Source organism: Vanessa atalanta, chromosome 21 (genome assembly GCF_905147765.1).
Source record: "Vanessa atalanta chromosome 21, ilVanAtal1.2, whole genome shotgun sequence".
NCBI lineage: Eukaryota > Metazoa > Arthropoda > Insecta > Lepidoptera > Nymphalidae > Vanessa > Vanessa atalanta.
Window position 1 is genome coordinate 8,934,986 of NC_061891.1, and position 72,089 is coordinate 9,007,074.

At 35.4% G+C, this 72,089-nt stretch overlaps 2 protein-coding genes across 5 annotated transcripts; one reads left to right on the plus strand and one right to left on the minus strand.

The window, feature by feature from the left end:
- The first annotated feature begins 1,437 nt into the window (after window positions 1-1,437).
- Window positions 1,438-36,739, plus strand: LOC125072227 (midasin-like). Its single transcript, XM_047682752.1, has 9 exons — window positions 1,438-2,198; window positions 3,061-3,127; window positions 3,183-3,210; window positions 10,872-12,605; window positions 21,364-21,431; window positions 28,026-28,184; window positions 29,480-29,644; window positions 35,724-35,825; window positions 36,511-36,739. Exons 1-9 carry the CDS (start codon window positions 1,438-1,440, stop codon window positions 36,694-36,696), a joined length of 3,270 nt encoding a protein of 1,089 aa, XP_047538708.1. The 3' UTR covers window positions 36,697-36,739.
- A 14,777-nt stretch (window positions 36,740-51,516) lies between these two features.
- Window positions 51,517-68,844, minus strand: LOC125072337 (calpain-D). Of its 4 annotated transcripts, XM_047682943.1 has the most exons (22): window positions 68,518-68,844; window positions 66,211-66,342; window positions 66,079-66,137; window positions 64,722-65,994; window positions 64,284-64,343; window positions 64,200-64,250; window positions 63,594-63,724; window positions 62,902-63,025; window positions 61,794-61,921; window positions 61,404-61,479; window positions 61,157-61,299; window positions 60,657-60,769; window positions 58,867-59,086; window positions 58,251-58,450; window positions 57,906-58,002; window positions 57,661-57,839; window positions 57,108-57,355; window positions 56,867-57,031; window positions 56,477-56,588; window positions 56,115-56,387; window positions 55,690-55,832; window positions 51,517-55,179 (listed from the first exon to the last, which is right to left on the minus strand). In XM_047682943.1, the coding sequence occupies exons 1-22, from the start codon at window positions 68,757-68,759 to the stop codon at window positions 54,990-54,992; spliced, it is 4,359 nt and encodes a 1,452-aa protein (XP_047538899.1). In that variant the 5' UTR covers window positions 68,760-68,844; the 3' UTR covers window positions 51,517-54,989. The 4 variants fall into 4 exon arrangements, with proteins under 4 accessions (XP_047538899.1, XP_047538898.1, XP_047538900.1 ...); XM_047682942.1 differs by having other exon boundaries at window positions 64,200-64,343; XM_047682944.1 differs by lacking the exon at window positions 68,518-68,844 and adding an exon at window positions 68,291-68,421 and having other exon boundaries at window positions 64,200-64,343.
- Window positions 68,845-72,089: the final 3,245 nt, after the last annotated feature.

The window sequence follows — 72,089 nt, forward strand, 5'->3', positions numbered from 1 at the left end:
TAGACTCGCCATGCATTATCATATTACACAATTTAAAAATAAAAATTAAATAAATAAATTAAATAAAAAAAAAATATTATTTATTATACCTTACTGATTGATATTGAAATGTTCAAATAAATTTATAATATAATTATTAAGGTCTTCCGCCTCTGTTGCTATAGGGCCTCCAGACCTTTAACTCCGACCCTGGTTACGTTAAACACTCGTCCCGTTTAATCAAATAGGCTCGCTGTCAACACTGATCCTGTCGGTATGTAGCTTACGTTTAGCTGAATACAATGTATTTGAAAGTTTTAAGTTTTGTTGAATTTCACCGGTTCAGCCAGCCGTTAAAGTGTAACGCGTTAATTCATAGTATTTATGTCTCGTGGTATAGTAACTGATGGTGTGTTGAGCTAGATTGAATTCTTACGATGTGTATTAAGGATTGATTTCCTGTTGACCGAAATCGGTCATATACTATCATATGCTTGTAATAGAAACGCACTTTTCCTTCACTCTTGTGAAGGGGTTCCTAGGGGTCGGCAAATTTGACCCGATCGGAAATTATTCAGGCGAACGTAGACGTCGGGCAGTTACTGAGAATTATAATATGTCCAAAAACTGAGCCGAGATGGCCCAGTGGTTAGAACGCGTGTGTCGTTTACGATGTTGCGAGTTAAAACCCAGGCAAGCATCACTAAATTTTCATGTGCCTAATTTGTGTTTATAATTCATCTCGGTGAAGGAAAACTTCGTGAGTAAACCTGCATGTGTGTTTCAATGAAATTATGCCACACGTGTATCCACCAACTCGCATCGGAGCAGTGTGGTGGAATAAGCTTCAAACCTTCTCCTCATAGGGAGAGGAGGCCTTTAGCCCAGCATTTTTTTTTTATATATCCTGTCTAGAAGTCATTAAATACTAAGTCTATTACACTATAGTATGTCCAACATCGTAGGATAAATTAGTGTAGTAAATATCACGGATACATAATTTTATTCCACGTCTAAAATATATCACTTTTTGACTTTTCGAGTTTATACTTAAAAAATAGCTCCGTTGGTTTCAATTTTATTTGAATAACTCTCGAGTTTATTAGAGCTGTCTTTATAAACGCAATGTCATAAGAAAATAATTATGAATTAGGTCTCACATAATGTCTATTGTAACTTACTCTGTAAATGCTTAATAATTGGGTCTTAAAGAATGTTCCTTAACTGTATAGTTTTTAAAAATTGACATCTCTCACTTGCTTCTAGAACGTTCTCGAATGTGTTAATATACGGATTAACAATCTTTTCTCATCTCTTTGGTGTTTGCATTTCCAACATTAATCTATCAGGTTATGGGCCCAGAATGCCGAAATTAACACGGCTATATTAATATTTCACGTAAAATACGAAATTAGAAGAAAAATTAATTATACCTTCTACGTATCCATGCGGAAAAAAATGGCTGGAAATAATTCACCAATGCAAAGCATCGAGAAACTCAAAGGTATTGAAAATTATTCGACATGGAAGTTTTGTATGAAGATGATACTAATCCATGAAGACCTCTGGGACACTATCGATGGTGAGCAAAAAGAAAAAACACGTAGCGATGTAGATATGAAAAAATCGCAGAAGGCACTAGCGAGAATATGTTTGTCGGTTCAAACGAGTGCATTTCCCCACGTCAGGAACGCAAAAGATGCACGTGAGGCGTGGAACAACCTGAGCAAAGCATATGAGGATAAAGGGCTGTGCCGAAGACTAGGTCTGTTGAGAACGTTATTCAGTACTAAACTGTCAGAGTATAATAGCATGGAAAGCTACATTGGCCGACTGCAGGAACTATCTCAACAATTGCATGATATCAATTCATCTCTGGATGATGAATTCTTGGCTGTCATCATGCTCAGCGGGTTACCAAGTAATTATGATCCACTCATTATGGCACTTGAAAATTCAAATTTAAAGTTGTCGAGCGACATGGTCAAAGGAAAATTATTACAAGAATATGACCGCAGGAATAATACTGATGGTACCATAGCATTTGCAGCAACTAGAAAAGCACCAAAATGCTATAAATGCAAGAAGACTGGACATTTTATAAAGGATTGCCCGAGGAATTCTAATAAGAAGCCAGAAAAAGACAAGAAGTTTGATAAGGATAAACCATCAAAGGCTCTCTTAACGGCACTCTCAGTCAGTATCCAGCGTGGTGTTTGGTATGTGGACAGCGGTGCATCACACCATATGTGCAATAATCGAGAACTTTTTTGTGATTTTAGTGAAAAAAAATACATCACAAGTGAGTGTTGCCAACGGTGATAGTTTATCAACAGCTGGACAAGGTAATGTTCATGTCAAATTGCAAGACTGTGCGAGAACCATTAGAGACGTTTACTTTGTGCCTAATCTTTCAGGAAACTTACTTTCTGTTAGTTGTTTAGTAAATAAAGGTTATACAGTAACATTTAGTAACCAGAAATGTATTGTATCTGATGAGGATGAAGTTTTGGCAACTGCCACTCTTAGAAATGGTATATATCAACTTGATACCATTGATCAGCCTTTGTGTGGGGGGGCAGGTAATAATAATTTTGTTTCTTACAGTACAGTTAACAATGAAGTACAGTCTAGTGAAATGACTGTAATGATTTCTTCATCTAGCTCAAAAGGTACAGTAGAAGAGGAGTCACAGGAAATATGGCATCGTCGACTTGGCCACTTGAACTCCAGAAGTATGGCACTGATGAATAAAGGTATGGTCACAGGTATTAAATATAATTCAAATGTTTTTAATCCCTGTGTGGCATGCATTGAAGGAAAGCAAACCCGTGCTCCCTTTCCTAAAAAAACATATACACGAGCCACACAGTTATTAGGATTAGTACATACAGATTTATGTGGACCAATGCCAACGCAGTCTATTGGTGGTGCAAAATATTTTCTGATATTTATAGACGATTTCAGTAGGAAAACATTTGTTTATTTTTTGCATAATAAAGATGAAGTTTTTGAACACTTTAAGAATTTTAAAGTTTCTGTGGAGAATGAAACTAACCACAAAATTAAAATTCTTCGCAGTGACAATGGTGGTGAATTTACTGTATGTGATGTTAAGAAGAACATTCTAGACATCAACTCTGATGCCGTGGGTTCAGATTGCATTAGCCGTAAAATGATTATTCCCATTATTGACCTTGTAGCTCCTATCATTACATCTATCTACAACTTGTCGATAGAATCCTGTACATTTCCTACGATCTGGAAAGATGCTCAAATAATCCCTGTACCGAAAAAGTCCAATCCGAATAGTTACTCCGAATTCCGTCCAATATCGATTCTTCCTTTCTTATCAAAAGTATTTGAGCGTCTTATATATCAACAAATGACTCCCTTTCTATCCAAAAATAACCTTATGAATCCTTTCCAATCCGGTTTTCGCTGTGGTCATAGTACGGCTACTGCCCTCGTTCAAATAACGGACGACATCAGACTTGGTATGGACAACCAACTGATTACAGTGTTAGCACTGCTGGATTTCAGTAATGCATTTAACACTGTCGATTTTGACATTTTACTAGCTATACTACGTTCTCTTAACATATCTCCTAAGGTGACTGACTGGTTTCAGTGTTACTTGCGAGGGCGTCGGCAGCGCGTATACACTAATGGTCGTAACTCAGACTGGTGTATGTTAAGCGCTGGCGTCCCGCAAGGTGGCGTGTTGTCTCCTTTATTATTTTCTATATTCATTACCTCTATCACTAATCACATTTCTTCTCTCTACCACTTGTACGCAGATGATCTCCAAATATATTCACAGACTCAATTTAGCGGGCTCTCGGACACCATTGATTTAATAAATAAAGATTTGATGCACATAAGTCAATGGAGTAAATCCTATGGTCTGAGAGTTAATCCCACAAAAACAAAGGTGATTATCATTGGTAGCCCGAGACTTATTTCACGGATTGACTGGAAACAATTACCACCTGTCCTTTTTGATGGCGTCTGCATACCAATCTGTGAAACAGTAAAAAATCTAGGTGTTATCTTTGATAGGCACCTTTCGTGGGCACCTCAATTAAATGAGGTTAGTAAAAAAATATTCTCTTCCATTGGCTCACTGAGAAGATTGAAAAACTTTTTACCCATTACAACTAAAGTTACGCTAGCACAATCTCTCCTTCTACCTATTCTTGACTATGCTGACACTTGTTATACTAACTTAAGTGAGGAGCAATTAAATAAACTTGAGCGATTACAAAACCTATGTATACGGTTCATATTTGGTTTACGCAAATATGATCATGTTTCCGAATTTCGCCAAAAACTCAAGTGGCTCCCTATTCGCCTTCGCAGGAATACTCACATTTTAACTCTTCTCTATTCTATTCTTTTTAATCCAGCGACACCCTTCTATCTTAAAGAGCGTTTCACTCTCCTCAGGGAGACTCATAAGCGCGCTCTTCGCTCGAATGAAAATTTAATTCTCTCCATTCCTTCCCACTCTTCTTCTTATTATTCTAAGTCTTTCACTGTTGAAGCTTCTCGAATTTGGAACTCACTACCCTTAGCTATTAGACGCGCACAGTCGTTAGCCGTTTTTAAAAGAATGGTTAAGGACTTTTACTTGTTGCATTAAGCAGTCGTTTTGTCGTTGATAATTTTTTGTTCTGTTATATCTCCTTTTTTTTATATATATATATTTTATGTATTTATTTATGTAAATATTTATTATAGTATATATTTATATTATATATATTTATTGTTATCTGTGTATTGTGTAATTTTATATTATGTAAGTATTATATTATGACTTAAATTACTGTACCCTTCCCATATATGTAAATATTATGATCCTCTGCCCAAAGGTTGCCTGGAAGAGATCGCTGCTGAGCGATAAGGCCGCCTGTTGCACCTCATGCAACTTTGTGTAGCAATAATGTAATTTTTAGTTTTAAGTTTGGGTGCAATAAAGGATAAATAAATAAAATAAATATAAATAAAGCTATTTATGGTTTAAAACAAGCTTCCAAAATGTGGTACGAGAAGATAAATGAAGTATTGTTAGAGAAAATGCACTTCAAAAGGGTATCTTCAGAACCATGTGTATTTTACATGAAAACTAAAAGTGAATTGTTAATAATTGCACTTTATGTTGATGATATTTTATTGTTTTCTAACAATTCAAATTTAAAGGATAAAGTGAAACGTGAACTTATGAACACTTTTGAAATGAAGGATTTTGGACCTGCACACCATATCCTTGGGATGAGAGTAATTAAAAGTGAGAATAAAATTACACTCGATCAAGTCGGATACATAAAAAGGATATTGGAGAAGTTCAAAATGACAGATTGCAAACCATCTGCAACTCCATTACAAAAAGGGATCAAATTACCAAAATGTGATCATAAAAGTGAAAATTCATATTACAGAAATTTGCTTGGCTGTCTGATGTACATAGCAGTGTGCACCCGACCAGATATCGCTCATGCGGTGAGTATGCTCAGTCAATTCAATGAGTGTCACACTGAAACTCACTGGAAAGCTTTGAAGCGTGTTCTTCGTTATCTTAAAGGTACGCTGAACTATAGGTTAGCTTTTCAGAAGAGTGGTTTGGATGTAATTGCTCATGTAGATGCTGATTGGGGTGGGAATGAACTTGATCGTAGATCTTTCACTGGTTTTATTTTTAAGCTAGGTAATTCATTGATTTCTTGGGAAAGTCGAAAGCAAAAGACTGTTGCTCTCTCCAGCACAGAGGCTGAATACATGGCAATCTCTGATAGTTGTAAAGAAGCACTTTTTATAATAGGTTTTCTTCAAGAATTGTTGAATATTAAATGTAAAGTTACTTTATATAATGATAACCAATCTGCACAAAAATTAACTGCTAATTGTATGTATCATAGTAGAACTAAACACATTGATGTAAGGCATCATTTTATTAGAGAAAACATTAAGAAAAATATTATTAATGTTAAGTATTTGCCAACAGATTTAATGATTGCTGATTTGTTGACAAAACCTCTGACAAAAGAGAAACATGATCAATTTGTGAAAGGTTTATGTTTACATAATTATGTTTAAGCTTTGTTTATATTTTTTGGTTGTGTTGAAATAAAATTGCATTAACTTAGTGATATTGTATTTAAGTTTTATAGACATCAATAAGTAAATATATATTGATTGTAATTCTGATAGATAACAACTTATAGTTAGTTATTATGACATCGGTTTAAGGGGTAGTATTAGAGCTGTCTTTATAAACGCAATGTCATAAGAAAATAATTATGAATTAGGTCTCACATAATGTCTATTGTAACTTACTCTGTAAATGCTTAATAATTGGGTCTTAAAGAATGTTCCTTAACTGTATAGTTTTTAAAAATTGACATCTCTCACTTGCTTCTAGAACGTTCTCGAATGTGTTAATATACGGATTAACAATCTTTTCTCATCTCTTTGGTGTTTGCATTTCCAACATTAATCTATCAGAGTTTAGTGTGCTCTTTATTATGGTTTAAAATGTATAATATATCAGCAATACTTTTGATTTATTCGGACTTATTTTAGAAAGTATAATAGAATAATCGGATAGTATGATAAGAATGTTGATGATACTTCGTGGTAGGGCGTTGTGCGAGCCCACCTGGGTAAGTGCCAACCAATCATCAGATATTCTACCCCCAAACAACAGTGATAAGTATTGTTGTGTTCCGGTTTGAAGAATCAGTGAGCCAGTCTAACTACAGACCCAAGGGACATAACATCTTATTTCCCTTCGACACTTCGACGATGTAAGGAATTGTTAGTAGGCAATAGTGACCACTTACCATCAGATGGCCTATTTGGTCGTCCTACTGAGTATATCATAAAAAAGGCAAATATCAATTTAATTAATTGTATGTTTAAAGTTAGTTTCACGGATCGGTCAAATAGAGCGAAACGAGAATACTTCCAAATAGTTTCCTCGGTCGTTGAACTTTGTGTTAGGGTTCCGTATCAGGAGTTATTTTTGTATATAAAAATATTAGTCATTTATTATATTTGAAAAAATTAATAAAATTTGTACACTGTTGCATAGGATAAGTTCTTTTGCGTGGGAACCATTACATATATTAACATCATAAAAGTATATTATAAGTATATTAATATAATGAAAGTAATGAATACTTGTACCCTACCCTTTCTTGTACCCTAAAACAATAAGATAATTATCGGTATTATAAGATATCTTCATTTGAAAACTGTAACCTTTGTTTCCATCAAAGGTTATCATTATCAAGTTTATCCGTACGTTAATGGCATGGTTCTTTATGCATCAACGAAAAGTGTTAAAAAATGTTTGGGTCATGTCAAATTACCCTAAATAATATTATAAATAAGAAAATGAGTTTAATAATTTATTTGTTAGTGTATCAAATAACGAATATTAGTAAGTTTGACTGCCTCATTCATCTAGTGAGATCTATAAGGCCACAGATTCCGATGTTCTGGAAGTTGGAAGTACTCCCATGCCTCGGAAACCATGTAAAGCCATTGAATCTGAATGGTTTCCGGTCATGTCGAATCTGCCGTCCCTTCGGATTATGAGAGTGAATCAATAGAGAGCGCACCTGTGCTTGGCCACACACTTGTGCACTAAAATATGTCCTGCGTAGTTTGTTGGTCTCCCACAAGATTGGTCGCCGTGATCGGACATCACGCCATCAATCAGTAGTAAGAAATATTAAAAAACTCATTCATTTTAAAATAAATGATGTTATTACTAAACGAATCCTTATAACTAATAATTCTATTAAATAAAATTAACGAAAACGGAACAAGCTCCCCCTCTTTATTCCCAACCACTAAACATGATAATTTTTAGTAAATACGGATTAATATAGAGCCTCTATCAAATATAACAGAAATACATTAACTAAAACACTATTTTAAAATCCCAAAATTAGCGCTATAGTACGGAACACTCGCCACGCCGATCCAATTCTCACTTGGCGTAATTTTTTCAATTGTTTTAGTAAGAAGGATGATTGCTTAGTGCTCGATTATTTTAATATAATTTGAGATCGGTTAACCTTGAATCTTGTATCTTTGAGCACCGAGCAGATGCATTTTTTATTTATCCTGTTTAAACTTCATTTAGACCACAAATAATTTTACTTAGTCACATTCGTCATATCTCGAGAAAGCAATACTTTTTATTGTTGTGTTCCGGTTTGGAGGGTTAGTGAGCCAGTGTAACTAAAGGCATAAAGTCTTAGTTTCCAAGGTTGGTGACGCATTGGAGATGCAAGGAATAATAAAAAAAATCTTACGCGCAAATAACTATGGGTGGTGGTGATCAGTTACCTTCAGTTGGTCTATTTGGCCATATTTCATATAAATGGCCTGCTTATATCATAAAAAAAAACCAACAAAAAAACAATACATAGTCAACTAAATCAAGATCATATCAAATCAATAATACAGTTCATGTATAAATTAAATGTCTAGTAAAGGAAATCACTTTTTCATGTCGTAATATATCCACAATAACCAACCTATGCGAACTCTTTAGTAACAGCCTGTAAATTTATCACTGTTGCTCCTCTCCCTTTGAGGAGAAGGTTTGGATCTTATTACACCACGCTGCAACAATACGGATTAATGGATACAATTGTGACAGAATTTTAATGAAATTAGACACATGCTAATTTCATCACGATGTTTTCCTTCAACGCCGAGCAATAGATTGATTATAAACACAAATTAAGAACACACGCAAAAATTAGGTGGTGCTAGCTTAGGTTTGAACCAATGAGTTAAGATGCACACGTTCTAAACACTGGGCCATCTCACCTTTGAACTCATTAGTATGAATACTATAATATACATATAATCCTCACAATTGCATAAGTTTCACTTGTAAGAAAAACCATACATTAAATCATTAACTCCATTTTGAATTCCCAAAATTATTTTTCAAGACAAAAATGTTTTCTTAACAAATAATATTATCGATAACAACAAATCAATCCGTTGTTTACTGAACGGATTTTGATTAGCTATAGTAGAACTTTCAACCTTTATATTTATTTATGATTTGTTATAGTATCGCGTAACTGCGTTTGCTTGGATAGTTTTTTTTTTTTATAAATACTTGTATTTAATATTCGAGCAAAACAACCAGATCACCTGACCTGATTAACGCAAATCCGTTGCTGGCTATTTTATCCATCCCTTAGCTTTTTAAACCCTAAACTATCAGTGTATTTATGGGGTAAAAAAGAGGAAGTTTGTTCCATAGTGTACGAAAAATATCTGGAATAATCAGGTTGTTGGGATGTTTCTGCGAAGTAAATATATCCGAAGATCACGCGTTCAATTTGGAACAAGCACTAATGAGTTGTGATTAATTTGTATTTATAATTCATCTTGATGTGCTTGATGATGGAAATCTCGTGATTCAGCAGGGTAGTGGAATAATATACTTTCCATAATAATTTAGGGCTCTACATTTGTGGAATATTAACGGGATGTTATTTTGTAGAACTGTTAGACTATTCTACAAAAGTAACTCGAAACTCACCGCAGAACACACAGCTTGAAATTTCAGAAAATATGCGATATAGACGATAATAATCATAAAATTTATATGATACACGTATCAAAATGGCGTATCACTGTGAATCGGTTGTCAATATTTCACGAGTGAGATACGAAATGATTATTTACAGAATCGTACTGCTTAAGTAAGTTATTAAATATTCGTAATATTTATAAAGTTAACTTTAAAATGAATAAATATTATAAAAGTAAATAATTTAATTATTTCAGTCTTTATTTCATAAAATTTGGTTGATCCTGTCTAATTATATAATAACTACAATTTTATTTTTTTATTTCCGTATAAAACATCTACTGAGAAGTATGTTTTTATTCTACTGGTCATATGATAGGATAGGATAATAATAGGTAACATTGTACAGATACTCACAGTACCTGACCCACCTGGCGTTGCCTGTAGATAAATTTTTATATATGGAAAATTATTTAAACTTCGTTATATAATTTCAACTCCAATACTTTTGAGAGATGAATTTAAAATACAGTAAGACATTTTTATTAAGAAACTTAGGCCTTTACAAGACTCAAAAATGGGCTAAGACCTTCTCTTGCTTTGCTACTTCAATGCAGCATGGTTGGGTCACTCATAAACAGAAGCATATTGATCAGCTTATAAAATACCCGCTGTCTTTCACTCATAACCAAAACGCTAAAGAGGTACCGATTTCTAAATCTATAAAAATAAAAGATGAATGAAGAACTTCAGTGCAAACTTTCATCTCCCATTTCATCCCTTAAGACATGTATCTTAATCCTTTCATAGTTGTCTATACCTCATAACAATAATAAAATATATTACATATAATATAATAGACGTTGCATAATTTTGTTTTCAATTTTCTTATCAAATATTAATAAATTCACGTAAATATTGAAAGCTATTTTAATCTTTAATATTTTTTCTTTGATTACATACCTTTTTATCTTTATATATTAATCTAATCACCGAAGCGATAAAAAAAATAATTCTGTATAATAGTATTTTAAATTATTTATCTATGCTAAATCCGGTAGCAGTTAGCTAGACAAATGATCTATCAATATTTATTTTTGCGATTACATAGATCGATCCACTTTATTCTATCGAGTGACCGAAGCGAATTGTTTTGCAAACAGTATAAATAGTTGTAGTTTAAGCAATGGGAACAGTTCGTACCGCGCCGTTGACACCTTCAACCGTTACCGTCCGGTAGTGTTTACTAATATCATTCGAGTTATGATGTTATGAACATTCTCTCGTTTCAAAATGTCAGCGTTTATCTTGATTTTAATAGTTATCGTGTCGACTTGCGACTCTTTGAGTATAGGAGTTAAACAAAATGTAACGAAACGTCAAACAGACGTAAACTTTTTTCCCGATTGGGTACCATTTAAGAACAAGCACGGAGATGAATTAGGAGAATTCATCGACGTTGCCAAAGCTAAGCCAAAGAAGAGATTAGCACCCCCTGTCAATTTCATAATGAGAGCTGTCGCTGATTCAGAAAGTGATGATTACTATGATAAAGGTACAGGTGGTGGTGACAGTGATGATTATTACGAGAAAAAGGAATGGTCTGATCAAAACAGGCCTGGCCAAAAAGTTGGCTCTGTTAAATTAGATAATAATACTGACATATCAGACATAGAAGGAATTGTAAACATAATCACGAAACCTAGCGACAGTCCTATTCTTAAAGCGCTAAAGCAGGGTAGAAAACATTCAAGACGCCATAACGATAAACCAAAACGTGAAAACGAAGAAGAATATGTAGTCAAAAAGGACTCAGAGGACAGTGTAAAAGAAGTTAATGAAAATAAAGATACTATTATAGATTTAAAAAACGAAAATGAAGACATCGATCCAGATTCCCGTTCAAAAAATGATGACACATTGCAAGAAAAAAATATAGAAAAAAATGAAGAAGATGTCGAAGATAAAGATGAAGATGATGACAAAGTCGAAAATGAAGTCAAAATTAAAAATGATAACGAAAATGAAGAAGTAACTAAAGAAAATAAAGAAATTTCAAAGACAAATGATGACAACGATAGTGCTGACTATGACGAAACCACTACGGAAAACGAAAAAATAGAGCGTGAAAAAACTGAGGCCGAAAATCAAGAAAAACAACGTGAAAACGACGCTAAAAAAGCAAAGATACTTAATAGTGTTGATGAATTAAAACAGAGGCATGCAGAAGAACAACGTTCAATATCAGAGAAAATAAAAGAAGAAGAAATGTTTGAAGAAGAATTAGAGAGAGAATTGGAAAGAACTGGAACAAAAAGGAATAGTGATGATAAATATGCCCACCCTGGTTCCAATTGGAAAAAGATTACAAAAGATTATGATGAATTCGAAGATCGAGAACCGTCGTTTAAAGATAAATATAAAATAAACAATATTAAAACAACTACAACAACAACTACTACTACTACTACTCCAACAACTACGTCACGAAAAACAATAAAACAAAGAAAAAAGTCCAATAAACTTGAAGGAGATGGTAAATTTTCCGTATTTAGAAATCCAAATATGTATACAGTGAGTGTTGACGAAGATTATTTAGCAACAACTATAAAGCCGAAAAAGTCAAAGATACGTAAACCTGAAAGATTCTCTTCTAGATATTCAGCTCAAGCTAATAGAGATGATGATAATATTAGAATATCACTAGTTCCTGTAGACGCTGAATCAAAAGAGGGCGAGCCAACGCTATTTTTCCCGAAGATGCGAAAAAACAAGCGTAAATTTAAAATAAAGACAACTACACCTGTTCCTGATACCACAGCTGATTCAAGCGAGGAAATTGGCTTGAACAGTAAAACCGCGTCAAGAACACATACATATACAGAAAGCAGTCCATCTGCATCGGATGCATTTTCATCAGCGTCAAACACTGCACCATCTGCGGAAACCGGTCCAGACGATACTGCTCCTTCAGCATCAGATGTCAGCGATGCCGCTCATGCTTCTACAGAGAAAAAAGAGAAAAAGAAAGACGAAAACTATCACCGTGAAACAGGTTAGTTTAAACTCGTTAACGTTGTGAGTTAAAATGTTTTACCGAAGCTGTGAATGTCATGATGATTGCGCTTATGTAATATTCTAGAGTTTTCTATTTTTTTGTCAACTTAGATCTATCTGATAAGATACTATTTTCAATTTGCATGAACCTTTTACGTTCTACTTACCTTATGAAATATTTGGGCTCTTTACACAAAACGTCGGTTACATGCCAGACGACAAAAATCGTAGGATTTTCAACCTTAAGTCCTGAATAATAGAGTAGAGCCGGTATACGTTTAGACTGTTTTAGTCCTCGAAAAACCTAATTTCTTTAACAAGGGTCTGGTACTAAAACCCGGTCATTGACAAAATATATATATGTGATATATTGACCTCAATATCGAATGATATTTCATATAAATAAAATATATACATTTTTTTTAAATATGTTTGTATATTAAAAAAAATGTATTTTTTAAGTTTCCAAACGGGAATTCTCTCTCTAGTAGAATAATCTGTCTAATCCAAAGAGCTTAGTAGCTTTGTGGATTAGTGGCTATTCAATAATTGGCTGGATTTATTTATTACCACTATTACACCCCTCATTTATTTATTGTAAAGTAAACATGTATTTATTTCCATGGCCAAATAATATTTGCCGCCACTGTCTCCTGCCATAAAATATCTATTAAAGCAATGAGATAGATACTGTCGAAGTCAAAATTATTAAACGAGCATTCATTGATTGTAAAATTTGTATAGTTTAGAGTTCCGTAACCCATTCGTAAAAACGGGACCCCAATAAATTCCGGGGGACTTCGCTGTCTGTTCGTCCGTCTGTCTGTCGCCAGGCTATACCTCAAGCGCGATAGCCAGACAGTTGAAATTTTCACAAATTATGCATTTCTGTTGCTATAACAACAAATACTAAAAAGAAAATAAAATAAATATTTAAGGGGGGGTTTCCCATACAAAAAACGCAATTTCTCTTGCCCTTTTTTGCTCGATATCAATAATGGCAACAGGTAGGCACTTGAAATATTCATAAAATACTCAATTGTTTTTTTACTTTATTATATTATGGGAAGAGCTTGCAAGTCTATCTATGTTCTACCACCAAATAGCTTAGTAATGTTGTCCCTTATCAAAACTGAGTGGGACAGTTACAGGCCTATCTTAGTTTAATAGATAGGTGTTGCCTTGATGAATGACGATACATTTATTGGAAAATGATTTTTTATTAAAATAACATACAGCACCCTTTTAACTTAAACGATATGTTGCATTTAAAACCATGAAAGGTTACATTTGGTATTAAAAATTAATCGATCATCTTACGCATTCAAACGTGCAACGGTCTATAGTCTGTTTATTGGAGACAAATTGCAAAAGAAATATTTTAAAATGTGTTTATTTCAAGATTTCTATTGATAAAGACCTTAAAATTAAATTCATTTAATAGTTCGAATTGCTCAGTTATCATTTTATTTGAGCTGATTCACTGAATTGCTTACGAAGAACTCTTTCTTATAGTTTCAATAACTGAATAATGAACAGATTTCTACTACCAAGTTTTCATTCTTAGAAATTTAATTTGTTTAGTGTAAAAAAATTATTCTTTTCTTAATTCACGTTTCGTTCATCACATCGTGTTGAAACTACGTACAATTGTTAGCTATTTTAAAGCCACCGAAATGTGTGTGAATGGTGTATTCGGTTATATTTATACGCAAGTTTTGAGTTTAACGTAAGGAAGTCCTTTATTAGTCAAAAGCAAACTTTGCACATATATTTAGTAACAGCTTGTTAATTTCCCGCTGCTGGGCTTAGGCTCCTCTCCCTCCGAGGAGAAATTTAGGAGGATATTCCATCGCGCTGTTCCAATGCGCGTTGGTGGATTCACATGTGGCAGAATTTCGTTGAAATTAGACAATCACGAGATGTTTTTCTTCACCGCCACTTTGCATAAATTGTGTTTCTCTTCTGGCGTTTTTAAGGTATATTTAATAATAATAATATGTTAGTTCTGTATTCATGCGTTGATATATAATATTCATATATAATAGAGAAAATTCAAGGGTATTTATTAAGTCAGATGTTAGGTAGGTATAATCTGCATTAAAACAGCGTGGTGGAGTATGCTCCAAACCTTCTCCTTAAATGGAGAGGAGGCCTTAGCCCAGCAGTGGGAAAGTTACAGGCTGGTAATGTTGATATTAAAAATCTCGTCTTAATTAAAAAAATAACAAAAGGATAAAAAAGGTATTGAGAGAAAGAGAGGAAAGCTTTTTCAGTATCACAATACGTTCTTGATAACTTAGAACTATAGGAATTGTCAAATCGTTGCTATTCACGTCAAAAACGAAAAAGAAAAATCTGCGGTTACAGGTTTCGTTAGTAATTCCAACATTTCTAGTTATATAATGCATTAGTAAAGAACTAACTGAATTGATAACTTGAATACAGTAAAAGATAATGCAATAATTTCACAATGATAACGCGGCAATGATTTGAAATCAAATAATGATGACAGAGACTTCTACACAAATATACTACAGACGTAACGTCTTAGTTTCCAATGATGCCTTATTGGCTATAGGCGGTGGTGACCTACCATCAAATGGCCCATTTTCCGCCCACCTATATCTTAAACAAATCAACTTCACGCGAATCTTAATTTATAGCTCGTGATACTGCGAAGAGCAGCTTCTTATATTGTATTAATACCTTCTCTTAAATGCGTTATATCTCATGTAAGTGTTATTGTGTTTAGTAGATTTTTCAGTTAGGCATTACAACAATACATATCCTCATTGATTTGTATAAATAGATTGTCATTTGTTTCAAATTATATAAAAAAGACGTATTGAGTTAATCTGGTACTCCTTACTTGATACACTTGACAATGTTTAATATCAAGATTTTTTCAGAAGAGTTAAGACGATTTATTTCTTTTATTTCGGATTAGAGACGAGTACGTTACAACTAATAAAGAGTCACCACAGATCAGATACCACTAATCTCAAGGAAGATTATATTCCTCAACTGTCATAATCCGGTGGTACGGAGAATTGGATACCACTGGAGAGATTTCAAACGCAGGGCCAACGGTTATGTCCAAACCGAGGCGGGAGTATACGAACTTCCAATTTTCAGACTCAGGGCTGTTGCTGAGAATTTTTCGAAAGAAAATTCCAATCTTTTCATTGGTTTGACCTGGGTATGAACCCAGAATATCAGGTTATTTTGTCTTATATCTACGTTGGTATAACTTCTAGACCAACCTCCAATCAGTATATAAATATAGATATAAGTGGGTAATATTGTCAGTAACAAATTTTAATATAAAATTTAGAGGAACTGCCTGTAAAATCATGACAAAATCGTGAATAGAATGTTTTGAATATCACTCTGCTCCAATGTGTTGATAATCAAAACACATGTGACGAAATCTGGAAAATCGTGAGAAGATTCTCGTTCTTCGCCAACAGGTTTAATCATAAACATAAATTAAGCAGTTGAATTCTCCCGTTTGGTGAGACTCAATTGTTAAGATGGGTACCCAAACGGGCTTGCGCAAAGCCCTGTCACCAAGTGTATTTTGCACTGATATTGCGTTATCAACGAAGGTCATTAGTTTAATTAACCATCTTTTTTACTGAAAGTATTGACGGTTTATATTCATTATTTAGTAATTTAGATCTGAGACGAATCGATTGCACACGACCTCAAGGTATGGTTACTTTACTTTTAACATAGTTCTATTGATGCTTCAGAAATCAATTTCGCATAAACTGGAGCGTCAAATATATTGCGAATGTTACTGAAAGATTTCTTATTTACGAGTATTTATTACTCAAATTAGGAACAGCTAACAGGCGTTATTTTTTTTAGAAACTTAACGTTATTTAATTAGATATTTTTATAATTATAGCTAGTAGTGTATGAAGCCAAAGATTCCGAGGTTCTAGGTTCAAACCCCATGTAAAAACTTATTGGATTTTTTGTAGAAAATTTTTCAATAACAGTCCAGACGCTGGAAGTTGGAAGTGAGTACACTCACGTGCCTCGAAAATCACGTAAATTATTTGGTTCTGCACCTGAATTCTATCCTGTCGTGTAAATTTGCCGTTCAATTGGATTATGAGAGTGAGGGAATAGACCTGTGTCTACACACACACCTGTGCGCTATAATATGTCCTGCGTATACTCGTTTTTAGTAAATATCTAATATTTTCGTAAAAAATATGTCTCGAGATGTATTTTAGAGGTTTTATTTTTTTTATTTTTTTTTTTTAATTTATTTAAATACTTTTTTCACCGCAACAAAGTAAATGGGACAAAAGGCGGACTTAATGCCTGAAGACATTCTCTGCCAGTCAACCCTTAGGTCAAACAGAAAACCATGAAGGCGGTAGTTAATAATTGACAAAACATAACAGTGTACATACATACAGTATTATATATAAAAGTATTAAAAAAATACTTACATACGCACATAGTATTTACAAAATAAATCTAGATCTATTTTATGTATAGTAAAAACATATAAATAGTAAATAATAATAGTGCCTTATAGAAGTCATGGGAACTAGGGGCTATCTGACAACATGTGCTCACGTAGACGAGTCTTAAAAAGTAAATTAAGAGGTAGACTTACAGACTTTGTTCCATAATCGGACAGCTTGAACGGAGTAGGAATAAGAGACGAAACCGGAAGTATGAGTAGGAACAGAAAGAAGGTAATCCTTAGAACGTAGTTGACTGTGATTATGACACAGAAATTTGAATTTCCCTTTTAAATAATCAGGAGAGAGAGGATCAAAGAGAATAGAGGAAAGAGATGAAAGTCATCGGAAGTCTCTACGTTGTCGAATTGTAAGCCATATTTTAATTTACGATACTGAGAGATATGGTGGAACTTAAGAAGGAAGAATATAAAGCGCAAAGAGTTATTTAACAGAATTATTCATTTCGATAGTTAATTTTCAAAGCTATAATGAGGATACAAACTCAAACTCAAACTCAAATTCCTTTATTCAATATAGAAGCATTACACTTTCTTATTGATGGTCAAATTAAACACTACCACCGGTTCGTAAAAAGGAACACCCTGACCTGAGAAGAACCGGCGAAAGAAACTCAGCGGGTCTTTTTTTTTCGTCAAATTAATTATACACATAATTGTATATGAATGGAAACAGCCAGGAGGAGAACGTTTCATTCCCAAGGTGTGCTATCAAACACTACATATTGAATTAATGAGTAAAGTTTCATTTCAAAATACTTATAATTGGATTTCAATAATAATAAAGTGATATATTTCATCTTTTGTCGTATTTACAAAATAATTACATTTAAAAAAAAAAACATAGAATTGAATGAAATTCAATTTGAAAAAACTTTTACTTTTAATCTGTGAAATAGATGCGAAATATTGTCTAACGGAATGTTTCAAAAGTATCGAGAAAAAAAAAACCTGTCAAGAGTTCGTTACTCTTTTTTTATTGGTATTCATTACGGAAGTTTTCACGGTACGTGATCGGGAGTGGCTTGCATTGTCCATCTGTATAACTCATATTGATTGACTCCAACCGCAGTGTTAATTTAAACTTTATGTAATAGTTATCTAATGAGAAAATAGTGGCGACCGTTTTTTATGTACAACGTTCGTAAATTTGGTTTTATGTAAGTCTATATATTTTACTTAAATATTTATTTTTAAAACAAGATATTTAATAGAAAAATAAATCAGAAATAATAATGGCAGCGCGCTTGGTATAGCATAGACAAAGCGCATTTTTTTTTCTTTGAGAATCTCTCCGATTCGCAATAATTCTTTTTTTTTTTAATGTCGTACAGAATTGGAAAAGCCTCTTAAAAGTCGAAGAAAAGACTATAGAGATCGGTACTGTTAGAAATATTAATAAGGAATGACTTATGTCACTAATATGTCAAATATCACTTTTGGTCTGTAGTTTCAGTGGTCCATACATATAATTATACTAAATTATATCATTTTCCTTTCCATTACGATAATTCGATTGTTAAATGCTATTTATATTTTGATGATAGTGTTGCACTACAAAAGAATTAAAACAAATGAACTTTATTATCTTGGTGTGTGTGGCGGCTATGCTTGCAACTCGTCAAACGTCATACTATTTTACTAGTGTGCGTGTCAATGAACTGCTTTCTTTCGACGCGTTCTCAGCTTTGACAGTCTATCAAAAAAAAATTAAAAATACAAGGTTAAATTCAATTACAATACAATTCGAACATAAATAAGTATGTAGTATAGTAAAGCTTTTTTAATTTAATTTAAAAGACTGTTTCGTGGTTTCAAAACACTCGTTTGTGTTCTACTGGTTTTATTTTTGTTTTAATATTTTTCATAATCGTAAATATTAAAAAAAAAATTATATGTTTGAATTACATTACATTTATATACTATAAAAGACAATAATGTTATTATTGCATTAAACCAGAGATAAGTGAAATTTGAAATTAAAATAGTTTCACGGTCTTACGTAAGCTTGGTATTCCGCGTTACGGTTCATCTTCGCTTGAAGTAATCGGAGACGAAAGTATGAAAATAGAAAGTTAAAACAATTTGCATTATCTCGAAGCGAAATTGCTGTAACACATGATTTCACCTGTAATTTTTTTATAAATTGAATAATTTTTAAACTATATATGCCGAAGAAATTCTTTGAAGATAATACAATAAGATCTTTTCTTCAAAACCGTTCAAGTACTGCTGAATTTTCATCATTATCATTAGCTAATGGGTGAAAATAATAATAATAAATAAAACTATAAAAAGTAATAGACAGAAAGGTATCACTTATCTGAATTTCTACCGCCGAACAGCAATTTTTAGTATTGATGTGTGTGTGTGTGTGTGTGTGCGAGCGTACATGCGTGAGTGCGTGCGTGCGTTCGTGCGTGTGTGCGCGCATGTGTTCTATAACCGTACCCCACCATTCACTTTTAAGTAGCCCATTTGTTCATCTGTGCGTATGTTTATTCTATAATTATTTTTTGGAATTCCCCATCGGAAAAAGCATTAGTATTAGATTTTTGATAATATAATTTATTTAATACAAATTTAACGTAGAACCATGGGCCTCAGCTAGTCTCCAACATAACTCATATTAAATTACGAATACAGATGCAATTTGCATCACGCGTATCTTCATAAATATTCAGAGAGCATTATTGTTCGAATCTTAGTTAATTCGATTGAATAAATTAGATGACCGATGTCTTAATGCTCGGTAATAAAAAACAAACATTAATGAAGAGTTATATTTCCTAGTTCAATTTTCCTGATGGATTTGTTATGTACATAAAATTAATCCTATATAATAATGTCGTAACGTACGTACTAAGTTTAATAAAAAGTAACTCGTTTGGAGGTATTGCGTTTGACGATAAATCTTAACCAAGAAAGAAATTTGCGCTATTTCTAATTTAAGCCAATCATAGAGGTTTTCTTACTCAAAAATAATATGTTTTTGGTGAGGAAAACCCTTCATACACCCAAAACCGAACAAAAAAGCAAACCCAAACGGTAAAGGTCACTAACATTTATCACATTTTTGAAGGTTTAGTCGACATAAATAAATCAACATAAGAGATAATTAACCTTCATATATTAATACCTATGCCTACTTAATTAAAATAAAAAAAGTGGGATGAAACAAACGACAACAATGTTTCTAAACTACTTTTTTTTTTAATTTTTCAAGCGAAGACATGACTCGTAATGTGTCTATATAACCTACTTTTAAATTGCATTAGCGAACGGACGCAACACTATTATATTTTTCCCCGAGCCGTCAATTACATTGTGTTATAATTTCGCATTCGAATTTTTTTTTTACAAAAAACCTCTGGTCGGTTTTATAAAATGAAATTAACGTAGACACGTTTTTTTATTTAGCTATAATTTGGGAACTAGTGACTCGTGTCCAGTGGTTGTAAACTTTTCACTGTTATGAAATAATGACTAATCCTAACTAATATCATAAATGCAAATGTTAGTTTGTTTGTTACGTTTTAACGTCTTAACTAATGTATACCTATATCACTACAAAATTTTGCATACACGTTGTTAGAGGTAGGTATACCGCACTGCAAATTCATTTTTAATAATTCCTAGTAGTAGGCTAGTCCTAGCTGGACCTGCGCCAAACTTAATACTCCCATTTTACAGAGTTACTTTCATAATTATTTTATTTTAATTAAAGATTTTATATGATATAACTTTATTAAAAACCTGTAGTTAGTGTAGTTCACTCCGGCCGTGTCCGATTGCCGCCCCTGTTCGGAATGTAGATTTTAACAAAATCAACCAACGAGATTAACAAATAACACATCCGTTACTCTTTTTACCTGACATAAGAAAGAAGACGGTTATTAATTCGAATAATTTGTTTTAACAAAACTAACTACTGAGAATTTTTTTTGTCACATAAGAACTCTATCATTTATGAAGCGATTTGAAAAAAATATCATTTCGTTTTGAGGGGTTATATGTCGTATTTGAATTTGAAGACGGTTATTGATTTTGATAATACTGTTATAAAAATCCGTACAGGGAATAATAATTGTACAAGCCTACTTTTGTAACCAAAACAGTGTTCAATAACTCTATCATGAATGTTTTTTTTATTATTTAATTATTATGAAATAAAATTAATTTAAATGTAATTTAAAATACTATTATTTCACATTCAATTTATTAATAATAATATTTTTTTAATCAGGTGGCGAAAAGGAACATTACTCGGAACAGGATGAAGTGCACGAAGAACACGGGAAGAAAGCCTATGAGGTTCGTTTACTTTTTTTTTTTTAATTTAAAATAGGTTGTCAGCTTGGCAAATGGGCCAACTGGTGGTAAGTGGTCATAGACATTGGTAATGTAAGAAACATTAGACATTCCTCACGTAGTCAGCGCGCCACCAACTTTGGAAACTAAATTGTTTTGCGGCATAACATTTGCCCCTTGTATGTGAGGTTCAACTGGCTTACTCACACTTTAAATCACCAAGTGACTTTCGTAATAATTTCACGTTTCAATAAAAATATTATTACATTTTTCAATAGCAATAACATTGCAAAAAGATTGAATAGAAATGCATCGAGTTTTAATATCCAGACCATCGACAAACAAATATGTTCTGAATGGCTCATCTGATTGCACACATGATGCGAATGATATGAACGAATGAACCATTCAATGTTAAAATTAAATATAGAATGGTAAATAGTATGTTTTTATTCCCTAACCATCATGTTCAATTGAATGGACATATTTTAATCTGTTTACGTGAATAAAAAGTCTGCATACTTTTATATATATAGCAGTATGTAATTGTCGTCTCAAAAATCTTTTCGCTCTTTTTGGAGAGGAGGTTTGGAGCTTATACCATGGTACTCAATTTCGAGTTGGTAAATAAACCGACCGGCAAATGTTTCACCCGTTGTTAAGTGGTCATCACCGCCCTATTAAAAATATTAAACATCCCTTACTTCGCATATGGGCTACCAACATTGGGAATTAAGATGTTATGACCCTTGTACCTGTAGTTATACGGAACGCAACAATACCAAGTATTGTTGTTTGGCGGCCGAATATCTGACGAGTGGGTGGTACCTACACAGACGGGTTTGCACAAAGCCCTACCACCAATTAAATGCCTACATGCAGGTTTCCTAAAAGATGATGAATTTAAAAAAAACTTTAACAATCTTTAAGTCATTAACTTTAACCTAAATAGTTTTTATATATTTAACATAACTTGTAACGGATATCCAAATGAACTTATATCCAGTATTTAACTGGCTTAGAAGAGAGAATTTTAAATAATAGTTACGTACGCTTCATATGCGATTAGATGACGTGCCCTCAAGGAGAATAGGAGGAAATGAAGTCCTGTGTCGACCCCAAAGAGTTTCCGAAAACGAAGACTTACTTACGTTCCATAAGAAATTCCTGTGCAAAATTTTATACAGTTAAACTTAACAAAGCTTAAGTTGTCAGTCGGTCATTTTAAGATGTTATTAAGTAGACTGTCGCCGCGCCCATGTGACGTCATGTCAGCTTCGAAGGTGGACCCGGAATTAGCAAGACGAGGCGTGTAATCTCGGGGTAAACTGTTATTAATATTATTCTATTAATAATATAAAATGTAATTTATTATTACCTGTAAGAGCATTTTCATACAGATTATATCTGAAAAACGATCGTATCTGGAATCGTTCGTAAGACTACAAACGCCATCGCCGACACAAAAACATTCACAATCAAACAAACCGCTGTGTGCAGTCTGAGTCGTTGTTTTTTTATTAGTCGTTACTGATTTCGTTCGGGTAATGTTTAATCTGTTATTAGTATTTCATAACAGTTGTATAAATACAGTTGCACGTCCATCAGAATAGCAAAGTTTAATCGCAATCTTATTATAAATTAAAGTAACTCTATCTGTTATGTCTTCACGCTTAAAACGCTGAACCGATTTAGATGATATTTAGTACGGAGATAGTTTGAGTACCGGGACATAGGCTACTTTTTTAATACAGCCCTCAAAGGAGTAAATAGCAGTCGTAGGTAATCTGTTATAGGTAAAGTTTTATAAGTAACAAGCGGATAAAGCCGCAGGTTCATCTAGTCTCATAAAAATCAAATATATTGGCACAGTGGTAAGACATGAATCTTAAACGATTCCGGGCAAGCATTGAATTTTCATGTGTAAAATTTGTGTTAATAATTAATTTCGTGCTCAGCGGTGAAACAAAATATCGTGAGGATACATGTGTCTAATTTCAATGAAATTCAATTGCATATCCACAAATCCGCATTGAAGCTGCTGCTGATGGTTTAAGCTCTTAACCGAGGAGGTTAAAGGCCTCAGACTTTTAAGCTGTTATCTATCTACTTTATTTATAATAAGCTTTTTTAAATCTCTCTGTGTAAGCATTACGCGAAAATTACTGTATTAATTTTGATGGAACGCCGCGTGATATTAGGTTATGTTATATTTAAAATTAATGCCATTACGTTATTCTATATTCATGTAAACAACGACACGTGACTCGGTTAATGCTCTCTGTAAGTTTGCCGCGCCTCCATTCCCCACGGCACCGGTGTCTCCGCAACAGACACTGCAATTATGAAGCCGTTTATTTATAGCAACAACGCCTGCACGTTTCACATTGTTAATTAATAACGAAAAAATTCAAATTTGGAGTAACATTTTGGTTCTATGATTAGTCTTGTTATTTATGAAAAAGCTATTTGTCTTGGTATGTTGTGGTCGGTTGACAGTTTTTAGGATAAAAAGAGTACCCAATGTCCTTCCTTGGGGTTCAAGTTTGCTTCTTACCAAATTTAATACAGAGAATAAGAAGAAACCTAAGCTAGAATCCCAAAGAGGAATATACAGGTTACTTTTTATGCCTTTTTTGGTCATCTAAGATTTGAAAAGCTAAAGTAAACCGTAATGCGTCGATCTAAGGTTCAAAATAAATAGGGTATCAGTCGGATGAGCAAACAGACACCAGGAAACAGACAAAATACGTTATAAAACGATGTCACATGAGCGACAGCTTTATAACATGACAGTGATAAGACTCCTGTCATTTGTTTGATAAAAAGATTACCGATTCTATTAATTAATACAAATTCATTTTCTTGTGTCAACAACACAATAGTTCAAATATTATACGATTAATATTATATTTATTGGTATACAATAATTATTTATAAACTTAGATGTGTTAATATCATTTGGCGTACAGTAAATTTAAATAAAGAACAAAATATTAGGGATAACAAAGCTATATCGCTTTTAAAAATTACCAGACGCACTAATTACAATCCTATTCCATAGACTGGTAACATTAACGTATTTTCGAATTTCAAAAATCGAATATAATAAAAACGATTAATCTTTTTTTTTTATCCAATTACTCGTTTTTTTTTAATAATTATTAACCTTTTGTTGTATTAACCAGTGCATTACATGAGGTAATTTACACAGCTTCATTGCATACTCGTTGTTAGTGATACATAAAGGACGTAGGGTAATTAACACCTACTCCAAACCCCCTTCACCCCCTCACACGTGAAACTTAGTATCTTTATAACTGTATACGTCACTAGGTGGTACATAATTATATATATATACGTAATCATGGTCATAATGTGTGTATATGTATCGGAGTTTCTTCTAACTTTTAGTATAAACTTATAAAGGAGCAGTCTTCAAGGTTCCGAGTTCTACCCCGAGTTGGGTCAGTAAAAAAAAAGATTTATCGACTAGAACAGCTCACAGATATATCAAAAGCCTTTGTCTAATCTAATGATACTCAAGTTGTCTCATGTTTTCGATAGACAAGATATCAACTGGAGCGAAAAAAGGTATTGGACACCCAATTCTTCTTTGAGATGTTAACGATAGTAGATCTTATTAGAAGACCGTGCCTTGAATTTTTCTTTTCCATAAACCGACCAACCAAAAACGATACTATTATAAGATAACGGTACAGCCATTGGTATGTAAACATACTCGTATTCTAATAAATAAATATTGGACAACATCACATACATTACTCTGATCCCAATGTAAGTACCTAAAGCACTTGTGTTATGGAAAATCAGAAGTAACGACGGTAGCACAAACACCCAGACCCAAGACAAGATAGAAAACTAATGAACTTTTTCTACATCGACTCGGCCGGGAATCGTACCCGTGGCGTACCCATGAAAACCGGTGTACACCGGTGTGTGTCGTCAAATTCTATCTAATTAATATGCCTTTAATATCAAAATAGTCTAATGACTATGAATATTTCATAGTTATTCAATGTTTTAACAAAAGTCATAATTACATCAATAAATAGCGTTATGATAACTAAAATCTCCTATATATTATAGGTATATAATACCAGGTTAGGTATTTGTCGGTATTCACACCAAAGGACTAAATTACGATCGACGGTTTCCATGAGAATTGTTTGTCCGATTCATTGTTTTCTCAATATATTATTATGACGTCAATGCGTTATTATAGTCGTCGAACAACAAATCTAATTCTTAATTGAATATGTTTTTCAACAAACGCATTGTGTCCATAGTAGTTTGAGCTATTCTTTGTTCGCAAAAAATTGTTTATGTTATAGATTTTTTATATATAACAATCGACAATCAAGAATAATTTAGCTCATTGTTTCGTTTAATCACACAATAGGTATGTTTTAGTTGATGACACAGGTAGGACTTTCAATTGGGCCATTAAGTGTTATGTTGTCATCACCGCCCATACTCGTAGATATTAACCATTCCTTACAAACTTCGGAACTAAAATGTTATGTCCATAGTGTCTGTAATTACACTGGTCTCTTTGCACCCCCTTTATCACTTATATTGCTCTTCAAAATTAGAGATAGGAAAAAAACAAAAATCTTGTGAGCATGGTCGAGGTTTTTTGGCTTCTGGAGCTGGCGAGCTGGTTGACCCGCTTTTTTTCAAAGCACAGGTCAGAGGGCCCCCAGAGCTCCGGGGCCATTGGTTCCAAGACAGACACAACAATATATGCATTGTTGTTTTGTCGTATAATAATTGAAGACTGGGTGGTACCCAGACTTGAAAAAGACCTACCACCAAGTACTTTTGAAAGTAATATAAAGAACGCCAAAAAATATCGTAACGTGTAACTTCATATGAATTTTCAATAATACTTATAGCACTATTTAAAGGATAACTTAAATTAATCCACCGAATCGCATTGTAGCATAGTGGTGGAATAAACTTCAATCCCTCTACCCACCAGGAAATACAGATTATACATTACAATAATACTTATTTAAATCATAACTATTTAGTCAAAATTAATAAATATTTAAATTTAATAAAGTTATTTTTAATTATTCCGATGAATTTCTAAGTCAAAGATAAGTGGGTTAACTTAACTCTATCATCGATCCCTCACAAGTCGGAACTCATTTTAATTTGTATAAATCAATTTTATAACTCGCTCCGAGTCGGTTTGTTACTAAGTTATCTCACTAGATTTTCGATTTGTTTTCGAATTTAATTTCGAACCTAGATATAAATTGAGTGTTAATTTGTATTAATAATAATAAGGGTATTAAAACATATATTATTTTATAGTTTAATGTGGATTTATTAATATCTGCTATTAAAAATGAAAAAACAAAAAGTAATGTCTATTCATACTAATACAATTATTTTAAGATAAGTTTAAAATTGTATAAAACTTACGTATTGTACGTACACTTAAAAATACACTGGTTCACTCACATTTTAAGCGAGAACACATTAATTTCATTTATTATTAGATAGCGGTGGAAAGACTGTGTGTGGGTAGAGCATCTGTACAGACGAGCTGGACAAATGGCACACTACAGGAAATTATTATTATTCCACGTAATCGTTTTCGTTTAACCAAATCGCGCAGTTTAATATGACAATGTTTTATATATTCGTAAAACTGCGCGATCTTGATGAGCTCTACACATTTGGTGTTGGGGCTTTGTGCAAACTAGTCTGATAGGTTTAACCCAGTCTACAGATCGGTCATCACCAGTTTAAAGGTGACATAACATCTAAGCTTTCAAGGTTTGTGGCGCATTGGCAATGTAAGGAATGGTTAAGTTTTTCTACACCGTTAAGGTCTACGAGCAGTGGATAAAAAAATTCTTGAACAATTGAATTTGATGAACGAAAATTTGTAAGGATAATAAATTGTCGTTAAATTTAAAATATTGCTTAATTGTTTTTAAATGGCTATGTTTGTTTGTGTGTTTAGGTGAGTGTATGTAAATCATAAATAAGTCAGAATATTTATTTGTTCTGATTTAATTATAGTGAGATAATCTATGTTTAAAAACTTGTAGTAACGGCGAGACAGCTGAGTTCACAAGTCAATTATATTCCACTGTAATACAGCGTGGAATTAATTAAGGCAGTCCAACAATGCGTGATGCGAGAACTGAATTTCATTCAAAGATCGGTCTCACCTCAACCGCTAACTGTACCTTCGGTATTATTCGTATGACTTGTTCTTGTGAACCCTTAAAATTTATGATTTATGTCAACTGCTGTACCGTTCCACGGATCTGATTATTTATGGTATAGATAGGCGAACGGTTAAAAGTTACCTGATAGTACGTGGTCACAATCGCCCAGATTTTTTATAGCATTGTAAGAAATATTGAACATTCCTTACATGGCCAATGCGCCACCAACCTTGATAAGATGTTATGTCTCTTGTGCCTGTTGTTAGACTGGTTCACACATCCTTTAAATCGAAACACTAACTACACTTTTTTTTCGTAATTATGTACAAAATAAAATGCGAGCTTAAACTCTTAATAATATAGTAATTTTGTTAATTTTCAGGGCGTCCACAAAGATATCAAGGTCAAGAAAGGTCACCACGATAAGGAGGATCATCTAGATAAGTATGACGACCACGGTGGTATCGACAAACATCACCACAAAGAAGATGATCACTACGGTTCCCACCACCACGAGGAACATGGCAAGAAGCACGCCAAGGTATATACAACCTTAAGACTTCATATTAAGTTTTAATTTAAAATTTACTTAAGTATGAACTAATATCTATAACTACCAAAAAATAAATACGAAACTGAGGAAGAATGTCTATAAAATGAAATCTTTATTATAACATCTGTACAGTTACTTTCTTTATTTTTTTCTTAAAATTCTACGCACTCTTCAATCTAGAAGGAGCCTGTAGACAGCTCGCTACCCTAGAAGAATATTTAGTACAATACGCAGGTTCAATAAACTTTCATCTGACACGCTACGACACGTCCTACTATGAGCTGCTTATAATAGTGAAGACATTTTTTCTCTGTTGGTTTGAAAGCCGTAATCTTAAGATCCAGGGTTCTATTTGAAAGCAAAAATTACTAGGTAACCCAGTTATTAATAAAGTTTGTAGACTAGAAATGTAAAATCAGGCTATAATTCGTCGTTGCGCCTGCAAAAGTCGCTGTGTTTTTTTTCTTATTTTTAGATTGTTATGCCGTTTTAAGCGTTATTTCAATACGCACGTACTGTACAAACAGTTTTGTGATAACTTCAATAATTTAAAAGTTTTAAAATTTAACTATGTGACATTCGTACATCTTTTATTTTTATTTATTTATTGGAAAAGTTAAACCATCAACTTATCACTAAGCACTTAAAATTAATATCCGACTTGGGTAACATACAAAGTGATACGTCTTTAAAGGTGTAAACAACATTGACCTTCAAAAATATTTTTGACAATAAAATATATAAGCCAAACTTACCTATATAAAATATAAAACACAGCGACTTTTGCAAGCGCAACGACGATTTGTATAATAATAATAAAAATAGAAAATTCACTATATTATAAATGGCACATGGTCGCAATAAATTATTTTCTTATCACAAAATATACTTTTCCATTGTATATTGCCTTTGTATCAACGAACTGGCGTTAATTAGTAGCCAGCTTTTTTGACATATGTGGTTACTTTGAACTTTACCACTTTGGACTTTATAAACAGTTATGTGCAGAAAGGCTTTGAAATAAAATATACTAGAAATATTAAAAATTAACAGTGTTTCGACACGACTTACCATTTATGCAAGGTGGTGAAGGGGAAAGAGAGATGTCCCATTCGTGAGATGCTCAGATATTGTAACCCTTTTTTAGTTTCTAAATTTTTAAACACGATTTAATCTTCTTGGAATATCATAGAGAACAGATCAGAACAGATATTTTTATTAGATTTTATAAAGTTAAGAATGGTGAACTTGTTAAATGTTAATTTTTGTTTTATATTTTAAAGTATGAAGAATCTGGCAAACATTCAAAAGGACACAGCACGAAAGGTAGCCATGATATCCACAAAAAAGATGAATATGAGAAGAAAGTAGAATTCTTTGAAGAGGAAGGTGATATGGACGACGAAGAACACGACGGCGGCTACCACAAGGACAGAGAACACTCATCGGTGAGTTCTCTTTACTTTAATAAAATTTTTTCCAAAAAATCCATAGCATTTCTTCTATTTAAAGAACCCTTAGTATAAATTTCAAACTTTTTTTAAATAGCTATCGGATGCAAAAATGGGCCATCTGATGTTAATTGATTTGCCCATAAATATTGGTGCCGATTTTTTTTACTATTCCATAAAAAATCAATGCATCACCAAATTTGGGAACTGAGATGTTATATCCCTTGTGCCTGTAGTTACACTGGCTCAATCATTTTATCTAAAGTTTGGTAATCTTGGAACTAAAGATGCCTTTTCACCAACTTAAAAAAAAAGAATAAGTTCTCTAGTCCTCCGTTTATGCTGGTACTGTATGTTTTTTATGTTCTAGTAAGCGAGTTTAATGTTCCTTTTTGTGTTGGATTCAGTAAAGCTCTGAAGTGATTCCACATGAATGGTATTGATATTCTATTGTCTAGTGGCAAAACATAAGGAAGATCCCGAGGTCCTCGGTTCAAACCCCAGGATGAACTGATAAAAAGTTACTTGGTTATTCGGTAGAAATGATTTGAAAAACAGCCAAGGATCTGGAAGTTGGAAGTATACGCTCTTGTGCCTCGAAAAGCATGTAAAGCCATTGGTCCGGCGCCTGAAATCCTTCTCGTTGTGTCGGATTTGCCGTGCTATCGTATGAGAGTGAGGATTTAGAGAGTGCAACTGTGTATGTACCCACACTTGGGCCATATAATATGCCCAGTGTAGTTGGTTAGTCTCTCTTTAGGATGGCCTACATGCTCAAAATTGGTTAGAACGATGACATAATTGATATTGGACACAGTTTTCCAATCTAGATAAACTAAAAAAACCGTCTGACTTCTTCTATTAATCCGTCCGATTTTAAATTCGCATTACAAAACGCTTATCATCAATTAACTTCCAATTTTCAAGGTTGAATGTTTTTATGGTGAAATCTTATTTACTTTAGTAACAATTTAAAAAGAAAATCGGTCAAGATGTTGATGAAATTAAATGTTCGTAATTCATAAGCTTCCAACCCCCGTTTTATCTCCTTAAGGTGTGGAATTTTTTACAATTCGTTCTTAGAGGATGTTTACACTCTATAAGGAACCTACCTGCCAAAATTTCAAGTTTGTAGGTGTTATAGTTTCTGAGATTTCGTGATTAATCAGGGAGTGATATTTCGCTTTTACATTATAGAAGTATGTAGAGAGTTAAGTTGGTATTTTATAATTACGTTTGTTTTTAGTGCCATGTTTTTTTTTTTATTTTGATCACAGATAGTTGCTAAACGCATAAGAAATAGTTCGTGACTATTTCAGTCTAGAAAGTATTAGTGTTTTTTGAAATTAATCCTTCTGATTCTTTAGATTGGCATTACGAAAGGCTTATCATCAATTTATTTACAATTTATTCAAGGTCGACGTGCTTAAGATGAAATCTTATTTGCTTTAGTAACAATTAATTAGAAAAAAATACGGTCAAGACTCTAACTTGTCGATGAAACGAAATGCAATAGTTATATTTATACTTCTTCTAAATATTTTTATATTGACATTCAAAAAAAAAGACAGAGCTTTGTGTAATACAACCACATTGGAAAAAATATTAAAACAGTTATTATTTTTTTCTGATAAAGGAATGAGTTCATGTTCTTTGACGTTTGATTGATTTGATTGACTTGATCTTTAATGTAATTTTTATATAAGTTCAATATCGGTTTTGGTATATAAGGAAATCAGTAAACGATATTGAAACAGTCTATTACCGGTTCGGAAAAAATACCTAAGATCTGAAAGGAACCGGCGAAATTAACTCAGCGGGATTGTCGTTCTTTTATTCTAAATCAATGAATTTTACAATTATATTGTTACATGAAATAGTCTAGAGCGATGGTTTTTACCAATGTATATTATTATCTATAAATTCATTACTTTTGTAACACAAATGGTTCGTTATTTTCACATTTATTTTGTTTGGAATTTTGTTGTAAGAACTCTGTGGTTTTTTTTTTTTTTTTAATTATGTAACGTAGTTAGACAGACTTGTTGGGACGTCATGCTAGCATGCGCAATCGATCTCGTGGCACCCCCTGATGATGCGGAATGAGTACCACTGGTTATATAGTGGGTATTCCGGTCCACTTAGCGCCAGTGAAACGTCCGGCCCCCACTTCATGTATTGGAAACGCGTAAATGGGCTTTTCCAGCGAGATAAAAAAAGGCTGAATGGCACCACCGCCTGGTAAATGGATGCCATCACGCAAGAAAATTAAACATTCCCTAAGAACATTCATTAAGGTCTCTTTTGCCTGTAAAAACATAGCTCGTGAGTGAGCTGTCTGGTATAGTACGTCCATACTCAGACTGGATTATTCAAATGTCTGGCACTAAAGAGGTAACAGCGGTAACAAGTTTATGTTAGAGTTTTGTAACAGTAGTATATGCGTTACAAATAAGTAGTTAACAATTTAAGACGTAGAAGAACCATTATTAATCATCAGCTTTTTATATCATTAAGATAAGATAATTAATTGAGCGATGTTGAAAAAGATCCAACCCATAATATCAAAAATGAATTCATTGTGACGTCAGAGACGTCATTACGTTGATGGCTACGGTCAGGGATAAGATCCTAGCGTCATATGAATATGCTGCCATAATCTATATGATTATGGCAGGCGTTAATGTTAATATGACACACAACGTAATACTAAACCTTCCTTGCCATTATGGCGTTAAAAATATAAAACATTTTTATTAGCATTAGCAGCCCGTAAATGTCCCACTGCTGGGATAAAGGCCTCCTCTCCCTTTGAGGAGAAGGTTTGGAGCATATTCCACCAAGCTGCTCCAATGCGGGTTGGCGGAATACACATGTGGCAGAATTTCGTTGAAATTAGACACATGCAGGTTTCCTCACGATGTTTTCCTTCACTGCCGAGCACGAGATGAATTATAAACACAAATTAAGCACATGAAAATTCAGTGGTGCCTGCCTGGGTTTGAACCCGAAATCATCGGTTAAGATGCACGCGTTCTAACCACTGGGCCATCTCGGCTCTTAAAAATATAATACGTTTACCCTTTAATAAAAATTTACTTGTCTTGACTGTTTCGTTAGGTAGGTACAAGGTCAAACTCCAAATTAATTGCTTGGGGTCTGTACGTATGTATGTACACTCCCTTACTTCGGTAAGCTCGTAATGGCATTGGCACTACATCTGAACTCTTTCCGGTCGTGTTGGATTAGCTGTCCATAGGATAATGCAAGTGAGGAAATAGACCTGTATCTGCGCACACACTTGTATAGTAAAATATATCCTGCGTAGTTGATTGGTTTCCCTTGACAAAGTTATCGAATAGGCTACTGTTCCCACTAAGAGTTAGAAGAAAGGACATTTAATTGGCGTGATATACTTGGTGGTAGGGCTTTGTGCAAGCCCGTCTGGGTAGTACCATCCACTCTTCAAATATTCTACCACCAAACAGCAGTACTCAATATTGTTATGTTCCGGTTTAAAGGGTAAGTGAGCCAGTGTAACTACAGGCACAAGGGACGTAACATCTTAGTTCCCAAAGTTAGTGGCGCATTGGTGATGTAAATGGTTAATATTTCTTAAATCGCCATTGTCTATGGGCGGTGATGACCACTTACCATCAGGTTGCCCATTTGTTCATTCGCGCAATAATAATAAGTTAACGGCAAACAGCGCTTTTAATGACGATAATTTTGCTATCGGAACTTTTGAAGTAAATTAAAAATTAATATAGGTAGTTAAATGGAATACTGTTGTATTATTAACAATGATAAATATATATTTTTCTGTGAATACATTCCAAAAATTATAACATACTTTACTTTTTTAATATGAATTTTCCAATATTATATAATAATAATATATTTTATAAATAGTTTACATGTAAAATTATTTATTATTTTTGGTTACATTTTTAACATTTCTGTGAAAATTATGTTTATCGTTAATGGACCTTTAGTAAATAAATTTATAAGATATTATATTAATCACGAACCGTACATAGTGTATAATATAGTAGTGTATGTTAGCAAATCGTATGGAATGTGTAAACGTAAGTCTATTCATACTTACGCCCACTTCGACTGAAATAGGGTATCGGTACCAAAATTTTCTATTTGTGGATTTGATAAAGTAATATGAATAAAAACTTTGATGTTGAATAAGAGCAAAGTAAAGTATTTAAATAAGTGTATCCAGCCTGTACTGGATAAAGGTCTTACATCACGAGTATTATGGTCCTTTATCAACACTGTTTCGGTGCGGGTTGGTCAATCAAGCAATCTTGAAAATTTTTGGATTATAAACATGTATAGCCATATAAATTATGTTAACGAATCTAAGAATCAATAATTAATTTATACTTAATTTTGTTTAATATTTCATCCTGTTTGTAAAGTTTGTTTAGTTAGTTAGTGGTGGTAGGGCTTGTGCCCTAGGTGTATGAGCGGAGGTGTCTTATAACACTGCTTTAGTGCGGCTTATGAATCTTTTGCAAAATTTTCTAACATGCCTCATGGCTCGCCTTTTCCTCGTTATTTCTTAGTGGCCGAATTTTCTACGGCACGATATACAGTTGTCCTCAAAATGCCTTATTGAGATGACAAACACGACACAAATTAAGACACAAAAGTGTTTGAAAACTCAACAGCTCATACTCGGACCTTGAACCCAAAATTAACGATTATGATTCAGTTTTCCTATCCACCGGGCCATCACTACTCAATTATATTAAATGTCTGTCCACGTACCGGCAATCTAAATTTCTTTTAGATACACTATTTTCTCTTAGCATAATATTTTTCTTATAAAACATCTAAATATTTATGACTGCAAGTTTCCAACTGTCATAAATTATTTTCTGATCTCATCTCCAACTAAAGTTTAATTAATTTCTCGACCACTTCTTTCTTTTCCATTGCATCTTTTGAATATTTTAATTTATAGTAATATTATACTCGTATTGAATATTCATAATTTAATCTTGTATGGACTTTCCAGTATAATAAAAATTTGCTATTGATGATACAGAAGTTAGAATATGCATGGAAATGGTATTACCAATATGATCCTCAACCATTTATGGTCACGGCGGCTAATTAAAATTATAAAGCCAAGCCATACGCAGGATATATTGTAGTGTACAAGTGTGTGTCTATTTTCCCGTACTCTCATAATCTGATGGGACGGCAAATCTGACACAACCGGAAATAGTTCAAGTGTAAGACCGACGGCTTTACATCCTTTCCAAGGTATTGATAGTTTACACAATTTCACTTATCAGACTCCGGGCTGTATGTAGAATTCCCGGCCGGGTTTGTATGGAGAATTTTTCGACGGAAACACCCAATAACTTTTTATCGGCCCGACCTGGCGTTTGAACTCACAACTTCTGTGGCGAGGCTATCGATTGTAATCTAATGCAGTAGTGATAATAATGGTAAATTTTAAGTACTGTGTCCGATGTGTTGCAGCCTGTCCTGACTTCGTATACATCGATTTCGATCTCGTAGTCTACATTAAAGATTACATTAACAGTCTGTAAATTTTCCACTGCTGGGCTAAGGCCTCCTCTCCCTTTGAGGAGAAGGTTTGGAGCATATTCCACTTGTAGTCTAGTATATGCAAAATAAACAAATAAACTTAAACAAAATGAATTTTAAGTGTGTATACTCGTATATCTAAAAAATTAAATAAACATTTTTATTACAATACAAAATAATAATAAATAATGATAAAAATAATAATAAAAAATAATGTGTCCACGTGGCTAGGCGGCTCTATATAACTAAACCATAGGATTATAGGATTAACTTTCATTCGTTGATAAATAATCATTATATTATTTTATTTTATTAATTCTGTGTATTTATTTTAATTGATTCATAATTAAACTATATTTGATATTTTGGTCAACAAAAATTGTATGAGGTGCAACTCGCGTTCCTTAGTCCAAAGCAGCGTTGTCTTCCAGCAACCTTTGGACTGATTGTAAAATACATGAAGAGGTACAATTATTTTAAATTTCGAATTTAATTTCAGGGAGGACACTTCAAGAAGGCAAATCTGCAGGCAGCCCATGAAGGATTCGATAAGGGCGAAAGAGGTCATTTCAACAAAGGAGGACATGTACATTTCCACAAGGTAATTTTTAAAACATAGATCAGTCGGACTCGCAAATGGACTACCTGGGCAACACCGTCACAAATATGAGCCACTATTGGTCGCCCCCGGCTTCGCTCGCGTTTTAGGGGTTGGTTGTCACGTGTTAGACAAAAAAAGCCGATGTCCTTCCTTGGAGTTCAAGTTTGCTTCATACCAAACTTCATCAGATTCGGTTCATCAGTTTGGCAGTGAATAAGCGACAGACAGACAGAGTTACTTTCGCATTTATAATATTAGTAAGAAATTTGATCCATTCCTTACATTAACAAGGCTCCACTTACTCTGGGAACTGACATGTTATGCCCATTGTGCCTGTTGTTACACTGGCTTACTTATCCTGTGTACCCGAACCTCACAATACTAAGTATTGCTGGTTGATAGGTAATAACGAATATAAATAATTGCTTTTATAATATATTACTATATACACTTCAGTAAGCGCGAAAGGTAGTTAGTAGTCGACCGATGATTGGATTGTGATGTGAGGGAATGGAGTGCCCCAGTGTTAGCGCACACACATGTGAAATATAAAAAACACATGCATGAGATAAGGCATGTGTCATAAAATACAGAAATATAATAAATTATTATATATGTACACATATATTAAGCTTAACTACAACAGGTTGGGAATTTAATAAAAAAAATATTAATTTTATTCCAGGGTCAAAAATCCTCGGGCGGGCATGACTCACACCACAAGAACGGTAACAGTCACTTTAAGGCCGAAGGTCGCGATCATGGTAAGAAATGGGTCTACCACCACGGTCACCCTGCCAAAACCGCTAACCTGGTCATCATAGACAGGCGAGCGGATGCTTATCAGCACGGACCGCAATACTTTGGATAACTCAACTACATAATTTTCATAGAAAATATTTATCTTAGTTACTTGCTGAGATATAAAGATGTGTGCAAAGATAGACATCATTATATCGATAGCAGTAAATGACGTCACAACTCAATTACGCCATTTTGATTATTGAATCGGTTAGTTTTCGAAAAGTTCTTAAATTAAATCCAAGCGTCACATCTAAAATATTTTACCATATTATATGTTTTTTTTAATAATAATAATAAATTGTTATTAGTCAAAGACTTAAAAAATAAGTCCACTATTTTTGAAGATTACTATTTCAGTATTTATAAATATATGACGCTATTGTCTATGACCTAACCGTTCTTTATTTAATATTGTATGTATATTTTACGTAGTCGTGACGTATTTATATTAAATGGTGATATTAGTATATTTGTAATATAATTATTAAATAATTACGTGTGATTATCAAGTTTTAATTTTAGGTATTTTCGTAGGATTAAGAATTATAACGGGTCGTATTTATTAATGTTTTTTTGCTTTTATGTAGATTTTTTAAATGACTAAGCATCTCGCGCTGTAAACAAAAAAGAAAATAAATAACTGATTCATTTTTATAAACGTAAGTCTGAATCTTTAAATTCGTGTATTGTAGTATACTTATTAGATCGTAATATTTGGTCTCAGTTTTATTTTGGTAAACATTGATGTATAAATCCTCTATTTCAAGACGAATTTTGATATTTAAACAGATTTCATTAACGCCGTAATGATAAAAGCAACAATGTACTTGGCTAGACGTACAGACAAATGATTCCGTTGGTCATTGTTTTTTAGGATTTTATTTTTTGTTAAAATATTTTTTGAACTTGAATTTTGTTTTGATTTCGAAATTGTGCCCGATTGCTATATTTAACGAATCATTGTTAGTACGTCACAGTTACTACTCGATATACAACTTCGGAACTTCCGAAAGGTTATAGGGACACTTTTGAATCTCTATTATACAATTTAAACATCCGTACGTCAAACGAATTGTTTCTTGAATAAATATTTTTGTTTTGTGTAAAAATTATTAATTTCTTATATTTTTATTTATAATTCAGTATTATATAAAACGATACACGTTTAAAACATAAGAGGTTTTATACATAAAAAAAAAAAAACATTTCAAGAGTTTGTAAAGTTTGCTCTATTATTAAACAGCAGATAGCATATGGGTTTATATTTTATACATTGTTGTTTAAACTTATAGACTTACCAAACTGTGTATTGCTTGAATAAGTATTTTTTGTAAATAATTGTATCCGTGAAGTGCTCAAAATAAATACATTTTAAAATTAATATAAGTTTTTTTTCGAGTTTTGTTCAATCGATAATCCGACAATCATTATAATCTATATAGTCTATATATATATAATCTGTACAGACTAATCTCGGTCTTTTGATCATTATTAATAATTATTTTAAAAACCATATCACCTGTTGGACATCTGCAACCCGGCAGGTGCCTGACCGGCCTTTGTGTACAGCGAACCTTGTGATATAACGATTAAAAGTATGTATGCCATAACATTTAAAAAATCGCACAAGGTATTTTATTACACAGCCAAAAATTCGAAAAATATTACAATGTCGATGGCACCGGAAATCAAGTTCCAGTGACTTTGACGACCTCCGTGGTCGAGTAGTGTGTACACCGGTTTTCATGGGTACGCCACTCCGAGGTCCCGGGTTCGATTCCCGGCCGATTCGATGTAGAAAAAGTTCATTAGTTTTCTATGTTGTCTTGGGTCTGGGTGTTTGTGGTACCGTCGTTACTTCTGATTTCCATAACACAAGTGCTTTAGCTACTTACATTGGGATCAGAGTAATGTATGTGATGTTGTCCAATATTTATTTATTTATTTATTAAAAAAGTGACTTAAGCATATAAAAACAAAATTTTGTGTAAAAAATACACGTTGCAATATTTGATCGATGCCGGCAGTAGCAAGCAAAAACTTTGGTATTAATTACAATGTCACAGATCGTATTAACCGCACTGCATATTCTCTAAAATGTATGATGATGTACACTGGTTGCAATTGATATTTCTTTAATCAATAAATTATTTGTATAAGTGATTTTTAAGGTAAAGAAGTGCAAACTTATACGTGCGTTTAAATTCCAGACTACTGGCTGCTGGAAAATTTTCAACAGTACAATCCAATTAATTTTTATCGGGTCGACCTGGGAATTAAAGGATATCAAGATTTGCGGAATTTTAAATAGCTACTAGACCATCGAGGTCGAAAGCCATGACACGTTTACAATGACATAAAAACCTTTTAAATCGTATGTGCTAACTTCCAAATTAAAAACACGTTTAAGCATGTTATGGTTATATAATTAAAAAAATCTAAATGTTGGAATATTTTGTGATATTGCATTGCTTATAACAGTTCTGTTATTTAATAATACTGAATCGTTAGTTTAGTGACTAACTGACCGAAGTTACGAAGTTGGCAGGTTGACAGGCCCTAGTCACGGGAATACGAACTTTCCCGTGACTTACCGAATCTGAAAGAAAAAAAAAAACTGATCGATCTCGCCGCCCATCTCACTTTGAGATTGTTTTCACTTTTGTTTGTCTCTATACACTTGTGCAGTAACATACTGCCTATTTTACTCTTAGTTGAGAATTGCCACCTTGACGAACATCGATAAGGATGATTCATAATAAAGATTTTATGAAAATGATTTATTTGGCTGGCGTAGTTTGACCAATATTTGCAAAATGTCGTACAAGTTTGCCCCAATTCAGCCATTTTTATTGACAATGTACTTCTCCTGATCCAAGAATCTATAAACGAGTTCATTGTCATATTTTTGAATACCTATACAATGTATTTGGTCGGTATTTCGGTTTCGGTATACAATAAGCCGAGATGGCCCAGTGGTTAGAACGCGTGCATCTTAACCGATGATTGCGGGTTCAAACCCAGGCAAGCACCACTGAATTTTCATGTGCTTAATTTGTGTTTATAATTCATCTCGTGCTCGGCGGTGAAGAAAAACATCGTGAGGAAACCTGCATGTGTCTAATTTCATCGAAATTCTGCCACGTGCGTATCCACCAATCCGCATTGGAGCAGTGTGGTGGAATATGCTCCAAACCTTCTCCTCAAAGGGAGAGGAGCCCTTAGCCCAGCAGTGGGAAATTTACAAGCTATTAATGTTAATGTATTTCGGTACATATATTTAAAAAAACAATTCTCAACGAATCTATCTGCTTATTATTTTTGCATGTATCTCTCAATCTTGAACTTGACCCATTCATTATTAATGATGTTGACTCATTTGAGTGTCATTATTTTTAGGAAGACAACACACATCGATATAGTCACACACTGTCAGAAAAAATATTAATGATAAATTACAAATATCGACTCTTTAATAATCACCAGACGAAGTAACACCGTTCACTAGTTATGTATTTATAGTAGTTGTATAAAAAAACGGTATCGGTAACATATCTGCTAGTCTGTAACAAAATATACAAGTGTAAATGTAAGGATCTGGAGTGTAAAAATTGCACTATTTGTATCGTGTTACTGGTATACAAGACAATCTGACGCTGGACCGATGAACGAGATAACATTCTACAAAATCACATCAAGCTGTAGAGAGCCATTGCGTTATTTATTTTAATAAAACTGCCCTATTTTCCCGACTCGTACTGCTGATAGATTTAAAATAAATCTTTTGTTAATAAATTTTGAGAGGTACACTATGTCATGTCCGTGTGACTGTCTAGATTTGATTTATAATTCAAAAAAAAAAATACAGACGAATTGATAACCTCCTTCTTTTTGAAGTCGGTTAAAAAATATCTTAGCACGGAGACTTATCATCAGATGGCATTTGATTATCTAAACCTTAAAAAAGGTGAAAAAGGTTTTCAATATTAGATGAGAACATGGTTATCCTACACAAGTTGTGCATTTAAGTCTTAAAGGGGTACTTTTTAATTAAATTTTATTTTATTTTATGGCACAGGTAGGCTTTGGGCAAAATTGCCAGATGATAAGTGGTGACCATAGATATAAGTATCGTATGAAATTTGAACAAATTCTTTTATAACGAATATACCACCAACCTTGAAAAGAGAGTTGCTATGTGCCGGTCACCCTTCAAACCGGAACATAATAGTACCAAGTATTTCGGCTTGGAGATAAAATATAATATGTTTTGGTCGTGTATAACCTCACAAGGCCCTCTCACCGAATAAAATTCTGTATTCTGTTTCAGCAGCATGGAAATTCTGTAAAGATATATCGTTATATTTTGTCATTCTAACTGAGGGTTTTTGTCAAAACTTAAGATGATTACGTAGGTTTGTTAGACAACAAAATTTAAGATAAACCTGGGGAATATTATACGTTCCGTATTGCTGAATATAAAATTTATATTAAAAAAAATACGTGTGCATCTCGGGACTCCCGACAGAAGTGATAACTTAAAAAAAACCTCTGGCTGAAATACATCTAACGCTGTGGGCTAGAGTGAGAGAGGACGACCCTGTCTACCGCTGCTATATGCGTACGAGAAAGGGAAGCCAAACAGACTGGCACCATTACTAAAAGAGAAACGACTATGTTTCTTACCGTTACCTCTCGGTAGAATCAACATTCATATATTTTGATTTTGAGTTCGTATGTAGAAATGTACGTAGAAAATATTTGCGTCGATCAAAGTTGCTTCGAACACCAATTTGTCTCCAGTGTAGCGAAAATTGTATCCATATTAACTCTTTGACGGAATGTATGCAGTGAAATGTTCTGAGAGGTGGCGAACGGTGTAATCGAAAGGTAAGCATATAACTTCTCAGTAACGGAAAATATTTACGTTAACAGCCTCTAAATTTGTCACTGTTGGGCTAAGGCCTCCTCTCCTTTTGAGGAGAAGGTTTGGTGTGTGGCTTCCTCTACTTTTGAGGAGAAGGTTTGGAGCATATTCCACCGCGCTGATCTAGTGCGGGTTGGTGGATACAAATATGGCATTTCCCCACGATGTTCTCCGTCACCGCCAAGCACGAGCTGAATTATAAATACTTATTAAGCACATGGAAATTCAGCGGTGCTTGCCTGGGTTTGAACCCGCAATCGTCGGTTAAGATGTACGCGTACTAACCACTCGGTTTATTGTAAATGTATAAACTTTATGTCGATTACAAAGTGCATACAAAATGTATTTATTTTAGTGTGCGCGCATGTTTTAATACCAGACGGCATAAGTTTTAGAATTTATTTATTTTGTACTTAATGTTATTCATATGTAATATAAAAATCTGTGTGTTTTTCAAATTAAAATGGTGGAAAAGTGTACCACTTACCGGTTCTCTCGGTATAATCTACTTTCCGAACTTGTGGTAGCTTTACATTTAATCCAACACTGTAACGCGATGATTCAAACGTGTTTTTATGAACCTGATTGAAAAAAGAATTTTTAGATTAGTTGATTTATTGTGAATATAAGAAAACTACACTCTATAGAAAAGTTGATTTAGCTTAATATATAATATGTACGTGTTAAAACCAATGTATCCATTAACCTACTATGAAGCTGCAAAGTTCCACAAATAAGGAGATATTTGCCCAGCACTAGGAAATTTACAGGTGTTAATTTTAGATTTACTTAATTAAGATATTTAATCCGCAATGTACGCGTAGAGCCGAGATGGCCCAGTGGTTAGAACGCGTGCATCTTAATCGATTATTTCGGGTTCAAACCCAGGCAGGCACCACTGAATTTTCATGTGCATAATTTGTGTTTATATTTCATCTCATGCTCGGCGGTGAAGGAAAACATCGTGAGGAAACCTGCATGTGTCTAATTTCAACCAAATTCTGCCACATGTGTATTCCACCAACCCGCACTGGAGCAGCGTGGTGGAATATGCTCCAAACCTTCTCCTCAAAGGGAGAGGAGGCCTTTAACCCAGCAGTGGGAAATTTACAGGCTGCTAATGTAAAAAAAATGTACGCAATTCCAAATAAACTTCCTTCCATTATTTAATATAGCAATAACAATATTATGAACCCTTAATATTAATAATAAAAACTGGATTTTTATCATCCAATTATATGAATACGAATAAACGGTGACATCCCGCTGAAAGCCGCCCACGAAGACAACGGCACATAAGAAATAATGGCGTGCCATGAAACAGGAGTTTTATTTCGAAACCAAAGCCTTACACTTGGGAAAATACTGCATTATAGTACCCCTGTCTCTTAAAATAATTAAATTCTGTACAATAAACAATAAGAAAATGTATCAGAGAGGTCTCGCATTGAGCCTTTCTGAAAATGAACTCTCCAGAAAAACAATCGAGTCATTTAGATATTGGTATAGGTATATATAATGATAACAGTATTTAAAACGGGATATTTACCATGTTTTTATTTTTATTTCGTGGAGCTCGATATTTCGACATTATCTACGAATGTCTTGTTCACGAGTCTCGTGAACAAGACATTCCTTATCCCGTTTTAAATACTGTTAGCAATAAAAATAACCATGTTAATTTAAAATCTTATACATAATTATAATTCTATAATTATATATATTATATTACCTACTTATGAGTAAATATATACATATACTAGCTGTGCCCACGACTTCGTGCGCGTTTGAATTTAACAACAAAGTTATTGTTAGCCTTGTTGTTTAGTCTAAGTTACTCCTTATTATATCAGCTATCTGCCAGTGAAATTCCCGTCAAAATTGGTCCAGCCGTTCCAGAGATTAGCCAGAACAAACAGACAGACAAAAATTGTAAAAAAATATATATTTTGGTATATGTGTATATTCCTATATTATCCTACCGTGTATACTCGTAGGTACATATATATTTAGTAAAAAGCGGTTATTTTAATATTACAACCAGACACTCCAATTTTATTATATGTATATACAGATTATTACTACAAGTCGTTATTTTTAAGTAAGACCACTTTTGAATACTCATATTATAGACTGACTGACTGACTTACTACTCATCGTTGTTTATAAGACGTAAATTATGAAAAACTCGTTAATCAAATAATAATACAAAGTTAGAGGTGTACATTTCGGAGATATTATAATTTCCTGAGGGAGAGAAACCTTGCTTTCGACTTGCATTACAACATTTTTGTAATGTAAGCAGTGGGCGACCTGGGCTATAAAAATTAATAAAATATCTTTTAAAGCACGAAAACAATATCACAAATATTTCTTTATATATATTTTAGGTTAATTTACACTTTTATAAATATATAAAAATGGTGAATTTGAGCAATTAAAATGTTGTCATTTACTGTTCTTATCTTCCTAATTGAATTTCGGATTTTGACACCCGAGTTTTGGTCTAGCAGTTCCACGGGGTTTCAATTCAACTTCTACTTAACCTATGCGGAGTTCACCGACCTTACTCCGAGATGAAGTTACAACAGAATGAAACAAAAACAAAAATCTCAATAATTTTATTTAAATCTACTCTTGATTCGAACCTGAAACAGCAGAGCAATTAAGTTCTGGGCGTTTACTTAACAATTGTTGGCGAGGATACTTCGCCAGTACCGATACGCTCCGTCAATGTACGAGTACACCAAAGCAACAGACAAACAGTGTAGTTTCATGGTTTTCAAAACAAAAAAAAAATTTACAACTGAGAGGTCGAGAAACAATTCGATACGCGCCTGCTACGCAGATGCTAGGATAAGTTAAACAGCTATACAATGGTGTGCTACGCCGTTGATACATTCTAGTAGAGTTCTACGAACATGGCACGGACTTAGTAGTTAATATAGAATGTGAGTGTTTAGATTATTTTTCTTAATAATAATAATAAGTTTTTTTTTGGGTGTGTCGGAAGCGTTAGGCATCAATGTGACCGACATGAAACAATCACTGCAGGAGCGTTTCTTTGGTCGCCTGAAAAAAGTGCTCAAAAGTCTTTTGTCGGGTGGCAATAAGGTTCGCGCTTTCAATGGTTGGGTCATGCCGGTCTTGATGTACTCTTTCGGCATACTCAAGTGGACTCAAAAAGAACTAGACGCCTTGGATAGGAGAGTCCGTGTCCTGCTGACTGCATATCGGATGCATCATCCTCGGTCTTCGGTGATGAGATTGTATATCCCACGGAGATGTGGTGGCCGAGGCTTTTTAAATGCCAAGACCCTACATAACCGTGAAGTATACAAACTCAGGGAGTATTTTCTCCACACTGACTTGGATATGCACCGAGATGTAGTTACAATGGACAAGGGGCTAACTCCGCTCTCCTTAGGCAAAGAGAACTGGCGCAAACCCGTAGTACTAAGTACTGAGAATCGCAAGGGGGTATGGAAGAGCAAGGAGTTACATGGACGCTTCTATCGGGCCCTTCATGGACCCGATGTGGACTTTATGGCGTCCGTATCTTGGCTACGGTTCGGTAACCTATTCGGTGAAACCGTGAAAACGGTTTTGTCTGTGCAATTATGGACGAAGTTATCATGACGAACAATTACCGGAAGTATATTGTGAGGGATGGCACGGTGGACATATGTCGGGCGTGTCACACTCCGGGCGAATCCCTTAGACATATTATTTCCGGTTGTTCTCGTCTTGCTAACGGAGAGTATTTGCACAGGCATAGTCAAGTGGCCAAGATTATCCATCAACAACTTGCACTTCGACACGGTCTTGTGGTATCAGAGGTACCATACTACAGGTATGTGCCCGACCCAGTTCTCGAGAATGGTCGTATCACACTGTACTGGGACCGATCTATAATCACTGACAGGGCTGTTGTCGCCAACAATCCTGACATAGTGGTGATAGATCGGTCAGAGTGCCGCACGATAATTGTTGACGTCACCATCCCTCATGACGAGAATCTCGTGAAGAAAGATAAGCAAATAAAATATCTCGACCTAGTTCACGAGGTTGTCGACATGTGGGATGTGGATACAGCAGTTATTGTGCCGATAGTCGTTTCAGCGAATGGCCTAATGGCCAAGAGCCTCGACCAACACCTTAAGAGGCTCTCGTTAGGCAGCTGGGTCAAGGGCCTGATGCAGAAGGCAGTACTCCTCGGCACGGCACGTATTGTGAGGAAGTTCCTCTCTCCACAGTGTTTGCTCAGACTTAGAGACGCTATATCCGCTTGAAATACAATCTCTCCACTGAACCATCTCGGTTATAATATTCAATAATTTCAATAATAGTTTAAGTCATCGAAATATATTTATGCCTCATACAAGTTGGAGGTTTCTCAAATTTGTGATAATACGTAGTTCTTGTAAGGTCAATGGGTAAGGAGCTCTGGCGCGACACAATTTCCCGAGCAAGATGAAATTCTCCGCCTATAATGAGCGACAGAGTTTAACTGCCATTGTCAATGTTGGACAAAACTACTGGATGCGATGAGTGACAACAAAGTGACGGGAGTTTTATCTTTAAAACGTATTTGCTTAAATGCTATCATAATTTATTTATTTATTTATTTATTTATGGTCCACAAAACAGATTATAACTAAAGACACATTTAATATATAAGTAAACATTATAAGCAAGCTAAGTTATAACCCAACAACTATGTGAACACAGATTGTAGACGAAATATTTCACTTATAAAAATTTAGACTCTGAGTTAGATGAATGTATGTGTCTGTATAATGCACTCTATATTCCCGATTTAGACTCCAGTAGTTTGCCCATATAGAAGTGTATACTTCCTAAGCAGATGGTTAGTCTTTGAGATTCACATTTTAATTAGTACTGAATTCGTGATGTCTATTCGTAGGCCTTTCAGTACTAAGTGGTAAAGGTTACAAATACTTTTTCAACCGCAAACAGTATTACTCTGTATGAATGTATTCCGATTTAAAGGTTCAGTAAGTCAATTTAACTGCAGGCACAAGGGATATGACTTTTTAGTTCTTAAGGTGCATTGACGATGTATGTTTGTTATAGAGGACAATTCTTTATTCATATTATAAATAGAAAAATATATAAAAGACATTTCCAGTATGTCTGATTTCTTTGTAACAAAGGCAAGGAGCAAGCGGGAACGGAGATGACTGGTTGATGGCTACGCTTCGCAGCTTCCGGTAGTCATTTCGACTGATAGATGAAATGTAACTGCGTCTCTTGACTCCGAGGAGCTGGCTAATCGTTTTATACAAATATATACATTAATGATTAATGAGCTTGATAAAATATTACGCTTCGGATTTGGCATAAAATTATCGATGTCATGCGACTTTTTTTCAATTAATTGATACATTTCATCCGGACTTTACAACTGCAGCTAAAAGATCCCGTCAACAACTTACTAACAACCGTAACTAACTATATTCAACATAAAAGCGAATTATATTTCCATCAAAGAAACACCTCAGACCTGAGAAAAACCGGCGACAAAATCTCAGATTTAATATTTTATTTACTTTCGAAACGGCTTGTTTGATTTACATAAATATAAAAATGATAATAAATAAACAAAACACAAAACAGTTTTATAAATAAATTAGCTGGGTCTAATAAACCAGGTACCTATATTATATTACTTAAAATAGATTCATTAATATCAATTAACAATTTGCGAAGATACTTATACGACGTAAGTAGCACAATAATTGATATGTAAAGACATATTTATTTAACCCTTTCCACATATCATCCTATTGATAATATTCAAATATAACTTCCAATGAAATCAGATTTTAATTTATTGCCTCCGTGGAATAAGGAATGTAAAATTCTTAAGTTTGTTTTATTTATGGTTAGGGAAGGGTTTTTTTAGAACTTATACCATGATGAATTAGACATATATCACGATAGTCGACCTCAAATCAATCGAAAAATAAAGAATTTAATTTGTGCTCAATTCTAATCATATGGTTTATCTTATTAATTATTATTTATAAATAATAGTTTAAAAAATGTTATGCTTAATTCGTATTTTCAATAATTACATTGTGTAATATGATAATGCAAGGTGAGACTACCAGTAAGTAGTAGAACTTTTGTCTTGATAATTTTGAAATGTAATTTTTTATTTTGTATGTGATATTGTATCTACTGTTGGTTGTCCTAATGAAAATAAAATAAAATAAAATGAATAGGGGAGGTACATGTAGTGTACACAGATCTGTAATAACATAATTAGTATTATATTTATAATTTATAGGAATATATATTATCTGAGAGCCGAGATGAAACCGGTGATATCGGGTTCAAACCCAGGCAAGCAACACTAAATTTTCATGAGCTTAATTTGTATTTATAATTCATATCGTGCTCGGTGGTGAAGGAAAACATCGTTAAACCTGCATGTGTCTAATTTCAACAAAATTGTGGAATATGCTCCAAACCTTCTCCTCGAGGGGAGAGGAGGCCTCAGCCCAGCAGTGGGCAATTTACAGGCTGCTAATGTAAAAAAATATATCGTCCATAGACAAAGGCATTTATTTATTACAATTCATCGAAGCCTAGACGGTGTAATATGATGACCAAATAGTTGGCTATAAGTCAAAGGCCAAACACAAAAGTTGACTATCAACATCTGACTGGGCTATAATTCATCGCCCTCCCATCCGGAGAGTCTATCAAAGCCAGTATGTCCAACAGAATAGCAACGAAAAAATAGAAGCTGCCATTTCGTATAATACATGTGTCACCATTCCACGCGGTCATGTTTTGTACAGTAACATTATCAGGATTCCGTATAATAAAACTCCGTAGGATAAAACGGGATTATATTACTAAGACTCCGCTGCCCGTCCGTCACCAGGCTCTCATGAACCGTTATAGTTAGACACTTTTTACGGATGATGTTTTTCTGTTACCGCTATAACAACAAATAAAATAAATACTTTTCGACTCGGACTTGGCCGGTTTTTTAAAATTACTAGTATGAATGCGTATACTATATGTATATTATTATTTTAGATAATAGTATACACTATTGTTGCATATCGATAGTTGAGGTGGTAGTGTTAGTATCGACAGACTATCGCTAGTATTGTCAAGTGTAAATAAAATCGATAGTTTCGATAGTATTGATCTAAACGCTTAAGTTTCTTGAAGTAGAGAGGGCTCAATGGCTCTTACTAAAAGTCATGTATTTTAAAAAATATCGTCACCCCACAGATGAACTCTGTAAATATGTTGCACAAGAACCTTCCTCATGTCGAGAGTAACGCTAAAAAGAGAAAAAGAGGTGTAATAAGCCCTTTGAAAACAATTGTCAAAAAATATTGACATATAACTTACTAGAGTTAAGCTACAGTGTAGTAGAAAGTTTATTACAAAGAGTTTCTTAACTTACATACAATCACATACTTATTTACACTCACAGGCATATTACACTTAGTTTTGGTCTATATATATATATATCGGAGCGTGGTTACTTTAGTTGTTGATTTGGATAATTAATGAATCGAATAGTTGGCAATAATGTTTGATGGCTGATTTACTTATAAGAGCGGGTCACCCCGAATGGAGTTGTAAGCGTCATGGCAACGCGAGTCGTTATGTTTTGACAAGCTTCTCGAATGCGATGGTTGCTTGCAAACCCATTTGCTCTTAATCGAGATGAATTATTGTAATCCTTTGATATTATTGTGGTGTACGATTATTGAATCAATTAATATAGTAATCAGACGATATTAAATACGTTTTATTTTGTGAATATCTCCATTGCACGCCCACATAGTCTTACAAATGTCGGATCAATCCCCGAAACCAACTGTTCGGCATCCTGCTTCTCCGACATCAGAAGTGGGATCAGAACACATATCAGACCACGCAGGCTCACGCAGCAGGTTAACAATGCCACAGCTCAAGCAAGCAAGAAATACAATGGACGTCTCGAAGAAAACATCCCCGCTGACGTGTTTTTCCTGCGGCGGCGAAGCCACATATCGACGCGTTGTGCGAAGAAGGAAAAACAAAACAAGCGAGTCGGTTGTGGAACGTCGAGTGGATGTCTGCACGATGAAGCCAACTGTAGGCTTATTCTTTATTGATAACGGTGGGCAGTTTTCATTTTGTTTTGATTTCGGTGTTAACAAATTACTTGGTAAGAGAAAGCATAGCATAGTGACCCTACTAGAGATTGACTTGGTGACAAAATTGGCCTTGGTGGCAAATGATGGCCTTGGTGGCAAGTGATTGACTTGGTGACAAAATTGGCCTTGGTGGCAAATGACAGCCTTGGTGGCAAATGACAGCCTTGGTGGCAAATGACAGCCTTGGTGGCAAATGACAGCCTTGGTGGCAAGAGATTGACTTAGTAGCATAAATAGACCTTGGTGGTCTTGCTGGTCGCTTACCTTGTAAAGTTATGCTGCTAGATAATATTAAGCTATTGATATAGCATGGAAGGTTATAATATTCATCGTGTGGTGGTCAGAATGGCCAAGCGTGTTATGATGTATACATTTGTTGTTTCATTGTTTACAGACGAGGAGGTTTACAGCAACGAGACACACGAGGACGTGTGATAGTTCAGGATGGCCGTATCGGAGCGTGGTTACTTTAGTTGTTGATTTGGATAATTAATGAATCGAATAGTTGGCAATAATGTTTGATGGCTGATTTACTTATAAGAGCGGGTCACCCCGAATGGAGTTGTAAGCGTCATGGCAACGCGAGTCGTTATGTTTTGACAAGCTTCTCGAATGCGATGGTTGCTTGCAAACCCATTTGCTCTTAATCGAGATGAATTATTGTAATCCTTTGATATTATTGTGGTGTACGATTATTGAATCAATTAATATAGTAATCAGACGATATTAAATACGTTTTATTTTGTGAATATCTCCATTGCACGCCCACATAGTCTTACAAATGTCGGATCAATCCCCGAAACCAACTGTTCGGCATCCTGCTTCTCCGACATATATATATATTTTAGAAGATTGTACACACATTTATTTTTTGTAATGGAAGAGCGGGTCATCCTAACACAAGTACTAGTAAAAATTCAAAAATCAAAATACTCTTTATTGTACACAAGTAAACACATAATTTAGTCACGGTTAAGAAAGATGCACAAGAGGCGGCTTTTTCGCTAAAACAGCGATCTCTTCCAGGCAACCTTAACGTAGAGGAAAGAAACAGATATAGAAAGAGGTAGGAGTGTACAAGGCAGATATAAACATAATATATGACATAACATTACAGTGAAATAATAATATATTTAACTAGTCCTTACTAGTATTGCTTGTAACACATTTTTATTTTTGTTTTAAACGATACTATCGATATCCTGAATATTTGTCGAAGTCAACTATCGATAGTCAAACTATCGATAGTTCTGCAACACAGGTATAATTATATCACAATACGTTCTGTTTTTTTAGAGTAAAGAGCAAATTACAGTTAAATACAGTTGAAAAACTTTCTGAGAACATAGCTATGCAGTTGCTTTATGCAGTCAACGCAAGTCGTAGATGGTAAGTAAGTAATACAGGATGTTAGTAAAATGTCATAACGCAAAGACCGCAGAGTGGGTGAGACAAGAGTGCCTTCGCTTATTGGCTCCACCTAAAAACACCGCTTAGGCGTAAGGGCTGTGCGCACCTTCTCCCCTGTCGTAAGCTTCGACAGGGACTAGGAGTTAGTATTTCGGGAAACACCAAAATTGGAGAAACGCACAGATGGAACCATCATCGGGACGTCACGGTTGTATGCAAAAGCGACCCCGTGTTGTATGCAAAAGCGTTCGAAGGAGACAGTAGTCCCACGAAGAGGGATGACTCTTCATTAAACGCGTAAATGCGTTTTTCCAGTGAATAAAAAAAGGTGTTAGTAGAATAAAACGATGTGTCAAATTTAAATAATTTTATTCCCTTACATTTAGGTAATATAACATGCATTCACGTATCCTCTAACACGTAAAATAAGCGTCATTTAGCTACAAAACAACCTCGCTACGTTAAGTATAATATAGTCAATAAATAAACCGTGATATCAAAATTTCTTAAAAACTTTCATTTCTTGCTTTTGTATTCGATAATAAAAAAAAAAAAAAATTAAAACACTCTTAAAACAAAACAACACCATTTGTGCATACTAGATATATCTGCATATGCAAATATTATAATACTGTCACATATGCAGACGCATGGAAATTCCTTTTGATTATCAAGCGGTTACATTTCATATAAATGAATCGATAACATTATAAAATGTATATAAAAATAAACATCTCTAAAGAACTTTATACGAAAATTACGACGTGGAATGGAAATTATATATATATAAAAAAAAAACTCGCTTTCCTATAATTCACAAATACAAAGCAAGAGACAAAAAGCGTCTAGGAGGCCAACTATGTAATATTAGTTTATCAAAAGTCACAACTAAAAATCGCATCGTCCGACTAGCTAGTTACGCAACAGTGGCGCAACAGTCGCGCAACTAAACGCCTAGCCCCTAGTCTAACTCTTATGGCACATAAAAAAATAACCGATAACATTCAACGGTGAGAAGAGAACTTCCAAAACGATCAACACCTCATATAAAAGCTTAGTTTTGTGTACAAATTATTTCATTACAATTATCATTAACTACACACGTGCTACGACTTTTTTTTATTACTTCGAGGATTTTTACAAGTGCCGTTTAATTTACAACTATAATATGTGCGACACAATATCTAAATTGATAGCTACGTGTGATATAATACTCTATCCCGATAAAAATAAGTTATAAAATCGTTTGATATCAATCATTTCGACGATTTTGTGTCGCACTTACGCCATTCCTAAACTCTAATGTCTACGATGGTTTCATTTGCTGACATGTGCTATAAAACATCGGATTTAAATGGAGAATTATTGCACAATCTTAAAATCCTAGGCCAAACGATAATAAATTATACGTAACATAGTTAATGGCAAGTAATACGATCACGAATACAAATTTAATATTTAAAACATTAATGAGTATTGCAATTTGGAATGAACACTTCCGATGTGAAAATGTCTTTCGTAACGTACAACAGAATTTTATATTAAATATATGCGCTATGTCCATGTAGCATGAAGTCTACTTGCTACAACTTCCCAATAAATACATTAAATGTAAAAAAAAAATCGTGTAAAAATTAAGGACGACTAAAATCTTGAATTTTTGTACCCTTTAAGACATTTTTTTTATAACATTTATTAAACTTAATTTGTCAGTATGAGTGGTATCTTACAACTCAATTTTAAATTAATTGTTGTGCACACTCTTTTGGTACTGATGACAAAACAATTTAATTTTTTTTTACAATATATTTTGAGAATGTTGAAGGACCTAACTTAAAGAGTGTAGAGGATAGCTAATCATTTAGCTAGACATTACTTTCTCTGGCGAGAATGTCATGACATTTCTTTAAGTGTCACTTCAGTCCCGCTACTGTCACGTTACACGTTGGACACAGCGCATTGTCTTAAATCGAAATATCATATAAGCAATTCAAACAAATAATTACTCCTTAGCAAGATTAAAAATTAAAAAAAAAATCACAAATATTTCGTACATTTTCTTCAAATAGGTTCCAATGAAAAGTAAACCGCAGGGGTGTTCAAATATAGACCGATATTACACATTGACATTCAACACTTTAACAATAAATGATTAGTTCATAACCTCAGAATTACCCAAAAAAAAATAATTAGAAATCATTATTTTTAGTTACATTTGCACACCTATTTTCTTTATTTCCCTATTATATATTATTTATAAAAATGCGTGCAGAAACCTATATCCTAAAGAAATTCATTTAATTGCACTGATTTATTATAAATCTAACATCACATCCCCGAACAGATTCCTTTAAAAAAAAATCAAAACAATTTTCAGATCTCAAACAAAATCACATTAAATTCCATGCGTATCGATTGCGCGATTTTCGTTCTTAACACCATATAATTAAGGACTAAATTAACGAATGCAATGCCTTTACTCATCTACGCGATTTTTATTACATAATGATTAAACATCTTACAGTTTATACATTACTGATGGCTTAGTATTTAATCGAAGTGCTTACAACTAGTCGAAAAATAACCATTGTGTGACATTTTATATGCAATATGTATTTATAGTTAAAAAATACGAATTGTATTAAGTTATCAAATAATAGTCTTTACATATTAAAATTTACGATTTATGAGTACATCGTCCTTCGTACATTCAATGTCATTAATTTTCAAGTTTATTTTGTGTCCGTTTCCTTTTATTTAAAACTTATTTGATCTTAAGGCAGTATAACGACGCTCGATTGAATTACACGTTGAAACATGTCGAATGGCATATTTGATGTTAATTGTGCATTGTGCCAGTTTCTGTACCACCTTCAACGATGAGAAGGGCATTTCGTACAGGCTTATATAATTATTATTTAGTAAAAGCTAAACCAAATATTCTAGACACGAATTCGAAAGATCATTGATCCTTATTAACTATGATCCATTTGATGTTGTGAATAAAGTTTTATTAATCGATATTCAACTTTGTCACTGAAGCCTTGCGGTCCATTTTTCTTAGTAAGTACGTGTTCCATTTTAGATATTTGTAATCTCAAAATGTGTACATTACGATGTGGCCTCTTTAGTTAAGAATTTCTAATTATTAATGTTTGAGTATAAATGCAGCCTAGCTATATGAATAGTCATACTCAATCTTAGTTGGACTATGGTCGCTTAGGGGGGTTTCGTAGGGCAACACTATGCGATGAGACGGCGCGCGAGGGGGGGGCGGTGGCGCGGCTGGTGGTCGGCTGCGCGGCTAGTGCGTGCGCGCGCTATGTGATGAGGCGCGGCGCGTGCAGGCCGCTGAGGCGGCGCGCGAGGGGGGGGCGGTGGCGCGGCTGGTGGTCGGCTGCGCGGCTAGTGCGTGCGCGCGCTATGTGATGAGGCGCGGCGCGTGCAGGCCGCTGAGGCGGCGCGCGAGGGGGGGGCGGTGGCGCGGCTGGTGGTCGGCTGCGCGGCTAGTGCGTGCGCGCGCTATGTGATGAGGCGCGGCGCGTGCAGGCCGCTGAGGCGGCGCGCGAGGGGGGGGCGGTGGCGCGGCTGGTGGTCGGCTGCGCGGCTAGTGCGTGCGCGCGCTATGTGATGAGGCGCGGCGCGTGCAGGCCGCTGAGGCGGCGCGCGAGGGGGGGGCGGTGGCGCGGCTGGTGGTCGGCTGCGCGGCTAGTGCGTGCGCGCGCTATGTGATGAGGCGCGGCGCGTGCAGGCCGCTGAGGCGGCGCGCGAGGGGGGGGCGGTGGCGCGGCTGGTGGTCGGCTGCGCGGCTAGTGCGTGCGCGCGCTATGTGATGAGGCGCGGCGCGTGCAGGCCGCTGAGGCGGCGCGCGAGGGGGGGGCGGTGGCGCGGCTGGTCGTCGGCGCGCGGCGCCCAGTCCTGCAGGCGGGCGCCGGCCGCCAGGCGGTGCGTGAGTCGGTGCGCTATGGAGAATCCGCCACTACCCTCCAGTTGCGTCAGCACTATGATCACTTGTCTGCAATTGAAAGTTATATTTTACTCAAACTACTGGCACAAGTGACATTACACATTAGTTCCCAAAGTTGGTGGCATATTCATTGATTTATATTTCTTGTAGTACCAATGAACAGAGCAGTAGTGACCACTTACCACGTGACTGGCAAATGTCAATCTGCCTACCAATGACAATAACACATTGTAAGCTTACCACTATCTTTTTTGTCTATTTCATATTGTTGTAATTTTTATCTAACAAAAGGCGGCGTATCTAATATGCAGCATCTTTTAAATTACGAGTAAACAAAACTTGACAGCTAGGTGGTCTGGTGAAGCGTCGTATCGGTGATTGGTGGGAATCTTGAACGCCACCATTATTGAGGAGTAGTCAACTGCAAACTCTACCACATCTGCGACGAATCGCTTTTGTTCCTTATAATTTTTATCTTGTATTATTGTAATTTCTTAAGAAAATAATAAACCAATGGCTTATCCTGATAGAGATGGAGATCAGCCTTCCTTCTCTTACCGATGCAGCGGCGGCACAGAGTCGATGGTCTTGAGTTCCCCGCGCGTGGACACTACGTTGTAACTCTCTTGACAGTCGCACTTCACGTGGATCCATTTGTCCGTGTGTCGGTTTTCCACCATCACCACCAGACCCGCCCAACCCTGGAAATAAATGTAAGCTTTCAAATATATTTAAACTGCTTAGCCAGGTCAGCATTCGGGAGGCCTGGTAACATGTTTACAATCTCATGGCGTCCCATGTTAAGCGCAGTAATAGGAATAGGTTTTTAGTCAGGCATAACTTGAAGGTCATATCTTATCACAGGTAACATTTTATTGTTGTATTCTCGAAGTATGCAGATTCAGGCCCAGCGTCAGAGAATAATACATATTTTGTATTCACTATCAATATGACCGTCATATGTATTTTAATTTCTTGCTTACCTTCGTCAAATAATACGCCGTCATTCCTTGTCTTCCTTCGTGCCTTTGACCTCTTGCCAGGGTCAAGCCAATGATGGCGTCCGCTAGGATATGTGGATGGAGCGAGGGTCGTTCCACGGTCAGCGGTTTTGAAGAATGTGCTGCTAGAACGTGTCGTGGCCAGGCTGAACTGTCTGCCAGTTCCAGACCGGTGTGCCAGTGGTTGAAAGCCAAGCATACTACTAAATAAAAGCCTTTTTCTAACATTTTATGACAGCCGACGAAACCTCGGACCTGTATCAATAAAAAGAACCAAAGATATAGTCAATCGAGTAGATTCATCAATTACTAGGATTCTTTTCGTTGGGAAAATATAAACTTACTTGTCTTTTGCTATGAGCTACTAGTTTGCCAACTTGAGCGCTAGGTCCAGATTTAGTTCTGAAAACAACTACGCACAAATCGAGCTGGGATCTCTGACTTTTGGCTGAATTTCTGAAAATAATACAATACATATATAACAATACGTAAAATAAACGAATAAATTCCTATTTAGTTATAAAAATACAGGGCTGTGAAAGTCTGCCACGTGCAATAGTCTAGTGGCTAGCTTATAAGGCTGTAGATTCGAGCCTCAGCATCGGTTATTGAAACCATAAATACTTAATGGTACTTTTTTTTTTAAATCTCAGGAAATGCGTGAAGGTAGAAATTCGATAGTATTAGCACTGTCGTAAATCCCGTTCCTGAAAGCCATTAGTGAATTAACTAACCTCTGTCCCTCTTGAAACAGCGTAAAGTCGACCTCGGTGGGTTGAGTGGCAGTGAGCAGGAGGCAGGTCAGGTGCCGCGTGGACGACATGGGAGGCAGGATTCCGGCCAGCCGGACCTCGTGCCATCCCACTCGCACCTTGCATATGTCTATGCAGTCGAAGTACCTGCAAGAGAGGGGTGCAGGGTGAGATGGGCCCCTCGGGAGCGGCGGGGCGGCGGGGCGTTGGGCCGCGGGCGCACCTGAGCACGTCGTCGAAGCTGATCCAGAAGACGCCCTGGTCGCGCTCGGCGGCGGGCAGCGCGCGGCGCAGCGCGTCCGTCCAGCGCGGGCAGTGCGCCGCCCACGCGCCGCGCCACGTGTAGTGGCCCCACGGGTTGCGCAGGCGCAGCAGGCGCAGCGGCGGGCTGCCGCCCAGCTCCGCCACGTCCAGCACGGAGTAGGCGTGGCGCGGCCGCAGGCCCAGGCGCTGGTACTCCTCCTCGTCCACCTGCGTGAGCGGGTCGACACGAAAGTGTAGAGTATGTTTTATTAAATATTTGCATAACTTTTGACTGAAATTGAGCTACCTCATCTCGACCTGTGGCTTTGTATAAAATGACTAAGACGTCTCCCAACTTAGCGTCTGCGCTCAGCGTCTCAAAGAACTGTTCGTTTAGGCTGGCGAAAAATTAGTCAAGAAAAAACAGGAAAATCGATGTCAAATATCGCACCGGTCGTAAAAGTGACCAAGCCCTTGTGAAAAATCGTCAACCTCTACATCTGTCACACGAGCCATAATCGAAGCGAACGCACCTTCATGTTCCCGCCGCCGCAGCTGGCGCCCATGAGGAAGCAGGCCTGGCGCGAGGACAGCAGCTGCGCCCACACCAGGTCGCGGTCCAGCTGCTCCAGCGGGGCGCCCGCGCCGCCGCCCGCGCCGCCCGCCTGCAGCGACACCGACTCGCACGGCGCGCCCGTCAGCGTGCACAGCCCTGCGCACACTCTCTCATACACGCGCGCTCGCGGACACGGGGGAACCTCTCTATGAAATATCTTACCTTCGATAGCTCTCCCCGAGACCAACGCCTCGTAGCAGCCGTGTAGTTTCGCGACAGCTTTCTCTATTAAAGGTACCCACAGTTGTTTTCTTTTCGCCTGTAAAACAGAAACAATAGCATATAACTACAACTTGAGTGTACTCACCAAAATATTTATTCAATATAGACGCATTGACTGTCAAAAATCTACCATCGAAAGAATGAACCTCATCCATGAGAAGCCTGATTGTTTTAAACTCAAATATAGGTGTCGTTCATATTGTGGGCAATTCTGTGAAATGAAACGACAATGTTCCACAATAGATTACAAATAAACAAGGTGGGAGGAAAACAATTGAAGGGTACCTGCGAGTAGACGAGGTGTCCCTTCCGGTTGCAAGGCAGCAGATCGTCCAGCGTGACGGTGAGCCAGCGGCCGTCCTTGCACAGGCGCAGCTGGTAGGCGCCGCGGGCCGGCTCGGCGCGCACCAGCACGCTGCGCACCAGCGCCGAGCGCTCCGCCAGCACCGCCAGCGCCGACAGCAGCCAGCAGTTGCCCAGCACACCTGCCATCGGTATATATGTTATGGTACCTGCGTTAGAACTATGGATGCCCTATCCATGTCTGGATTGGTATTACTCATATCTAAGTTATTTTTTTTTTTCAAAGAGAAAATATTCTTCTGCCAATTAAGCTATTGTTCAGTGATAACGGTAACCATCTATAAGAAATTAATTAAAAGCTTTTAGTGATTTGATAAGAAACCGGTCGCTTTTGGAGATACACTCAGAGAAACTAATCAAAGAATCTAATGTAGCACGTCTGTGAGGTCGTAATGTAAACGTGTTTACAAAATCACACAAATCAGGTGCTAGTCAAAGAAAAGAAAATTTAACACTACGTCACTATGTACGCTCCTGTACCCTCAGCGTGTCAGCTACAGCAAATATTGAATTAGTCGTACTGATTCATTTATGATACCTTGCGAGATGTCGGACGGGCGCGGGTCGCGGAACACGAGCCACGGCAGGCGCGGGTCGGCGTCCACGTGTATGTGGTGCGGCCGCAGCCAGCGCGCCGCCGCGCCCGCGCCCTCGCCCGCGCCCGCGCCCGCTCCCGCCGCCGCGCCCGCGCCCGCGCCCGCGTAGTACAGCGAGCGCGGCGCCGCCGGGAACGACGCGTCCACGTACATCGAGCCCGTCTGTATTGTAGCATTGCACATGTTACGAGTGTTACGACTCGGTAGCGGTAGATGGCGCTGATCGAAAATATCACATTCCTGAATCACGCCGTCTAGATACTTTCGCTACTATCGATAAATTGGATATCGATAATTGACCTTGATAACTGTGTTGTAGAACTATCGATAGTTGACCTCGAAACTTTTCAGGATATCGATAGCTCTCTGTGAGCAATACTATTGGTAACAGCGAATAGCGATACTATTTATACTATCGATACTATCGATACTATTGATACTATCGATACTATCGATAGTATCGATAGTTTTGGACTATCGATAGTCTTTGAATGAATTTTAAGAAAAGAATAATTACGAAGTTAAAATTTTCGTTGATGTTTGTTGAATCGAGGCCTTTATTTATCATTGAATTATTTATTTCTTTGAAACACGTCTTTAGACATCGAGGATCGTACGTAATTATGTAAATTTTACATTTTTACAAGACAAATATTTTTTAAGCTAGATACACTAATATTTTTGTCATAAATCGAAGAAAAAGTTTTAAATGTATTAATTCTTATACTTATTAAAATGTAGTATTGTTTCTTGACCTACTTATCTTGTCTTGAGAAAGTAATACTGTCGAATAATAACTCGCTATTAGTGCTGGGTCATTTCAGATTTTACGTAAAACGAAACGAACCGGTTTTTTACATTTACAAAACAGTTCTTCGAACTGGTTATAAAAAAAAACCGGTTTGTTTTCATAGGTTCGATTTACGATACTTTACTGAAATAATGTATATTCAACACTGGAGTCATATTATATAATTTTGAAAATAGACTTCGACTTTATAATTTATTTGGATTAATTCTACGTCACGCACTTATTTGCATTTAAAAAAACAGAAAGTTAAGAAATATTTTTAAATTATTTGTAATTTCAACTATTACGGCTGAGGATTACCCGATTATAAGCAGTTAATACTAAATCTGTAATAAAAAAATAATAAGCGTATAAGGAGCCTACGAAAACTTTTTTTTTTGTTTCGTAATTTTTTAATTCTTCTACAACCAAATTTGAATTTGTATTTCTGTTGGAATAAGATTCAAATCCAAAGTAGTTCTTTATAACTGGTTTAATATTCATACAATAATAGTCCTTACGGCGATCAAAATAAAGTGCTTAGTCAGTTACGCGTGATCGGAACCGGTTCGCGCAGCGGTACCAAGAAACAGGTTTTTCGATTTAGTCTTTTCTTCTACAACCAAATTTGTATTGTATTTCTATAGAAATAAGATTCATTGTAGCATATTCGTTACTTCAAATCCAAAGTAGTTCTTTATAACTGGTTTAATATTCATACAATAATAGTCCTTACGGTTATCAAAATAAAGTGCTTAGTCAGTTACGCGTGATCGGAACCGGTTCGCGAAGCAGTACCAAAACGACGGCCGCCGGTGCCGAGTGTCGTCTCGTTCGTTTTAAATCCAGAAACAGTTCGTTCGTTCTTTTTAAAGTAACTAGTTCTTAAAACCGTTTTTGAAAAAAACTCCCAGCACTACTCGCTATCGATATAATTCTTACCGCGGCACATTGAGCTAGAACCTCCTGCCACTGTGTCCAGGCGTGACTTTCCTCTCTCAGGCGGAGTATTTCCATGGGGGTGCTCTCCTGACGCTCCCCGTCCGAACCCTCCGCTGTAATATTAATAAGTAATAAATTTGGAATCAAAATATACAATCAAATTATTCATTTCACAACCAAGTGGCTTTTTTTTATGGCATTGGTTGGCGGAAGAGCATATGGACCACCTGATGGTAAGTGGTCACCACCGCCCAAATAATATAGACAAAGGCGCTGTAAAGGATTCAATTTAATAAATTTCATTAACGAGATTTCAAAACAGAAAAAGAGAGTTAAATGTCGCCTGGAGGGGCCATAACTGGGTCTTCTGTGATGATTTCTGGAAGTTCACTCAACTGTGAGCCGCGTTAAAGAACTTCGAACAACAAAACTTTCATATCACATTAAAATGCTCAAATGAATGATTTATTGAGTAATAAATAATAAATGCAATATCTCACGGGAATCATCGTCATCCAAGCTGGGCTGGTCTGGCGCGGCTGGCAAAAGCCTAGTTTTGGGCGACTGGCACATGTCGCAAGCCAGGGCCGTGCCAGCGTTCACGAACGTACACTCCGAACACGGCCATTCTGTGGTTTCGCCTCTGTAGAATTTGGAATAAGCAATTATTTTATTTTTATATCTTTTCAGAATACAAAAACAATGGAATAATAAATTCTAATATAATTTAAAATAAATATAGCTTACTTGTGTTCGGGGGGAGGAGTCTTGTGTCGCGAAGCTCTTCTCGGTGCCGGGGTGTGTCTAGATGGACTTCGACCCGCTAGACAACCGAAAAAAACCTCTTTATGAAATAAGTAAGTGGACGGGCAAATGTCCTTGGCTAAATGGTCACCACCAAATTTTAACCGTTCCTTACAACTCACGTTTAAAATTTCTTTTGTATACGGGTATTTTAATATTGAATACTTAAAAATCTGAAATACGTGTAAATCAAGTATTTTTTTTGTATTAAGGGGGGGGGGGCGGATGGGTTGTCTGCACTGCATGCTGATGATCCTATTCTTATTTTAATTAGTCATTTCTATATAAGTAGTCTTTAAAACAATAGGTAATAATAGTTTTTTTTAAACATACCAGCAGCTGCTTGATTCGTAGCTTCGTTCGAAGATCCCGGGACACCGTGTTTGGGTACCGGCGGAGTTTTACAAGCAAGACAGAGGTTCGCTGACAGCGGGTTCCTTAATGTACACGAACTGCATGACCTGACGTGAATATTTATTAATTATCAGTTAATGTATTTTTTTTTAATATATTTTTTTTTAAATTTAATTTGATTATTTGTTATATATGAGCAAAACAAACAAACATTATGACCTAGACCATATCTCCCGTTCATTTTATGCTGTAAAAAAGTAACTTTATTATTATTTATTTATTCTTGTATAATATAACGTAAACGCTAAAAACATTTGAGATTATTTACACAATAATTACGAACGCGTGCATCTTAACCAATGATTTCGGGTTCAAACCCAGGCAGGCACCACTGAAATTACATGTGCTTAATTTGTGTTTATAATTCATCTCGTGCTCGGCGGTGAAGGAAAACATCGTGAGGAAACCTGCATGTGTCTAATTTCAACGAAATTCTGCCACATGTGTATTCCGCCAACCCGCATTGGAGCAGCGTGGTGGAATATGCTCCAAACCTTCTCCTCAAAGGGAGAGGAGGCCTTTATCCCAGCAGTGGGACATTTACGGGCTGCTTATATTTTATATTATATTATATATATATATATATATATATTACTGTAGTATAATATGTACACCCGTACATTTTGCATATAATGGCATCATAAATTACGTCACACCTATTCGCTTTGTGTTCGCATACTTCTCAAATCGCAACTTTACTTATACGCCGTCTCGCTCACTCGCGGGCAACAATATGCGCCGCCCGGCGAGTATTACCTGAGGCATTACCCGTTCGGTCATCTTACGTAACATGCCAAATGTACACCTTCAAATTTTTTTAGGACACTAATATTCCTATTTACCCCTTCAATTAAGCCTCAAACTTTTACTAGGAGTGGGGACGACAATAGGCCAAGGGGTCTGAATCGAATGGGCTTCTAGTGCAGTACATTCTTCGCGTTTGGACTCCACTACCACTGGAGTGGAGTGGAGTCGTATGCCTACCCGGTCAACATAACGAAAGTATGAACGTGTAAGGCGTAGTGACCAGTAGGCGTGCGGCGAGGGCCGCGAGCCGGCGCACGCGGCGCACGCGGCCGCGCCCGCCTCGTTGACGAGCGTGCAGCGCGCGCACGACCACGTGCCCAGCTCCGCCGCCGGCGCCGACGTGTCTGCGGGGGGCGACACGCACACATGAGCACGGACACACTACGTCCCGGGAAATTATATATTAGTATGCTATGTATGCTAGGTTTAAGTCTAATGTGACAGAATCGGAGGGAATGATTATGGCTAAAAGATTTTTATGGTACCAGAATTACCGGAGATGAATTGCTTAATTAATTTTCACTAATGTAGAAGTGTATTAAAATTTTCAAAGTTCGAGTTAATACGTAATGTTGTTTTAGGCAAATGTCGCAAGCGTAATTTTTCAGATTGAGCGTACGACCCTAGCGACATTTATTTATTACCAAAATAAAAGAGTCAAGTGAAATCAACTTTTAAGGAGACAAGACATTTTCAACTAATTTTGAGAGCAAAGGCAAACAATACATTTTGTTGAAGTGTTAGAAAAATTACTTGCCCAAAGTTAATGGTAATTATATTTAAAAGGAAAAAAATAAGTCATTTCATTCGGAAATCTTCTACGCCACGGAATTTTGGGCCTATTCTTGTATTCAATTTCATTAACTTAGGTATTTCAGTCGGCCAATTTGAGAGATATTTTAAATATCTTACCAACGGCAAATAGGAGTTCGTCACTGTTAAGATCGTGATCCAATGAAGCGATAGGCACTGTCAGCTTTTTAACGGCTTCGTTGCGATTTGCTTCTGTTTTCGTACCGCTTGCTTCTGACGAGGAATTGTTCCTGGAATGAGATACATACTTTACAATATCAAGTTTATGTATCTAATACGGTTGTTTTTCTCACTGTACTCTGTTTTACTGATAGATTGGGACTACTTAGTGGCAATACGTTTTGCAAGGCCTGGGCAGGTCCCGCCCACTCTACATATATCATATAATCTACTCACAAACAGTGATACCGAGAAGGGCTCCGACTTAAACGGCGACTGCAGGCACAAGGGACAAAACATCTCTGTGCCTAAGGCGGCACATTGAATTTCTAAGAAAGGGTTTAAATTTCTTACAGCGCCAATTTCTGTGGGCAGTAACCACCACTTGATGATAACCACTTACCAACAAGTGGCTCATTTGCCAGACCGAATACGGACGTCTTTTAAAAAAACAAAAACAATCGCTTAGCTGCATCGGACGGTGACAGCGTTGACGGCGATGAAGGCATCTTAAAGCCGCGACCAGACTCCCTACGCGACGTGTACCTGTGGCGGGCGTCCTGCGGCGCGAGCGTGACGGCGTGCGGCGGGCGCGCGCTGCGGCACACGTCGCAGCGCGCGCCCCACGCGTTGTACGCGAACCAGCACTCGCTGCACTGCCACATGCGAGCCGCGCCCACGGGCTCGCGTCTGGCCACATTCCAATTCATCGTCACAACTTATACTGAACTACATTTTTTTTATAGCTTAACGACTTTACTGGATCAAGTTAATGCCCAGGAGGACATAACATTAAGGATACGCTAATTATTGTTGTCGTTTCGTGCTTTATTGTTTATAATATTAATCGTGAAGTTATCAGTGAACCAATACATCGTGAAAAAACCTCATGTTATTCGACCACCACGTAGCTCTAAATAACCAAGTTTTTGTCCAGCAGTTGCATCCAAACGTGTAACCTTTTGTAGAATACTTTCATGAATCAAACTTAATATTATTCATATATTTTTTTTATTTTAACTTACTAAAAAATTGCGTAAAAATTAGAAATAGTTTTAAAAAACTTACGAGGTTTGCTGAATAGAAGGCACTTTAGACGGATCCCGAGGGTTATGCGACACTTTGCCGACAGAGGGCAGCATATTAAACACTTTCCCAGTCTCTTTACTCGTCGCACCGATATGCGACGTCCTTAAATTAGTTTCACCGATCGGAGAAATACAATTTTCCGCACCTAACAACTCGTCGATCCTGGCATAGTCACCGTCTCCCATATCATTGGAATACACGACTTCGTTCTGTGAATTGCTCATGACTGTTTTAGTATCTTGCACGGACACGTACGAATATCTCGTGCCATTATTATTGACTTGTAATTGGAGATTCAGATCCTTATATTTGCCCTTGTTCGGCAGCGCGTATATAACGCCTTCAGCATTCGTGTCCCAGCTGCATTCCTTATCAATCAATTCAGCATTTTCTTCCGCCTTCTTATCAGCATCCCGCCTATCTTCAGGCTTTGTCAGCGTCCCACAATAGCCGGCAAGTGATTTCTGATAGTCATTCAAACTTCTTCTACTTGATATGACTTTACCAACGGGTCGATTCTCATTCGTCTGTTCTGAAAATGATCGTCGATACGTCGGCCGAGTTTCTGGTGAATTCTGTGCGCTAATTGATCGTTGAAAGGAATCGCCCGAATTCGTACCTGTTTGCGGCCAATCTGGAACAGTTATCATAATACCACCAGATGATGGCAACGAGGTCGCTCCATCTCTACCACTCAATGTCTCGTGTCTGCCCAAAGTCGTTACACTAAGTCCCCTTGTATTGGAAATTCGGGCGAGAGGAGATATTCTTGGAGACAAACAAGCTTCGCAATGTGTTCTAATACCAGAATTTTCTAATGTACATTTGCTGCAAGCCCACTTTTTCAAATGCAGACCTCTACTATGCTCTTTTTGATATTCTTTCACGTAATTCAGTTCCCAATTAGACTTGCTCTCATTTAACTTCTTGGGGCGTCTCGTAACTGTGTGGAGACTTCTCAAGAAAGATTCCCTTGGATTATACGACGAAGTACCATATCTTTCAGAGACTAACAAACTCGTCGGTCTGTTTATGGTACCTCTAGTCTCTTCAACATTCCACCACTTCTGTTGCGAATTGATCACAGAGCCATGCGATAAAGATCGTGTAACTCCATGAGCATGATCGGTTATTTGCGTCGGAGATAAACGCAGGCACTGCACATCGAGGTTCAGAGGTCGACCGCCGGAAAAACTTGACGAAGGTTTATACGAAGGGACAGCTAAAGTGTTGGACCTTATCATACTGTGGTCTAGAAAGAAAAAAATATATATAATTACCAATGGCAGTTCGATAAAAAGAAAAGAAAAGTTTGATATAAAGAATTTGAATTTACCTTGGTCAGGCTTATCCTTGTCAGTCATCCCTGAAGGTTGTTCCTCGTCATCGGACAATCTGGATAATCAAATACGTGTTAATAACAAAATAATGGCAGAAGTTTGTTTGAAGATAATTTATCGTCGTATACCTGTATACAGGCGCATGAGGCGCGATCTTGTCGCAAGCAGCGCAGCGCCAAGAGGCCGAAACGTTCCGGAGCCCGCAACCGCAGCGCCACGCGCGGCTCGCCAGCGGCGCTGACCCAACGCACGACCATCCGCTGTAAGACACATGCGAATGGTATACCAAGACATATAAACGTTATACACAGACTTCAATTAAAGGCTTTTATATTCAAATACTTTTAATAAGAGAACTTTGCCCAACAATAGAATATTTATGGACTGCTCCTGATGGTATCTAATATTATATATTATATTAGCAAAATTCGGTAGATGTTGTCTGTGAATACATTCATGACAATCATATGTTCTACAGCACCATCTCGTGGTGAATAACAACAAAATGGATAACATTAATAACATCCTATCCTCCATCAGGGAAAATTCATATATATACCAATTTTTATCCTAATTTGTGAGTAATTATATTAATCTCATATAAATATACTAACACCATTACCATATTTATATATGTATAAGACACTATACACTACACCATACATTGTTTATATACATTAAAAAATATATATGATATATATCCACACAATTTATTCAATGTATAGTGACATAGCATTACTATAGAAAACTAGCGACCAGCCCCGTTTCATATGGGTGCAATTTATTATGAGAGAAAATTATATGAGATAAATATAATCTATACCCTAGGAATAATGTAGCTTTCTACTAGTGGCAATTTGTTAAGAATTGTATCACGAGTTCTAGATATTTCCCCTACATGCAAACAAAAATAAGTTGACCTCTACGATATCAATGTAGAAGTATCGATAAAAGGTATGTTATAACATACACAGTTCTTTGTAATAATTTGTCACAATAGAATCAGATATATTTATTTGTATCATTATTGATTTATATGCATGAGTCACAAGCAATTAGCTTAATTAATTAAATGGTACTGTTCAATCTATGCTTTAATGAAATTTTTCCAATACTTTAACAAAGGTTATTTGCTTTAGACTCGTCTGAAAATGAACATAGACATATGAAAAATGTGCTGAGGCTTTTATTTAACCAATTAATGATGTTCTAACCTAACCAATACCAATACTTTACAAAAGATTTTAAAATGTTCCCTGTCCAAATATCTAAATAGTTAAACAATAATCATGAATCACATATGATACACAAAATATGGACAGTGTTAATACAATAATCTGAGATTATTATATTATCACAGGCTCGGCCTAGTTCAGGTGCTCGTACTCATAAAATAAGTACAAACAAATTGTAATATTTTTCATAAATTATAAATAAATAAATTTATAAATAAATATAAATAATGATATATTTTTTGTTATGGCAAGAATGATAAAACAATGATAATTTTGTTGCAAATGTATTTGTATCTGAATATTTTTTTAAAAAAAGTAAGTCATTGTTTAATTTCTACACAGATGATAGTGACATGTAATAAAATTACACACTGGAATGATAATGCTGTAGTCGATATTTTAGATAGTAAGTGGAAATATATATAAGCTTATAAGTTATACAGAGGAATAAGCCCTATTATGTTTATCACTTTAATATTTTGAGCTGTATGTTTAACAAAACATTAGCAACACAGATACTACACAAATAAAAATAGAAACATTTTTATTTAATTTTTATAGATGATTATATATCAAGTTTTTTTTTTTTTTTTTTATTCGAATCATTCTACATGGATTATGCTTATTTAAAAAAAAAATAATAAAATTTCAAGACTTACCTTGCACAATGAAGTGATATTAATATTTTAGTACAATTGATAAATTGACAAAAACAAGTTAGTAAGACTTTAAAAATAAATGAGATACATAAAAAACATTGTTTAATAACAAGTTATTATCCTTAAAACAGTAAGTAATCGATTTTCAAGCTCACTACATTAGTTAATTCAGTGAGTGAGGTAGGTTTACATTTTAAAACACTCTTTCACATTAAACTCATACATGTATTATAAAAAACCAATTAAGCAAAATAACTAGTTACCTTTTTGTCTCGCTAAGTAATATACGGTAGTTTAATGTATACGTTACATACCCACAATCATTGTGATCGAACTAAAAACATCGTTTTTATTAAAATAATGACTAAGCCCCGTCACTAAATGGAAACCAGTCGACAATTCCGATAATGAACAATGAATACACACACGCAACTACTAAATACAATGGTAATAATAACCTAAATATGGACTGAGAAAAATCGATAATCTTTGACATAAGAAACAATGAAATAGAACGTCAATAAATCGGTATAAAACATACCTATTGAAAGTGTTTGTTGTCGGTATGACGATAGCTTCTGAGCCGGGAGTCGTTCCACCACTTTTTTCTGTCCGAGAAGCGTATTCCGATGAAGAATCACCGGTGTAATATCGTTTTTGGATAACACTGTCATGATCAGATACTCTTTTTATACTACATTTTAAACACTTCACACTCTCCGTGGGGTTGATTTGACCACACGTCTGACAATGCCATTGCAGCACCGATGCGATTGAACCCATTTTAATTCACACATGGCTATGTGACCATAACAACGCGTCGTTTTTATGGAAACAATTTCGAGCTCACGAAAAATGAAAACAGCTGATCCACCATATTGTTTGTGTATAACTTTTTTTAGACAAATGTTGCCATTTTGTCAGGAATGCTTAGTATTTAGTCGTCCTATATTACTAAATCATACCAAACCCGATAATGCTCGTGTGGTGTTAATTCAATTTAAATTATTCTGATTGAAAATATACCTTTATTACTTATTTAAACTATAAAACGTTTATAGGCGCCATCTACATTACTATAGACCTGTAAACGAAACGAATAGCAGAATAGTACATAATTGTTTAACAGAGATGGCTCTGGTCACAGTAGTAAAAAAGAATGGAGGTCGTTATTCTATGAAAAATATAAAAAAGGGGATAAAATAAAAATTCCTATTCTTTTACCTTCAATTTTTTTTAGTTATAATGTTTAGTCAATAAAATGTAAAACTTGGCAAAGAACATTTGTTGAAGAACTACAAAGTAAACATGGCAAAGTAGATCAGTAATTAAAATTATTTAATAGGTTATAGGTTTTTGATTATTTATAATGTTGTTCTTTCTAAGTTTTTTAAATCACGTAAAAACTATTGAACGTAAAGACAATGACTAAGCACTGTGGTATCACCCGTAGACTTACGCTATTATTGTTTTGAATTCAGTTTATCTTTGCCCCTTTTTTATGTTCAGCAAAGAGGGCGGATGACAGCTAGCTATTTTAAATAATACCTAATTAAAAAAAAACTTTAATGGGGCACCCATATGTATGGTCTAGCAGGGAAACTAAGTAGTGCCATTAATGCAATTAAAATAATTCGGAAACTCACAGATATTATTACTAGTCTAGTTTATTTTAGTAATTTTCATATTCTTGTGTCGTATGGGTAGTTGTGTAAAATGTTGTTATGGGTAATACAACTATTTACAATATTAGTTACAAGACATTATCACGCGAAAATGACGGTGATTATATACGGTGCAGAGAATGGCAATGTTATATATAGACATTTATAATGAGATACCGGAAAATATAATCAAAATTACCATTTAACAAATTTAAAAAGTTTTTTTAGACTAAATTAATTAATAATTTTTATTATTTATTAAAATAATAGGTTTTGGAAAAATAGCTTGGAATTATGCTTAGTTTTATTCAGATAACTCTAGAGAAGTAGATTAAGTTCTTTCTCGACACAAGCATAAACTTGTTTTCAGTTCTAACTCAAACCAGTTTAACCTAAAACATTATAATGTCCTTAGTTTCAAATTATACCCAATAAATAACAAGATTAATATCATATTTTTTCACAACAATATGTCCACAGGTGATATTCATGTTACAAGGATCAAGATGAATTAGTTTAGTGTTGAAAATAGTGAAACAACTGCGTCCCGCATGGACGCGAATACACGAACAAGATTGATCGTTCCGCACCCGATTGTATACGTATTGTTTTGTTTTTGTTCGGTACTATCCCTTTCCTTTATTTGTCTACGTATAAAGATATGTAATAAAGCAATTGAGAATTAAGCTTGTCAACTTGAAAATAAATCATTTGGGTATTTAAGTCCTCTCTATTAGATATTCTACTTATTTGAAATGATGAGCTTCGAAGAAGAAATAGAGATAAACAAACCTTAGAAACTTATTAAAACAGTTCTTGTTTAATATATATCGTTATTTATAATACAACACTATTCCATTTAAATACGTATATCCAGTTTAAATTCTAAAATTCCGATAACAGCTTCGTCAATATTCAACCGGCACTTTTTCCCGAATCCATAATGAAAATCACAGATAAATTATTTATTCAAGCTCTCAACCAATGGTATCGCGTCAAATGTTGTTTGTCTCTGGTCCTCTGATATTTGGAAAAGGCTCTATTTATTTTTATTGTTATTATTATTATTTTTGTTTACTGGTAGATAACAGTTTATACATTAGTTATAGTCTATAATTTAAAGTTTGATATTGACTGGAATGTAAAATCCATTTGTGTTCACATGAGAGACTACACTCTAAACATTATTCATTCATGTTTACTAAATAATTATGAAAGTTCCAGGCCATTAGCTCGTATCAGAATTGGGATGAAATTGTTCTAAACGTAAATTAGTTTGAATTAATCATATCAACGTTCGAACCAAAAACACTAATAAGATTGGTTTGTAAGCTTGAAAAATGTTTCACCAACGTAAAAAAATCTACATTTATTATAATGTTTATAACATTTATAGGATAAGCGCATCTAAATAGCGTATCAATAAGGTGAGCTCTTAGGGAAATGGACTGCGGATACATTATCTTGATTGACAATATTAATGCAAAGGTAACTTACCATCAGGTTGATCATCTTGGTTGCTCAATGTATTTTATATATAAAAAAGTTTAAGAGATTTTAAGTTACGTCTGGTACCACCAACTCATCAGATATTCTACCGCCAAGCAGTAATATTTAGTATTATTGTGTTCCGGTTTGAATGGTGAATGAAACAATGTAACTACAGGTACAAGGGTCATACACATAACATATTAGTTACCAAGTGACGCATTGGCGATGAAAGTAATCGTTCAAATTTCCAATATAGAGCGCTAGTGACCACTTACCATCAGGTAGCGAATATAAATAAAAAAAAAATTACACAATAAATTAAAACTAATTAATCAATTTAATGCTCCCTCCATACGTACATACATACAGAATCTCTTACAAAACATTGCAATGATTATTTTTATTTCTCTGTTCCGACATAATATATCCTACACTTGGAAGGTAGGAAGAAGCCAGCTTTTCCAGGTTTTCAATTTAGCTTAGCGTTTAAATCCTGTTACGTTGAAAATAATAGAAAGAGAAATAGCTTACGAAATCAAAACGAAGTGTTTAATCTCGTTTGAGTATAACAAGACAAGGAAAGAAATACCAGTAATATGTATACTTTAGAAGTGATACATAATAATCGTTATATAGGTACACATATATGTTTATATCAACGTTATATTATAAATACCGATGGATAAAAATCTATTATAATATTTTAATTTTTCATTATTTATTAAATTCATTATTTAAAAATCTATCTCGCGATATTGACGATCTTTTGATAGTTTATTTTCGAAATATTTTGAATGGTGATTTAATTTACAATAACACGTATACAATTTCAATAATTCACAGTCTTTCGGTTAAATTAGGTTAGTCTATAATTTAACTGAAGTACATTCAGATAGATTATAATTCAGCTGAAAATAATGCGTTACATTGTAATTACTATGGCTACATAAGTATGAAC

Coding starts and splice junctions, on each gene's coding strand:
- LOC125072337 (XM_047682942.1), bottom strand. CDS start 68,759: ATGGGTTCAATCGCATCGGTGCTGCAATGGCATTGTCAGACGTGTGGT. Junction 58,451..58,866: donor CCCGTCCGACATCTCGCAAG/GTATCATAAATG, acceptor TACCGATGGCAG/GTGTGCTGGGCAACTGCTGG. Junction 57,840..57,905: donor CTCGGGGAGAGCTATCGAAG/GTAAGATATTTC, acceptor GAGTGTGCGCAG/GGCTGTGCACGCTGACGGGC.
- LOC125072227 (XM_047682752.1), top strand. CDS start 1,438: ATGGCTGGAAATAATTCACCAATGCAAAGCATCGAGAAACTCAAAGGT. Junction 3,128..3,182: donor TAGACATCAACTCTGATGCC/GTGGGTTCAGAT, acceptor TTGACCTTGTAG/CTCCTATCATTACATCTATC. Junction 28,185..29,479: donor ATGGCAAGAAGCACGCCAAG/GTATATACAACC, acceptor TATATTTTAAAG/TATGAAGAATCTGGCAAACA.